This window comes from Pocillopora verrucosa, chromosome 1 (assembly GCF_036669915.1).
Source record: "Pocillopora verrucosa isolate sample1 chromosome 1, ASM3666991v2, whole genome shotgun sequence".
Classification (NCBI taxonomy): domain Eukaryota; kingdom Metazoa; phylum Cnidaria; class Anthozoa; order Scleractinia; family Pocilloporidae; genus Pocillopora; species Pocillopora verrucosa.
This window is the reverse complement of record NC_089312.1, coordinates 33978354-34039329: the sequence shown is the minus strand read 5'-3', so window position 1 is coordinate 34039329 and position 60976 is coordinate 33978354. Positions and strand designations below refer to the sequence as shown.

General features: G+C 37.3%; 7 protein-coding genes across 10 annotated transcripts in view; 4 read left to right on the top strand and 3 right to left on the bottom strand.

Annotated features, from left to right (window-relative positions):
* The first annotated feature begins 544 nt into the window (after positions 1 to 544).
* LOC131790282 (uncharacterized) lies at positions 545 to 16167 on the top strand. 2 transcript variants are annotated; one of them, XM_059107467.2, is made up of 16 exons: positions 552 to 1095; positions 4641 to 4886; positions 5106 to 5787; positions 6360 to 6763; positions 7171 to 7246; positions 7356 to 7552; positions 7959 to 8097; positions 8217 to 8472; positions 8670 to 9172; positions 9586 to 9788; positions 10660 to 11557; positions 12189 to 12280; positions 12779 to 12847; positions 13350 to 13448; positions 13630 to 13834; positions 14415 to 16167. In XM_059107467.2, the coding sequence occupies exons 1-16, from the start codon at positions 652 to 654 to the stop codon at positions 14873 to 14875; spliced, it is 4974 nt and encodes a 1657-aa protein (XP_058963450.2). In that variant the 5' UTR covers positions 552 to 651; the 3' UTR covers positions 14876 to 16167. The 2 variants fall into 2 exon arrangements, with proteins under 2 accessions (XP_058963451.2, XP_058963450.2); XM_059107468.2 differs by lacking the exons at positions 12779 to 12847; positions 13350 to 13448; positions 13630 to 13834; positions 14415 to 16167 and adding an exon at positions 12657 to 12761 and having other exon boundaries at positions 545 to 1095.
* Positions 16168 to 18014: 1847 nt separating this feature from the next.
* On the bottom strand, positions 18015 to 20596 carry LOC131790283 (ryncolin-1-like). Its single transcript, XM_059107469.2, has 3 exons — positions 20341 to 20596; positions 19279 to 19662; positions 18015 to 18539 (listed from the first exon to the last, which is right to left on the bottom strand). Exons 1-3 carry the CDS (start codon positions 20594 to 20596, stop codon positions 18274 to 18276), a joined length of 906 nt encoding a protein of 301 aa, XP_058963452.2. The 3' UTR covers positions 18015 to 18273.
* Positions 20597 to 22251: 1655 nt separating this feature from the next.
* LOC131790285 (uncharacterized) lies at positions 22252 to 38775 on the bottom strand. Of its 2 annotated transcripts, none has more exons than XM_059107472.2 (22): positions 38581 to 38775; positions 38124 to 38195; positions 37814 to 37937; positions 33293 to 33366; positions 32311 to 32432; positions 31785 to 31944; positions 31137 to 31303; positions 30377 to 30450; positions 30165 to 30287; positions 29565 to 29680; positions 29002 to 29141; positions 28448 to 28560; positions 28055 to 28167; positions 27497 to 27587; positions 27163 to 27290; positions 26791 to 26877; positions 26167 to 26275; positions 25640 to 25977; positions 24412 to 24876; positions 23450 to 23782; positions 22834 to 23125; positions 22252 to 22406 (listed from the first exon to the last, which is right to left on the bottom strand). In XM_059107472.2, exons 1-22 carry the CDS (start codon positions 38701 to 38703, stop codon positions 22252 to 22254), a joined length of 3519 nt encoding a protein of 1172 aa, XP_058963455.2. In that variant the 5' UTR covers positions 38704 to 38775. The 2 variants fall into 2 exon arrangements, with proteins under 2 accessions (XP_058963455.2, XP_066019790.1); XM_066163693.1 differs by having other exon boundaries at positions 38537 to 38589.
* Positions 38776 to 41222: 2447 nt separating this feature from the next.
* LOC131790263 (microfibril-associated glycoprotein 4) lies at positions 41223 to 43964 on the top strand. The gene is made up of 4 exons (XM_066163713.1): positions 41223 to 41340; positions 41413 to 42496; positions 42673 to 43050; positions 43598 to 43964. The coding sequence occupies exons 2-4, from the start codon at positions 42253 to 42255 to the stop codon at positions 43858 to 43860; spliced, it is 885 nt and encodes a 294-aa protein (XP_066019810.1). The 5' UTR covers positions 41223 to 41340; positions 41413 to 42252; the 3' UTR covers positions 43861 to 43964.
* Positions 43965 to 48702: 4738 nt separating this feature from the next.
* LOC131790268 (ryncolin-4-like) lies at positions 48703 to 50220 on the top strand. The gene is made up of 3 exons (XM_066168330.1): positions 48703 to 48967; positions 49140 to 49517; positions 49854 to 50220. Exons 1-3 carry the CDS (start codon positions 48772 to 48774, stop codon positions 50114 to 50116), a joined length of 837 nt encoding a protein of 278 aa, XP_066024427.1. The 5' UTR covers positions 48703 to 48771; the 3' UTR covers positions 50117 to 50220.
* Positions 50221 to 52494: 2274 nt separating this feature from the next.
* On the bottom strand, positions 52495 to 52839 carry LOC131790265 (complexin). Its single transcript, XM_066162843.1, has one exon. The coding sequence runs from the start codon at positions 52837 to 52839 to the stop codon at positions 52495 to 52497; it is 345 nt and encodes a 114-aa protein (XP_066018940.1).
* Positions 52840 to 52919: 80 nt separating this feature from the next.
* The window catches only part of LOC131790264 (TBC1 domain family member 15-like), an 8853-nt gene continuing 796 nt past the window's right edge, over positions 52920 to 60976 (top strand). Inside the window, exons 1-12 of one of the 2 annotated variants that reach the window (XM_066165875.1) lie at positions 52963 to 53059; positions 53478 to 53585; positions 53725 to 53986; positions 54463 to 54538; positions 54750 to 54993; positions 55962 to 56065; positions 57230 to 57297; positions 57993 to 58139; positions 58498 to 58588; positions 58976 to 59124; positions 59733 to 59871; positions 60759 to 60976. The exon at positions 60759 to 60976 is cut by the window's right edge and continues 796 nt beyond it. In XM_066165875.1, the coding sequence (XP_066021972.1) occupies positions 53770 to 53986; positions 54463 to 54538; positions 54750 to 54993; positions 55962 to 56065; positions 57230 to 57297; positions 57993 to 58139; positions 58498 to 58588; positions 58976 to 59124; positions 59733 to 59871; positions 60759 to 60885 (1362 nt within the window). In that variant the 5' untranslated portion in view covers positions 52963 to 53059; positions 53478 to 53585; positions 53725 to 53769 and the 3' untranslated portion in view covers positions 60886 to 60976. Of the gene's footprint in view, positions 53060 to 53477; positions 53586 to 53724; positions 53987 to 54462; positions 54539 to 54749; positions 54994 to 55961; positions 56066 to 57229; positions 57298 to 57992; positions 58140 to 58497; positions 58589 to 58975; positions 59125 to 59732; positions 59872 to 60758 lie in introns of both variants that reach the window. The other variant, XM_059107452.2, reaches the window with a different exon arrangement.

Below are 60976 nucleotides of genomic sequence, written 5' to 3'. Positions count from 1 at the left end.
GACCAAGCTATGCACTCTTTTGCCTTAAAATGCGGAAATAAATTATCTTCTGTCTACAGGTGGATTGACCGCCATCGTCTCGATGAAGGGCAAAGTACCTAAGTATAGTATTAATCTTTTAGCCAACAAGAATATTATCCTCTAAAGACAGCCATGCCAAAATCAAAGGCACTTAAAATAGAACCCGGAGAGAAAAATATGGAGCTTTATACAGAATCTATATGGAGCCTTAATTCCCTTAAATGGCGGTAGACTAGTTTCCGAGACTGAGTGGTTTTGATATGATTGCGAAAGGGTTCCTTTTAGTTAAGAATCGCCGACAATTTAGTTTTCGCTGTTTAAGCTTTTGTGGATTATTTCCTGTTTTATAGAGTTCTTTCTACAGAAATCCTGTGATTCGCTATAACTTTACGGGCCAAGAAGTAAACATTTGCTGTATCAAGCGTTTCGAAAAGGTTATGCTTTGGTTAGCTTCGTTGTTAAGAGAAAAATTAAGACTATTTTAATTTCTACGTCATCTATGATTAAGTTTAATGCATATGATTGACATAGACGTCTGTAAGGGCTCATGCATGGGTAACAAGGACTTAAAAATTTATGCTCACCCCTGGGCGGTATTAATTCATTGACGAGTAAAATACTGTTGAAGCGATGCTCTCTCTGATGTCTCAAGTCAACGACCACCTCGATGTCTCCAACATGGCTCCGTTCGAAGGAACTCGAAAGAGATTCACGGTGCAAAGGAAAGATTCTGCTGAGTCAGTCGTGAGCGCAAAGCTTGAAAATGGTCAATTTTTCAACGGCTTTATATGCATCTTGAAATGGATATCTGCAGTTCTAATTTTCTTGGCTGTATTATTCTGTATTGTGACTAGCAAGCTTTGTTTGCTGGTTCTTGGGCATCAGTTTAAAAGTGCACAAGAAACTAAAACGAACACTGCAGCAGAGTATTCTGCAGGGGCGAATAAACAGGCGTTGGTGATGATGCTCGTGCTCGCTTTAGTGATACCACAGGCGGCATCTTTACTTTACGCCATTTGGACAAGCCTGAGGAGAAAAAGCCGACCATGGCCAACAAAACAAGGATTTATTATCGTAAGTGTAATTATAAATTCCAAATTGTAGCTAGATAGATGGTATAAGAGATGTAGTTGAAGCAATGGTCACAGTTAGGCCACGCGAGTTGAAGCTCTACTGAAGTTACGGAAACATTTCAAAATGCTGGTTCCCTTTGACCTTGTATCAAACTCCTTGCCAAAGATGTAGTTATGCTACCTATATATTTGCAAAGAAGGCTTTTGACCTAGCGATTTGAACCGATTCAAAAAAGAATAATAATTGATAAACTGTGAAAATAATTTTATCATAAAATCATTATGTCGGTGTCGAAGCCTTCTAATATGATGCGCGCTATGTTGGCCATGTACTCAGCGCCATTGCCGCTTTGTCTTTGCCCGCGATCTCACGAACGTTTTAGATGTATGCAATAGCACGACATTGCTTTTTCTTCTGGGACAACAAGAACTTGTTTTATCACCGTTACATTCAAAAATCGATCTTTGAACTATTTGGCAAAGGGAAATATTGCTTGTCTTCCACTTCCGTGAATTAATAACTTTAAGAGAAAACTTAGAAGAATTCACTAAATTTATGGCAATTGTACTATAAGGATAGTGGCAATCATCTTCAGTCACTCATTTAAAACTCAGTTTTACCTGTTACGAAATATAATGGCAGAATAGACAAAAACGCTCCGACCTCTAATTAGACTGCAATTATCTTGCTGTTTGTTGTGCATAAAATATGCATTAATTTCACCCAGATTTCAAAGCGAATCATTCATGCATTATAAGATAATCTGGTTTTACTAAATGAGTGGATAATGCATTGACGAAGGGCTAGGGCTTAAAACGTCAGCTTTAGAAACTCTTTACACCAGTCCATCTCGATGTCTATGATATATCTATCATTTACACTATCAACTCAGCTCATAAAACATAAATTATTTTGTAATACCCCCAGCGACGCATTATGCATTAGCCTTACATAAGTGGTTTAATTTGCTTTTATGAATATTGGATTCAGAGGTTTTACTTCTACGATACTATTTCATTCCTCCTTTGAGATGACAGAAACAATAAATTTTAACGCGCCTGAGGCTATTTTTGTGGCTAACAGAGAAGAATTGAAAGCAAAAAGATTACTTAAGTCTTGACAAAAACGTCAATCAAAGTGTCTTAGATGGGACTGTTTTGGTATGCTGCTATGTTTAGCATTTTGATGTCTCTAAGTTGTTTTGACTAAGTTGTCATAATATACTAAGTGATGAGACTGCCTATCATGAAAAGCTCTATTGCCCTTTGTTTTAGGGTAAAAGAAACGCAAAAGTTCGAGTATATTTCAAGGAAGTATATTATCGGCTTAAAAAAGTTACCATTTAAGGCAAACACAAGTTGCAGAAGGTGTAAACTAATTTCTTACTGGAAGTCGCGCCAACAGACACTTCATAACAATAATTTTAGAGTCGCACGGGCTCGCTGCCTGAACACCGTTGTTGATAAGAGTTTGACATAGAGAAAAATCGCTTTATAACATATTACATAAGTTCGAGATGAGACTTGTTTTAGGTTTTGTCGTAATGATTTTTTACGAATTTGAAATGAATCAAAAACGTGATTCCGCCCAATGACTATGTATATAAAATAATGAACACTTCTTGTTCTATTCAAAAGGCAAAAGTAAAAAAAAATTGTCACAAACACATGTCGATCGATGAATGAAAACAAGCCTCTTGCAGTAAAACAGTCATATTCGTGTTCAGATATCACTCTTGATCCTCTGCCATGGCACAATGTGGAATGGCTTACGCAGGAAAGCCGTTTTACTCCAAAAATGTCGTAATACTGAACAGAACTGGGTATCTCGTGTCCAACACAGAATCATGGTATAATGTGGGTTATATACACTAAGCTGTATGGATCTAAAGGAATCAGTAAGTGCAATCGTACCCCGATTTCCTGTCGAGCACTTAAAAGCTTGATATACTCTTTACCAATCAGTTATTCATTAATATTGACATTCAACAAAGCAACCGACAGGAAACAAGCAAACAAGAAATAATCAACCCATTTTCTTTTTCGGCCTTTTGACTCTGTGAAGGACAATGAAATAATGGAGAAATATTTTGTAGACGGTTTACATGATTAGTACCTCACTGCCTATTTAACAAATAGAGAAGCCTTGACTGTGCTCTGTTCTGTTATAAAGCACGCTGAAAGCGGCTAGAGCACGAAAGAAATGTAGGGAGAAACACGAGACGTAGTCGAGTGTTTCGCTCCACTTCTTGAGTGCTCTAGCCGCTTCCTGAGTGCTTTATTACAGAACCGAGCACAGTCAAGGCTTCTCTATTTGTTTTATAATAAAGAATCCGTTAAATTCCCCGAGCATTACTTTCAATTTTCAAAACAAACTTTATTTCCAAAGCGAACAACAATGTCGTCAGCATGCTCTATACTCTCATAAAGCACGCTACAATAAGCCAATCAGAATCCCTGTTAGAATGGTTCAAATAATCTGATTGGCTGTACAAGACTAAAGCTGTCAAAAGTGTCAAACCATCAAAGTTCAAAAACCATCAAAGTTCACATTCTGCGATAGTTTATAAACTAAAATAATTTAACACTTTTGCCTGAAGTTTTTAAGTCTCTTATACAGAATCTTGAAGTAAAATGTTCAGTGAATTTCAGCCGAATTTTTGCTCATAAAAACACGCGAGTTTTTTCACATGACAAGGTAGAAAACAAACTGTTCAGGGCGAATATTTTTTGAATGAACGACAGTCGAATTCAGCGGAACACGAAGATCGCTCGGGATGACAGCGCGGCAAAACTCGGCTGCAATGACAGATGTGACTTTCCATTCAATGCATCGGAAAGGATATTAGAGAAAGCTCTTATTTTTTCACTCGAAGGGCGGCCGATGTAGTTTCTGAGGCTTGCTTTACTGTGATGACCGGAGATCACCATGACGGGCGAGCCGCGATGGACTTCAGCATGATGATATTCGCTCAGACACTGTCATGATTAGAATGAATTTTAACAGTTATGCCAGTTGGTTATATTTTTCATCATTTCTGTTTTGTTCTGTTTTGTTTTTGAACACTGAACTTTATATACTATATGAGTGTTAGTTGTGTTTTTTGTTTCCGTACGTAAGCTTGCAATCTAACTGAGCGTGAATTAATCTTTGAAACTCGGAATGTCTATTTTGTTTTTCCTTTGAGGATTTTCGAATCTGCTCACGTTTTAATAACGTAAATTACGGCGACTGGTATGTTTACAAAGCTTTATTTGATTCTTCTGTTGCTACTTGCCAGCTCGCTTGTTCCGAAATTTCACTTTCAATTATCGGAAGAAAGCTAAAAAGAAGTCCCGGAAAAGGTCAAACATAGTACAATTTGGCAGATGGCGTGAAAGCTTTAGCTCAGCTCTCTGCTCTATACTCTCATAGAGCACGCTCTTTCAACCAATGACAGCGCGCGTTATATTCCAACTTTATTGTAAATCTAGTTTGTTAAGTTATCTGCTTATGTGGCCTTAAGATATGTCTTTCTAAATGTAAAAGAATTCACTTTATTACAGATTTTGGTTTCCGGAGCCCTAGAAGCGATTTCTCTTAATTATATTGCCGTGGTGATGGTGACTGTTCTACCAGTTAACACCGACGTAATTGTGCTGCTTATGTGCAGTTTAAGTGTGGCACCGGCGATATGGCAAGCGTTCAAATCGCGATCACAATGGCAAACTTGTCAAGGGAAGTTGGATGTTATTAAGTTTTCTGCAGCTGCTATCTCAGCCATAACTGGCATTGTCATGCTCTCTATAAAGGTAACTAATCATAAAATATCTTTTAGTTTATACGAGATGAAAGCAAGAATGTGATAAAATGTCTTAAGTGAGGAAATTTATTTCCTAACATTACATCTACTTGTGAATTTTAATTGCGGACGATAAACTCTTCCGAATGATGTATTCGCTGGCTATCTCAGAAGGAAGCTGGAATTACATTTCGGACCGACTATCTTTATTATTGATTGTTTCGTTTAGGTACCCGACTTATCTGGACAGATTGGCATTCCTGTATCATTTTTTCTCCTTTCCATTGCTTGGTCACCGAAGCTTAGAAAACTCCAAATACGAAGCAAACAACACAGTCAATCGACGTTAAGAGAACACTATGTTTCAGGCGTTTCTTTAAGCAACAATGATGAAGAGCGAGGAACTAGCAGGGGTCCTCCTGTTAAGATAAAAACTGCCCGAGGAAAGGCGGCCATTGTATCTTCGTTTTGGAAACTTTTTCTCACACCTCTGATTGCAATGACGTTCGCCAAAAGTTACGATATTGTTGAGCTCGACAGCATTTACGACACTTTTAAAGCCATGACAACAATGAATCCATCAACAACCTACTTCATGCTTCATATTTTTGCGAGTTTCTTTGGTTATCATTTTGGTTGGCTGAGCTGTTCTCTTTGCATGCAACGTATTGGATACGCTCTTCCGTTAACGCTGGCAACACCGATTACTCTCCTCGTGATGCAAGTCCAAAGGATATGTGAAATAAGCACACTACCATTACCTAGTGCATCAACAGATCTAGGCTACATTCTTGGGGCAGGGTTCCTTCTGTGGTTCTCGCAGTTCATTGCAACCACTTATTACACATGGAAGAGTCAAGGACAGATCATGGCAAAGGCATCTGATCTTCTATGGATTCCGTCTTACAATGGTATGTTATTTTGCATCCATTCTCATCTTTCATTCTATATTAGAGCAGAGGGATTGAGAAAGCAAAATCAATTTTAATGCATAACTCTTTTTTTGTCTTTATCATTGTTGTTGTTGTTTTCTAATTGCTTATCAAAACTCTGCCCACGGGCATAGGGGAGTACATCTATAGCTTCGTTGCTATTTTTCATAATTATATTTCAGTATTTTCGAAATCAATATGTGGTAGCAAATGTGTCACTGTTAAATTGGTTGACACGCGACCTTAAAACCGTTTGTATTTAACTTAAGTCCTTCAAAAAATGTAAACTCAACAACAAAAAATTTAACTCAGATGTAAAAAATGTAACTTATGTATCCTCTCCTGCAAACATTTGATCCATAAAAAACAAATCAAACCATCGTTGTATTGGAATATGTCTAAAAACTAATTACTAATGAAGGCCGTTCTCCAGAAACATTTTTACTGAATTTCTCTTTCATTTAGTGACAAATATATAAAATTCAGCAGAAATGATACCAGTTGATTCCAGTTGAAATTCGAGTACCATTCAAGACTTTATTTTTTTCCAGGTGTCTGCCTTGAACAGTACTTATTATTAAACAGACGAAATCAGTCATGTGACGAGGAACACAACAAACACAACGAGCTATCAAACAATATCCATGTGTTCATATGTACGACAATGTACCACGAGGCTGACTACGAAATGGAGCAACTCCTTCGCTCTATACACGATGTCGACATAAACAGAACCAAATCAGGAAAACATTTTGAGTCACACGTGTTTTTCGATGGATGTATCAGGGCAAACGTGCTTAACAGCTATGTTTTGCAGCTGGTGTCATTGGTGGAAAAGACGTTGGTTGTGAGTCTGACGGATTGTATCAAAATGAAAACCCCATACGGCATGCAGCTAAGGTGGAAACTTCAGGGCGGAATGGATTTCACTATTCATCTTAAAGATAATGCTAAGGTTACATAACGGTTTTAAACTTTCCGTATTTGTTTCAAATGCACCAGTGGCAAATTTCTAAATAACTTGAAATTGCTCTATTAATATATAAGTTAATAAGCGAAGAAATCTTAATAACAAAAAAAAATCGGTTCTACCTTTAAAACAAAAGTTTTCCTCCACCTGTTCTTCAAACCTACCCGACCGTAATCCATAACAGATTCTATCCTGTCATTTTACTTTAAGTTAACACGTAAACCGTTCAGATGGTGTTCAATCATCAGATTGCAAAATTGCTAGGTCCATTTTTGCAATTTTCTAAAATGCGTGAGGCAGCCAGCCACTTAGATACATACTAGCTTCTTATCGCTGAGTGGGCTGCCACGAACACTATACTATTGATAGAATGTCCTTTCATTTTTACACAGGTGAAGAACAAGAAAAGATGGAGCCAAGTAATGTATATGTCCTACGTCCTCGACTTTCGACAAGAACTTCTCAGAGGTACCTTCGTAACATACAAATTAAATAACTTTCAGTTCAGAGTAACAAAGGCATGCATTTATTTAGCATAGAATGTTTGTGACAACATATTCCGCATTTTATATTGTAGTGGAAGATGACCAGTGCTTCATCCTTACAACAGACGCTGATGTTAAGTTTACCCATTGGTCTGTTGAAGCGTTAATTGACCAGATCACTGAGGACCCCAAAACGGGTGCAGTGTGTGCTCGTACCCATCCATTGGGAGATGGGCCTGTTGTTTGGTATCAAATATTTGACTATGCCATCGGACACTGGTTTCAAAAGGTTCGTTTCTATTAAAGGGCCTAGACCGATCTCAGCTCCGTTGGTTTTGCCATAAAATTGACTTAAAATTTTTTAAAAGACAAGAATGATAGAAATAGTCTCAGATGGGTTTTAAAGAGCAAAATTGGATGAGAGGACACAAAACCATTTATGAATTAAAATGAAGACTTCTCAGTAACCAGTTGATGAACTGCGACAACTTCTCATTGTTACCTGAACCAATGATTTGGCAATAAAACACCTCCCCAAACCTTTGGTTCGTATTATATTAGGTTGATTACATTCATAAGACGTTTGTTAGGATCATGAAAGGCAAGGTCCACAGACTTCTGATGATTAAAAATCGACATTTATTTCACAAGTTTCATGTATGTGTTATTTGAAAATGTTTATGATCTCGGTTTAGGTGGCCAATCATATGCTTGGTTCGGTACTGTGTAGTCCCGGATGTTTCAGTTTGTACAGGTGCCAGGCTGTACGAGATGTTCTTCCTACATATTCTACCGGCGTGGACCACGCCTTTGAATTTCTTACGAAAGACATGGGTGAGTTTGTTTGCATACCCAGTCGGTGAGAAAAAAAATGAAACATATCAACTTCGTATGCTCGATCAATTAAAATAATTCCCACCAGGCAAGAATTCATATGTTTCTCTATCCATAAGGTGAAGACCGCTGGATGTGTACACTCATGATCCAAAGAGGCTGGCGACTGACATATTGCGCCGCAGCAGAAGACAGCACTTACTGCCCAGAGAGCTTTGACGAGTTTTACAAACAACGTAGACGATGGACACCATCCACTTTAGCCAATCTTGTTCTGCTTGTCAGCGAGTGGAAACGGACACTGAAGAATAACGAGCATATTTCTTTTCTATTTATTCTTTACCAAACGTTCCTCGTCTGCTCCACAGTTATTGGGTAGGCTAAAGTATTTATTCAAATAATTGAACGCTCTAAACACTTTCGGATTCTTGATTACAGAAAGCGAAACAAATCCTAGTTATTTCACAGCCCTCAACGTCAGAGAATTTTTTTTCCTCATGCCCCTTTGTAGCGAGCGAAACGTAACGTATATTTACATCGAGACAGTAACGGTATGATTTTTTTCCCGGCAGACCCTCCACAGTCATTCTGGTCATAGTAGGTGGAATGGTGTTCTCAGGACTTGCTATTAACGAGATTACTACAGTGGCTCTCCTGAGCCTTTTGGTTCTTGCTTACATCTTAGTCTGTTTATTTGCGTCCCAAAACGTTCAACTCAAAGCGGCTAAGATACTGACCTTTGTTTTTGCTGTGATCATGTGCATTGTCATCATTGGCGTGGCTGTTCAAATTTCAAATGAGTTAAAAGAAAGGAGAGCTGAGCCCATTTTAGGACCAACATTAGAGCCAAACACAACATTGTCACCTACACCGAAACCTTTAGAACACTATCTGCCAGCTGGAGTCAGCACCCTGTACTTGGCTGGGTTGTCTAGCATCTTTTTAGCCTCTGCTCTATTGCATCCGAAGGAATTCACTTGTTTGTTACATGGAATTTGGTATATCCTCTGCTTACCTTCAGGTTATCTTTTGCTAACGATATACTCGCTTTGCAATTTAACCGACAGGTCCTGGGGTAAGTTAATGAAAAGAAATTAGTATTTTTCTCATTACTTTGTTCCCCTTTGATTGACTTGATTGATTGAAAATGAGAAAAACATCAAACGGCTAGACAATGGGCAAATCTTTTCCCTCTTTCAAATCAGTTTGAGATAAATGCCTCACTTAGAGGCTATTGTTAAATTGATCATTGTTGTGAATGAGATGAAGAAGAATCCACTTCTCCATAAAATGTCCATTTCTTTACGTGCTTGATGTCTTCGGGCTGAGTAAGAAAAAAGTAAATTTAAAAACTTCCTAGCTCAAGTTGTAAGTGAATTATTTTTCGAAATTGAAGCAGGAGGAGGTTGGTGTGTCATGCGTTTACTTAAGTTGTAACCTTTACTCTCAAATGAGAACAAACAAGCATAATCCGCACTGTATTTTTAGGAACACGAGAAGGAAAGTCCACATCTTCAGACGGAGACGACTGGTACAGGCCATTTTGGAATTGTTTGAAGAGAGTTTGCAAATGCTGCCAATATCAAGAAGAGTCAGAACAAATCCGACCGAAACATCACGGTACAAAAGATGGAAGCATCATAGAAGGGAGAACCAATATCACAGTGGAACTTTCAAATTCCTCAAGCAAGGTACTTTTTGTACTTACACTGACGTTTCGAGCGTTAGCCCTTCGTCAGAGCGAGTGGCGAAGGGCTAACGCTCGAGACGTCAGCTTTGAAACTCTTTACGGTGGCCTATTTATGTTATTAACTCAGTTCATAATATGTACCAAATACCTTGTTATACTCCCCCTCCGACGCAGCCCCAAAGTTTATTTAGAACTTGCCCCCTTTTTACATAGAGCGACAGACTACGTTTAGAAAAGTACGGTTTACTTCTGGAAACTCGAGAGATATATTTGGTAATTGTCTTTTTTAGGGTTTTTGGGCCTAACTGTGATTACTGTAAGCATTATAATCAATAGTTTCTTAACTGACTGCTCAAGAGAATCACCCAATGATTTATTCAGCCAAAAATAGTAAAAAAAAAAAGGTTGTCAACGGTTAGTGAGCTCCAAACAGTTGCTGCAGCGCCGAGGTTTCAATATTTGATTTTCCGGCTTAATTTTACTATAAAAATTCACAAATTATGCTTGCAATAACATTAAAGCAGTAGATTTGTGCGCGTACAAAAGTCCATGTAGGTTCCTCGACGCTCTCTAACTTGGCTTAAGTTTCATGTTATCTTCACAACGAAGTTACAGTGATACCTTAAAAAAAACTTTGAACTCCCTAAAGTTTTCGCAAAAATAGCTTCTCTTTCAATTTTTATCCCTTGCTCATAGATTCAGTTGGAGAAACTTTTGCGAGAGGAATTTCGTAGCTTAGCGAGTTTTCTTTACAGAAGTACGCCGCGAATAATATCGTAACATAGGGGGTTCCCTTCGTCTGTTTTACTTAGTGTTAGGTCATATTTCTTTTCGTTACACTGGATATGTTAAGGAGCTTTCATTAATTTCAGTTAACAAGACCATCAGATGCAAACGAGAACACAGGGGTGGTTCTTGATACAGAGGAAAGTGTGTCTGAGAAAGACAAAACAAACGTTCCTCGCCTTTCAGTTATGGATACATATAGAGCAAAAGATGGAGTGCCGAGCGCAAAAAGCGAGAAGAGATCAGCAAACGGTTCACAGTTGGAGAGCCACAAACAGAGTTCAGTTTTTGAAGATGATTGTGTTCAAAAAGTAAGTGAGATCTATAGAGATGTTATGTATTCTGCAGCTGAGATCCCAAGAAAAAAACGAGCCAGATCATCAAAAAGTTCGCCGTCCAATGTTGCTGCGATGAATGCTAATGAAAATTCCACGTTCCACAAACAGCCATCCGGCCAATCGTCTGAGCCTGCTACCACTTTAAATAAAGATATCAAAGATGAAGTCATACCATCAACTTCTAATCCGCAGACAGGAAATAAGGAAAATATCACAAACGAAAATCGAATCTCTGTCCAAGAAGCCTGGGCTGATGATTGTGAGGGAAAGATGGCACCTATTGACGAAGAAGATAATTTTGAAAGGATGTCTAAGGAGTACGATGTGTGCAATCGTTCCATTGAGGACTTTCCAACATGCTTAAATAAAACACAACCGTCTCAAGCCAGTCTCAAAACCATTTCCGTCTCAAGAAATCCATCCAAACTTGTCCTCCCTGCTATTCCACGAAGAACACCTTCAAAACCCACCGAGAATCCGCAGATCAAACAAACATGCATAGAGAAAAGCCAACACGAAATCCCTGTGATATTTTCCACACAAATTGAGTCGTCGCAATCAATTACTGTGGACAGCTCAGAATATCAATTGGAGATAAGTTCACGATCGCATACATCTCAAGCCGAGCTTCCAGTTCCAACAGAAGGTATTTATATACCGTAAGAATCAAGAATGCGACAGAAAACGTTTTATCCTTACAGTGCTGTGGACTGCAGTGTTTTCTTTTCCTTTAATAATGCCAAATTGCGCATGAGTTCTGTGCGATAATTCATATGAAAAGAATATGAAGCTATTTCACACATATTGAGATTTGCACTGTGAAGCACTATCGTTCGTGTCTCTAATTGGAAGAACGATGTATTTTCACAAACGTTCGCTTCCAGTCTTTGAAATGTGTCGGTCAGTAAGAAAAAATCTAAGTATGTATGAAGTAAAAACATCATACCATGGAAAGTGCTTCAACGATTAATATTTACTCGTTGAGATACATCGAAAAACTCACTCGTTCGCTGCGCTCACTCTTTCGTTTTTTTTTTGGTGCATCGCAACTCGTGAATGAAAATCGTTCGTGCGCACTTCCCATGGAACAATCTTCATTTACGAAATATTTGAGAAGCTATAAGGCTCAGTGTATGTGCGAGTTAAGGATCTTGGGTGTTGGAGGAAACTAGCAAAATAAGTAGGAGAGAAACCACCTTAATTTTCTCGTCATTTGGTTTTTAGTACGGTATATGATTTATAATGCCCTTCTCCAGCTCAATTTTTTTCTCTTTAAGGCGAAATCAGTCGCCCTGGGTCAGCTCTCGAGAAAGTTTCTCACTCTGATCCAAATTCTCCAGTAGAGGACTGGATACCTAACGATTTGAAGGTAAAAGTAATTTCTTTATTAATACGCTCTTGGTTCTATTATTATTATTATTATTATTATTATTATTATTATAATTATTATCATAATTATTGCTATTCCAGATCTTTTTGTTTTCCTACATATAGAAAGAATCATGTACATCGTCATCAAATTTCTGATCGTTCAGCTAAAGTTGTTCCGTGTAAAACTCAGTCGATTCTCATCGAAACAGAAAGCGAATCACGTCCCAGTCCCTCAAACTCTGTTCTTTTCATGAAAGAAAAAATTACTGAATGTTATTCAATAAGATGAGATATAAGCATGATAAGTCTGTTGAGATAACGAAGATAATGTAGAATAAAAGACGGTACGATCACTTTATTCAATAACATTCTAGTCACCCGTCAGCTGCCCTATTCCGATGAGGCCTTACTACTGTTGCCCAACTTCTACATCTCTAGTCCTATGCGTTTGAGTTCGACCGCAGATATTGTTGTATTGTTCTCCGAATCATTACAGGATTATGCTCCAAACTTCCGCAAAAATGGATATGAAAAAGCAAAGTTTATCGCTGGAATGACCGACCAGGTAAGTTCCTAGAGGCAAGTTCCTAGTGGCAAGTAGGATTTGAAAAACAAAAGAAGAAATAACCAAACAAACAAATGATATTGTGCATTTCTTGGTTTTCCTTGGTTCTTTTGGAGTAATACGTCAACAGTTAAGTGATTTTTCAAGTTTTTCATGATTTGACGTGGTTTCTAGGTTTTCATCTCTTTTGAGCCAGTGCAGCAGAAAATGACAGTATTTCGCAATTCAACAGTTTGAAGATCGAATCATTTGCTAAAATCAGACACTACAACTCACTGTTACAGTGCTCGATGGTTATGAAAAGTTCTTCATATTTTCCTAAGTAGTTAGACTTGCTTTGTATACATCGATACTTCCTTTGCTTCTGCAGCGCATTTTCAATTTTATTGGAATGTAATCATGGCAAGGGGCACCCACTTTCCTGCAACACGTTTTCCCAGCTCCTTGGCTACATGTGCAACAATAATTAAGTTGTTTTTATTTCTCAATCCATTCATTTTAGGACCTTGAAAGGATTGGTATACAAAATATAGGACATCGACAGAAACTAATGAGAGATATCAAGAATATTCCGCGCATTGATATCGAAGAGAACATTCCGGTAAGTTCCTCCTCCTCTAAAACGTAGCTAATGCCTTTCTACCCTCTGATTTATTAATCGAGCATGTTTTTGCCATGGAAAATTTGTGCAGGCCATGACCTATCCACCCATATTTTCGTACGTTCCTCCGTTCGTCCAATTTTTAATTGATTTTATTTTTCTAATTTTCGTCACTTAACAGGAAAACGTCGAGGTTTGGTTACAAGAACATGGTCTCGAAGAATACTGGCCTTTGTTCAGATCCAACGGATATGCAGAACCAAGCGACTTGGTGGATTTAAAGAAGATGAGCAAAGAGAAACTTAAGGAGACATTGCTCATCCGAAAACCGGGCCATTTAAATCGACTGAAATCTCTCATTAACAAATTGCAATATCCTAATCGAGGTGTGTTAACCACCATAGAGTAAAGCATGCTCCGTAATAAGTCGTTGAACTTATGATACGGTTTACAAGGTTCTCTTTTTTTTCTGTCGAGTATCTTATTCCAGGAGGATAAACACGCCCTAGCCTAAGATTTCTGATGTTCTCATGAATACATTAATTTCATCGCTTCTTACCTCTCCTCTGACTGGAGATGGAACTCGCTGCTGTTTTACTCGTGGTCCATCATGAATGTTCTAATCTCAGGGAGAAGAATGCTTTTAAAACCATTTGATTTTTTTATTAGTTATGACTGGGTCTTGACTTTTCCAGAAATAAGCTAACCAGCAAATAGGCTAAATTTTAAGATCGAATGTTGTCATTTGATGTTGTTTTGTATCCTGGCTGCCTGCTATGCAGAGCCGCAGATTATATTTTGGTAGAAAAGATATTGGTATAACTTTTTAAATGGTGGAGATTCAATCCTTTACTGTTTCGTAAGAATAATTTCCATTTAAATTGTCTATTATTGTTACCATCAACTTATAACAATTGCATAAGGTTTAGAATGATTTATGTATCAATGTTTTCTTACTCATTTCAGGACAAATGAAAATTCGGCGCACAAGGAATGAGCTGGATCGTCTTCCGTTAAAGTTCTTGGATGTGGATAATTCAGACGGAGGTGACGAGTACAACTTCTGGAATGGTTTACGACAAGAGTGCCTTATTCCTGAGATGAGTGCGTTTGATCAGACGTCCGAGCTTAAAGGAAAACTTGTAGAACTTAGAAATACAACTCTGCTGGTTTTTGGCGTTAGTAATGCCTTGTGGATGATTATCATTCTTGCATTGGTCCGGCACAAGGATCTCAAAATCTTAGGTGTGGACATCATCGGACTTGGTTTTTTAACCATTTATGGAGGAATATTCGCTATACAGTTTTTAGCTCTTTTGTGCCATCGCTTTAAAACACTAATTCATATTTTAGCGCGCGCACCTTGGAAGATGAATAGTACAAAAGTTGCTCCTGCTGAATCTCCACGAAGTCAGCAAACATCGTGAATATCGTTGAAACATGAGTGAATTGTGAAGCAGAATCAATGTTATCAACTTCAATTAGGGGCAACAAGCAGTTTTGTTTCAGCCACTTTCCCTCTTTGGTCGGGTAACAATTATAAATGAATAAAGCAGTTCTTTCCCGATAATGAACTAAAAAAAAACCGCGCATTATCTGTTTTAATTTTCACTTATCAGGTAATTTTATTTTGTAATCAAGAGTCAAAATAGAATTCTATGCAAGTTTTCACTCCTTCCTTGAGTGACATTAAGAACACCCCACGAGTGTAGCTTCTCACATGTATCCCCCCAAGGTTTTGGTTATTACTTATAACCAGTTTTGAAATGACCGTAGCTCGAAAATGTATGTTGTGATCATAATAAGATGGAGCACGATGTAGAGCGTCAGGATCAAAATAGATTCAACTAAGAACTAGCTTGGCTAGGCGACAAACGATTACTGATGAGAACATCACCTTTGAGGCGCATGGAAATTTTTTTTGCCCCCATTGTAACTTATCAGTCAAAAACCTTAATCAAATTCTAATTGACAATCCAATCTCTTCGATGAACAGAGGTTCACGGACAAAATGTTGATAACAACCTTTATTCCATTAAATAGAACCACACCTACTTGATACATGTCTATGTACATTGTATTTTGCACGGAAACATTGTAACGTGGTTCCGGTTTCTGTGACATTACAAGAATATTACTTCAAATTCAATGAACTATATACAGCACCTTGGCTTACTGTTATTGGTGTGTTTTGGCGCGCTGTCACTAATGTATTTAGATCCTCATCGATATTGTTTCCTTATATGTCCGCTTTGCTACTGATCGGCTGTTGTGCATTTTGATAATAGGCATTCGTACTTCAGGAATTCTCTATTGATGTTTCTAGGATGACGTCTTACGTATTGAGGTGGCCTCTTTAACCACACGTGCAAACCAATGAAAGTCATGATCAATAAACCTAAATCCCGAGCGGGCCTGAATTTTTTTTTTTTTTCAGGCCTTATTTCAACTACTAGTTCAGTAGTGTTCATAACTGCGAGGATCGCTTCTATATTCGTTTCTTTAACCGTAGTGCACATATATGATTTTCATATATTCACAATCATTACCAACGGGCATAGTTGCAAACAGGAGCATGTTAAGTGTTCCATCCGCGTGTTCTGAAAGCGCTAAATTACGAGTGCAAGTAAGCCATTTTTATTCAAAACAAACCTAAGATCTGCATGATAATACATCAAAATGGGATTTGATACTTATAAAAATTTAATCAAAGGGCTTTTGGATCTCATTCATGTTATGGCTTAAGTTTGCATTGATTTCTTGGACTTGCTGAATAAAGGTACAGTTGAATTCGGTTTATGTGAACTTTCAAGACTTTTGGAATAATTTTTTTTTTTATTTTTGGGCAGTTGTGTGATAAGAAACCTTGTGTATTCGTCGTGATGGGAATTGGAAAAAAGATTGTGTGGGCTGGAGGTGGGATGGATAGAGGTCATTAGGCAGACAGTGTCCTTTTTGTTGGTGTGGGTGTGTGTGTGTATGTGTTTGTGGGGCCGGTTCCTCATGTAAGCCAATGACAATATAAGGCACATATGTAAAAATCAGTGTGTGTACACCCCTGAACCTTGAAAATATATCAAGTCGAAGGAACAGTTTTGGTCTCGGTTCGCATTTTTCTCATCAAAATGAACACATATCGGTTAAAAAGATGAAACTCATGGCCCACGTGCAAAGCTGTCAATTGTTTCTCGAATATTGCGCGTGTTGTAGTGGCATCTCACTTACATCTACATCTACACCTACTTTTATTGAGTCAGTAAATTCTGTGTTTGTGATCAAGAAACGGGCAAGGAATATATGCAAACAATCGTGAAAGATGATCGCGGAAAAGCGATTGCGTGACGCTCGGTAAGTTGTAAGATGACATGTTATCACGTATCAAACCAAAAAACAGTATAAATTCTGTCTGCATTTTGTACCCGGTCTACAATCTACATTTTGTACCTAGTCTGCATTTTGTTCGCGGTCTGCAGTCTGCATTTTGTACTGACCGGATTAGTATTGCTGTTTTTGTTTGAGCGAGCCTTAAGTCCGGACCGAAATATTGGGTCTCGAAAAAAAATTTTAGTGAGACTATCTTAGCCGCTACGATTGATGTGTGGGCTATATATTGAAGAGCTCCCGAGGACAAGCACAATGATAGAGCAATGATCACTTTATACCAAATGAAGACGAACACAAATGCACAGCTGAACAATAAGGCTGCCTCTAATACCCCTCTGCGTGGTCACAATGTGTGTTGAAATGAACCTAAGTGTGAACATTTCGGCCTCTAAATTCAAGTTGCCTTTTCGGAAGTTCGGAAATGTGATTTGTTGATATTATTTTCATTAAATCATACAAACATTTCATTTCTTTCCGCGCGAGTTTCTGAGCTTCATCGAAATTATGTGACTTTTACTAAGTGGGGAGGGGTAGAATACGAGACTACTTCTGTTCACGGGCCACAATGCAACTTCCGTCCAGGGAATACAACTTCCGCCCAGGGAATACAACTTCCGTCCACGGTCGACAACTTTCGTCAACATCTGCTTCACCACAATAACTCATTCATTGCTTTCAGCACGAACGAGTTAAAACTGAGGGGACTAAGGAGAGGGGGGGGGGGTCCCACTTTTGTTTAGGAGCGTAAGTTACTTTTCGTAATGAGCAAATACAGACTGTTGAAGTGATTCAAGTTTCCCACGAAAGGATAGACGAAGGAAGCCCTAATTGTTGTTTCTCAAAGCATCTCCAAAGGATGAACCTTTTGATGATTGTATCAAGATGAAACACGATGTAAAGGGTCAGAATCAATTCAGGTTCGACTGTGAACTCAATTAGTCAGGTGACCAATGGATTTTCAAAACCCTTGATAGCATGCTATAGTTAATTTGCGTTGCGATCCTTTTCAATGATCTTCTGTTAGTAATCAAAAGGCTTGGATCAGAAATAAAGATTCCGCTGCCCCTTTTGCTGTTGTTAGTTGACTAAAAGTTGGATTATGAGCTCGAAATTTCTGTCGCGTGATACTGCGAGAGCGAATGGGCGAATCGTTTCGACATAAATCTGCCAATCGTTGAAAAATTAACTGGACAGGTTCAGGTTTTATTATTTTTCTCACAACCACACATACAATAGATAGCGACGAGCGTAAGAAAACATCCTTAAAAGTCAATGAGAAGAGCAAAGTAAAGCAAAACCAATGCAAACTTCATATTACTTTCGACTCTCAATTGAAATAGCTCTAATCTTATTTGATAACAATTTTATTGTAAAAAAACCGTTCAGATATCCATTTATGATCACGTTACAAACTTATCAAAAATCACAGCAGCAGTTTCCACTATAAACTACTCGGTCTTATTTTCATTTCAGCGCGTTTCAAGGAATACTTATAACCCTTCCAAGCTTGCCAGTTGACACCGTCAGCATAAGATGAGTGCTTGCCATGATAATAAAACCCATTTAGGTTGGATGAGTGGCAGCCTGTGTACCACCAGGCACCTTTGTAAGACACAGCACAGCTGATGCCTCCATTATTATCATTATCTTGATCTCTGGTGGAAAATGCTGCATCACGGTGGCTACTCAAAGAATCTCCAGCATCTCCTGTAGTAACAAATCAGGCTGAAAGTTAATTTTTAAACTGAAAAGAAAAGGAAGGAAATTGGAACTTATCGGGTTTTTGAAAATCCTGAGAAAAAATATGAGATTTCGAAAAGAGAAATACGGAAAATGCCTGCAACCAGCATACACCCAGAATTCACAGCTAGGAGAGTGCAGGAGATGAGCATTTTAAAGTACAACTTTTTACATTTTCAAAAGAGAAACATAACCGTTTGTCCCACGATGTGATCATTTGCATTTCTTATTTGAAAGTGCTATTTACCACGATGACTAACCAAAACCTATTTTAAGATATTTTGCATTTTGTTAAAAACTAATTTCATTACAGTCGAGTTTTCGTTAGACTTAACTTTTCTGTCCTTGAGTTTTGTACATTCTTGGCCTTCTTCAACGAAGATTTTAGAGGCCTTATTAGGTAAACAGCAGCTTCGCGAAGCTTAATCAGGACAATTTGAAACTCGCTTGAAAAAAATACATAGCTCAATGTCTTTTTCACATCTCCGAATTCAGAGTTCAATTTTCAAAATATGTTGAGGCTTTTATTCGGGGGTGTGCGAGTGTGTGTGGGTGGGGAGGTGTTGTTATTACCCATCTCTCGTGGTTAAATGTCAATGAAAATCAGTAAGCTACGCGTCTATAAGTAAAGTTATTTGAGTAATTCAAAGCATCAAAAATGAAATTCAAGGTATTCCTGATATTACAAAAGAGAAAGAAAACCGACCTGAATAAGTCCCGATGCTCAGCTGGTACTTCGTCTTCTCGCTTGTGACTGAAAACATGTCGTATTCGGCGTAAGCTGTTTTTCCTTCAGTGTCCTCCATGTCCACTCGAAGCCTATATCTCTCACTATTTGTGATTCGGTTAATCTTGTCCAGTCCAAGCCAAAACTCCCCATTCAGGTTACCAAAGCCATTCTTATAGTCAGCCCAGTCGCGGTAGAAATCAACCGAGCCATCCTGTCTCTTCTGGAACACAGTCCATCCACCACCGGCTGTTGTTTGGTCACAGTACACTTCAAAGGCACCTGCACCATCAGGGTCAACTGTATAGACACCGCTGACTTTTTGTACAGATTTAAAAATCTCCACACAGCTTCGGGGCTTTCCTATGATACAAGAAGATTTAGTTGACTAAACATGAGAATTTGTCTCAAATCTTTAATTTACTGAAAAGAAAAAACAGAAAAAAAAAAAAACATGAATCCGGATTATATTACTTTAACATGGGATTTAAAACCTACAAAAATATCAAAGTCAGGCGGAGATGGAGATGGAGGGGGGTCCCTTCCACGCTTGTTTAGGAGCGTAAGCCAGATTAAGAATAAGACGTGCTACTGCTGACAACGGGAATTGTTCCCGCTGCCAAGTCAAAAATTACAATCTAGTTGCCTCCAATCGCTTGCCAGATTCGAGGATCTCGTTGCGGTTAGCCGTAAGCCGTAAAACGAACAAACAATTAAGCCGTTAGCCGTAAAGATTGTCCAATTTTAACCGTAAGTCGTAAAAAGAGTTAACCGTAAAACATGTTCTGGAGACCACAATGGAGAGATACTAACTGTAAATTGACCAAACTTTTCACTTTAAGCCAAAAAAGCCATCACCCCATTGAGAGCCTCAAATTTAGTGCGAATCGGTGAATCATTAGGGCTTGAAGTAGATCGTAAAGAATAGTATTTGAAAATTATGCCAGTAGAGCAATAAGAAGCAAAAGAACGATATACAACAGGTTATGCCGGGTGAATTTCTCCATGAGCCAAAAAAATTATGAATTGTGTCACACTAACCATCTAAATTAGTCTTGTTGTCTTTCGTCAGAAGAGCCACCTGCTTCTGTAATTCTTCTAACTGCCTCTTTACGTCAACAAGAAGGTTTTCAACTTTCTTGTTTGGTCCAGCGTAGAAACTGTTGTAGTTGTTTATGTTGCATGATTTGCCCTGACTGGGACGAAGGGTTTGTTTTTGAGTACGTCCAGAATTAATCCCAACATCTTGACTGTTCACTGACACAAGAACTGCGCATAAGGCAAACAACCGAAGCATTTTGAGACGTGCTTTGCAGCCAACAATGACAGCTCTCTGTTTTGAACCTGTTTTGTAGGTAAGAGCAACTGAAAAGCGCTTTAACGTGTCATGTAATGAACCTTTCCTTTGCTGAAAGGGGATTACTTAACCGCTGGACATGTTCTCAATCTGAGATAACATCTCTCTTATCTATACTTTAAGGTGCGAACACATCGTTAACTCAGTCCCTGGAAAGTCCTAGAAGGTCGATAACATCACGATTTAAGACCGTTTTCCGCGCTAGATATACATAAATCCGATCATTAAGATAAATGCAGACACGTTCCGCGTTTCTTGTCACGTTTGGCCTGTTGTGAAAATCTCAGTCAAAGCCTCTCGTGTTGGTTAAATGCAATCGGTGTCCATCCGTATCCTCACTTGCAACCGTTTCCTTTCGGTTTACAATCCCATTTTGGTGTTTATCTATTTCATTAAGGTAGCACTTTGCGATTGTCTTTCCCATTAACATGGGCTAATTTGGCTCGTAGTAACAAACGACCACGACCACGACCACGAATGTTGTGCAATGCACTTTAATCCTTTTCCGGTTCAAAAATGATTCACTTGTGACTTCCCCTCTTAGGTTCAATAGATTATCCAAGAAAATAGCTGAAGAGGATAGTGAAGCTTATTAGTCGCACTCAGTGGGTGTAATCTTGGTATAAAACCAACTGATTATCTTTAGTAATTTGCAAGAGAGTGTACGAAATTATAAGATGTTCAGAGTTTCACTACCGCCAAGTCATAAGATCGTCTTTGAAATGATTACGTTTCTTAACCTACGCCAATTAAGCAATGAGCTGTCAAGATAAGATTTCCTGCCAAAAGCACGTCCAACAATGAGTCCTATCACAAAAACAGTTGTTTACACTGACTTCTTGATCCCTCTGCATGTACTTCTAACATCATAGCTATGAAGCCAATTTAATTACGGCTAGAAAAAAAAAAACGCCTGTAATCTCAGGTATCGAAGGTGATTTGTGAAGATAAGAAAAATAATGACGGAAAAATCCTCATGCATATCGTTAGGACATATTTTTAACGTTTCGTAGACTGAAGAATATCAGATTCTCGCCTTATCGTAAAATTTCCGCCTCACTGACATACACATTGAACAGAGAGGAACAAAAATAATCATGAACAAGTCTTTAAAAAGGCGTGTTGTATTCATTCTTCCAGGCGTACCTGCTGAAAGCTTTAAAAAGAGTCACAAAGTTTTGCCGAGATATTTTCAAGGACTCAAAGCTTTTTCCAGTATATTAAATCCATGCTTTTTGAGTTCATTTGTAAGAAATTTTTCATATTTTAGTTTTTTTGATAGAATTTGAATAACGTAGATATTACAATTATAATCCTCTTTTAAAATCTTTAAATTCTCAGTTGGTTAGAATCAAAAGAAGCAGTTCCGAGACATCAGGGCAAAAAATAGATGTCAAAGACATGATATCTACATGAGTTATGATGTCACGTAGCGAATAATCCACTCGATGTTTCCAGTTCATCAAAGCAATCTCTGACCAAATTATCGTTAAAAAGTACAGAAAGCAGAGGAGTCAAAGGAGTCAGGTTCAAGCCTCGTTTGCCTCAAAAAATCAAGGCCAAAATTAAGAGCTGCAGTGGCTTTCATTCGCATGTCATCTTGAGACAGTCACACATTGTTTCATCACCGCGTCGTTTAACAGTCTGTTATTGGACTTGATTGACATATCAAACTCGGTTCCACCAAAGCTAACGTGCATCAGGCATATCCCACACTCCATCACGGTACCAGCAAATATTGTTTTCGTGCCTAGAAAAGAAGAATGACGGAATGCGTAAAGTAATGTTTGTTTTTATCGAAATTTATGTTTGTTCCCTTTTTTTTTCTGTCAACTATTTTGCAATCTTTAGTTTTGCTCGCACAAACATAAACCTTCGGAGACAGTTATCACACCTCTTCAAACAAGACCAACTAATAATTGTTTACCATAACTTGATTAACGTTCTGGTTTCTTTAACACGATAGAGGGGTAGGAATCATCATGGGTTCTCATTACATTGGACCCAAAACGCGAGCTTCCCGAGAGCAACAATAAGCAACCATAAGCAACCATACCCATAACAACTTGGGGCTGTGTTAACTTCTTTAAGTCTTTTTAAATCATCGCTAAAACGTTGGATAAGTTTTGCTTAAAAATTAGCCACAAGTCAGCTGCGACACAGAAAAGACTTCTCACCTATTAAATCCACCTGGTGAAATCTCAGCACATCTCTCACTCTTTCTGCGAATTCTTGGCAAGTTTTCAAAGAGCTCGGAATTTTCTGTTTCTTTTCAAACGAAGCTTCAGCCCATTTTTCTCCGTACTCCTCTGTGGTTATCACAAGCGGCCGCAAAATATCACCTATGCTCAAAGTGTGATTAAAGAACAAATGTTTCAATGTTCTGTTAGGATCTTTGTAAGAGATCTTACCACCAAAGTTCATGTGCAGCGCTGGAGACTTGTATTTCAAAACAACTCGGTGCCTTACCTAATAATAAAATATAAAAGCATTAACATCATCACCTGACTTTCAGTTTACAGCATACTTGTAGATAACTCTTTAGAAACTGTTGGTTTTTGACTCTGTAATGGAAAACTCAGGAAAGACACCAGAAGTCGAGGGCTCCAATGGTTAAGAAAGCTCGAAACGCTCTTTCTGGTCTTAAGAGACTGCAAGACTAATTTTTACCTCAAAAAATAAATCGAATATTATTAAAGTTGTTTTCTTCATCTTTTAAATTAGTAAACAACGAAAAAGTAAGAAAAAAGACTAACATTTATTATCAATTAAACACGCAAATAAAAGTATTACCCATTCTAGAGGTCCGATGCTTTCATCATGAAGATTGCTATTTGACGAAGAATCAAACGATCCAATTAGATTCGAGGGCGGTTGTAACACACTGCTGACGTTATGGATCGGGACGTTTGCTTGATTCTGATTGGTAAAGTAAAGAACCAGTACAAGTTCTAAAGGTTTCCAAACTTTTTGAAGAGTCACACGCAGATTGCTATCAAAACACAATTCAAAAACTTCCGCAGAATGCGGGAAGTTAATCAAATCTCCCGGCAAAGATGCAGATGGCGTCCCTTTAAGCTCCAATCGGAGATGTTCCGAGATCTCCTCATCAAGTAACGGTGTATTCTGAAAATAGAGAAAATATATGAATAGATTAAGAAGTGACCCAAATGTTCCTGCCGCCGACTACCAGAGATTCTTCCCTTTCTGCAGCATAAAGCGACAAGAAGTATTCCTACTTCTTTTAGATCGCATGCCAACCCTACACAGGTCACCTTGACCCATTTAGAGGCATTGACAGGTCACTGCTACCTACTAAGAGGCCTTGCTGGAAAGCTACATTGTGAGAGTATCCTGTCTTTTAAAAACAAAACTCAAAAAGCCCCTACGATCACAGCCTCCTCACTATTTAGGATTTCACGCAAGAAACAGCCTACAAAACATATCCTTGATTCCTCGAAAAAGATGGACCTCCACGACTCCCTCGTTCGTTATCTGATTCTTTTATTAACTTTAGACCTCTTTCATAATGGAGGCCACCGTTGGCATGATTTTCATTCTCGTTTTAGAAATGCATACAAATTACCCTTCTCGGTCTCACCCTTGAGAAAAAGCATTCAACATGTTGTCAAGTCTAGAGCGGCTAATTAAAATTAATAAAAACAAAAAGCTACGATATACTGCTCGCTTAACACTCTGAAAACTTTTTAAAAAAACCATTGGCTAAAGAAAATATGTGTGAGCCAACAACATACCTTTTGGACAGCTTTATGACAATCCTCCTGCTCTCTTTGGGTTATAACCATGCAAGAGTCTGAATCGACTGCCTCTTGGGAATACCATGACCTAACTTCGTCACGTGAAGATGGCTTGTCTTCTTTATCGTTTAAAGACGAAATAAGATCATTCTCGAGGGAAGAAGCGTCGTCTTTTGCAACATCACAAACATCGCTGTTTTCAACATCAAGGAGTAGGTCCATATTTGATTTATCAGGAGCTTTTAAACTTGTTTCAGATGAGTAAATCGCTCTACCGTTTGCTGAAGACAATCCAGGATCAGCAGCTGATGTCCTTGGTTTGCCTTGAGTTTTAGTGATTTTATTGACAAGACCCCTTCCTGAAGATAAACGTGGTTTCTCTGTGACACCACTGAAGAGCTGCGCAGCCAGTTGCTGTTTACGAACATCTTCGTGACGAGTCACAGGAGAAGCAGAGCTAACCTAGATAAATTAAACCGGTCAAACCAGGTTTTTGATGGGTAAATCGATTGCAAAGTTAGAAAGCACTGTTTTATCTTGGCTCATAAACCGCACAGTAGAAAAACTGGTTTATCTCTGGTTTATCTCCGTCTCGTCAACCTGTCTCGTCCCAATCTCTTCTTGTTTAAAGCTTTCGCTCCGTAAGTAATTTCAAAGTAAATTCTTTTAAAACAAAATAAAAAGGTTCCGACCGCAACTCAATAAGTAGTTTAATTAATCAGAAAGGAGTGTTGCAAACAAACAAGAAATGGAAACTAACAGTTGCATTCAAAGAAAAAACACAAGTACATGGTTGTCAAAAAACAACATATGAACTTCCTTTTCTTTTCCTTATATTGGGGCCATATAAGGATAGGGGCAAGACTTGATTTTTTTTTTTTGGATTGTGCCATTAATCCATATTAGATAATTTAAATTGAGGTAGTATGATTTCCTGGTTTTGATTTCGATGTGAGAGGTTCTGTCGTAGTTTTATTTAATTTATTTGAAGCTTTATTTGAAGGTATTTAGAGTAATTCTGTTGCTGCAAGTCCAAAATTTAATGCCGAGGCAAATAATGGAAACATTACCAGTCGGAATACGGAAATTCCAACCACAAAGTGAAGAGGATTTCAACATGTTTCAAAACCCTTCGAACATGTCGTAGTCACATAGACAATCAGTCGATAAAATAGAACTTAAAAAGGGAACTATCATGGCAAAAAAGGCGCAAACAAAATCTCACCTCAGCTTGACTCCTGGGAGCTATTTGTCTGTCAGACCCCGAGCTCCGCGACGACGAGTCAGATTTACTACTAGACTCCACGGATCCAGATTGAGCACGATCTTTTGTGTAGCCCCCAGGCCCCCAAACAGCCTGTCCGGCAAAGAGTTTGGTACTTGTAGGAGGCACTTCCTTGACCTGCGAGAGAGCTGTATCTTTCATTTTAGTTTCCTTGTTTCTTGGCTTGGTTTTCTTCTGTGTTGCGGTGCTTACAACAGGTTCTGCTGGCGGCTTCCTTGGCTGTTCCATGGGATTCTCGTAAGGTGTGAATTTAAGAGTTGGCTCTGACTCAGAAACATCTACAGCACGCACAAAAAGAAAGATGACTCTAACGCTTATCTATGACCACTCTTCAGCACATATTATAATTAAGAATGAATTAGAGAGCGTGTACAATTTTTTTTCCAAGCTGATCCCAATCTAAACCGCTATAACAAAGCATAACTGAAAGTTAACTAATCTTTTTGAGTACACTATGCCGTGCAAACCTTTAATTCTTGCGTCTGTCCTTCGTTCGCTTACGGCTTTGTATGGAGAAGCTCCTTTGGAAAGAGCTTCCGATACTACATCATCCAAGAAAGACAGTGACTCGTCTACCTGAAATTTTCAATGAAACGAACAAAATTACGCGAAAAAGAAGACAAAAAAAGCTGACATGAATGTGTTTAACATTTAGTAATTCGGACATTTGGTAAACATTGCTGTATCTTAAATATTCTTCGATCATGAAAAAGTCTGAGCGCGGGCAAAGTAGTAAATAGCGTGACTAATGTTTCGACAGCGGAAGTCAACATCACGGCCCACTGAAAAGGTGTTTGACAGGAAAGTGTTCAAAGTCTTGTTCGTCAAAAATATTTGGTCATTTTTTTGTTTGGCTAATTGGTAGACTATGGTTGTTCGCGTCGATATTGATTGTTTGGTTTCTATCTGTCGGTAAAGCTGCTCGTCCTGTTTGGTTCTATACTGGCTATTCTGTGCCGGTGGTTCTTAACATTTAGCATGGCGAGCTTGCTCAATGTGGAAATCAATGTTCTTCTAATATTAAAGCAATAGATGGTAACCAAGAATGTTTCTCCTTAATTTATCATAATTGTAAATACTACACGACTCACCTCCAGATCCTCACAGCAGCCATCAATGGGAAGAACGCTTTGCATAAGGAATGTGTTTTGAGAAAGCTCTTGAATCTCCGAACAACGCTAAGAGAAAATATATATGCAAAACAAATTGCTCAGTGAAGAACAAAACAACAAAAGAAAACGCGTTCGATCTCTGAATTTCTGAGGGAATACTGACTCCAAAATCTAGGAAAAGTTGAGGATGCCGGATCTTCGTAAGATTCAGTTTCGAATGGTTAGTGTCACAAGAGTTCTGAACACCATGAATAAACTAAAGCTAAACAGTACTTGCGCAAGAGAGTCACACAGGACACATAGTGCTACACTGTACCTCACAAGAAAGCTTCCAGTGAATCATATACCAACCTGTCTGAGTTCAACATCCACACCACCCATGTGTTTTTCTAACATATCTCTTGTAGCAGCATGCATCTGTCCAATCTGCGACGTCAGTTTTCCAACAGCGGTCACAATCCAAGCTTTAGTGCTGGGATCTACATCAATCAAGCAATGTCTTAACATGTTGCAACTGCTATATGAACAACTAATTGATACGAGGGTCTGAGCCAACAGTAACGTCAAACCGATGTCAAACAAGGAAAGCGCTAAATATCCCTTAGCGCAAATCACAATACGAGTCTACGATCTCTGAAATTTGAGCGTACAGTAGTTTTAAGAGCAAAAATCAGTCTGGTTTTACCTTCAAACTTCCTCTCCATCAAAGAGAACAGCTGCTCAAGTACGAATGCCGGTTCATAGTCCGGAGCTGTGTAAGAATATTCACCCAGCACCTTCAGGGGAACAGCATACATTTTTAAACCCAACAACGATTCAATCAAATAAGATACCTTAAGTCATACAATACGATAATTACATTCATTTGGACACTTCACCATTTAGACTTTGACTGATTAGGAACTCACAGAAATTTGCAAATCTCAAGTAATGAAAGTTTTTCATTTTCGAAAGAAACCTGGGACTACACATAACGTTCTGCGTTACTTCGCTGTGCATTTGATCGGAAAACACTTTCGACCATCTCTTCACTTAAAAAAAATCTCACCTCAAAAATCGCTCAGCTTAAAAAAATTTTAAAAAAAAGATACCAATCTAACACCAATCGTGAATCGGTCGCTGACACTTTCTTGTACTCTGCCTTCTCTGTTGACAACGTTCGTCATTTGTGACTGAAAACAACCAATCGTAAGCTGCAAGACAGCAACATGCAACACAAGTGTAGTCTTGTAATCAAACTCACCCAGCAAATAATCCAAACTAGAATATCTGGTAAAACAGGTTTTTCAAGTAGGTCAATGTAGCTAAGCACTGCAAATCGACGCATTTCATTGTCTGCTTCTTCGTCTTCATTCCCTGCAAAGAGAAACGTGAGAGAAAAGCTGAGGTACTGTACATAAGCATTTTCCATAAAAAAGACCCTTCAGATTCAAAATTCAACGAGGCTTGAACGTGGCTTTTCGGTAAACGGTTGAACACTACTACACAAAGAGCCAACGTTATTCCATGTTATCGTGAACGTTGTTGCTTTTATTGTTTCTCCCGTAATCCCCGCAATAACAGTCATTACAAGTTAAAACAGGTTTTAGATGTGCATACAAGTGTTAAGATTATGTTTATTTAGAGCATGGCATACCTTCCGCTAGAAGACGCATCAAGTTGTGTGCCACGCCCTCTCTGACCAGAGATCCACCAAGTTCAAACACTTCATTGATGGTCAGGATAAACCACGTATTGTCCGGCGCATATGTGAGTAGTGTCAAGGATACAACACAGTCTGAAAGACGATGTTATTCAGCGAATGACACACGAATTCCGAATTCTCACAATAGGAGCCGAACCTACGGCCTTCCGATTAGTACCTCCGGTGCTTTACGGAAGTACAAATCATTTGTAATGATAATCAGACACCTTCAGGTATTTATTATATAACCTAAAGAACCACTCAGATCACAGGGCCGCTCAAACAAGAAAGTAACCAACAATTCTATAATGACCTCATTGCGGTTAACCCAATCCTATCTTTTTTACATCGTCAAACTACATTAACCGTAATAAATACGGATTTCTCTCTCAACAACGCGACACAAAGTTCATTTTTTAGTTCCTTCGTTACATTTCTCTTAACTTAAAAATTTGGCACGCTAAAGAAATTAAAGGTGACTGGTTCACTGTGGTTTAAAAGGATATCTTTCAGCAAGCTCTGTTATCCTGTCCACCAATTCTGTTCTGAAATATGAATCGGTTGTTGACTTTAAATAAGATAACAGTTTCTCGCAAACTGTTTCAACGTTTGACGCATTTGTGATATGGCATAAGAGATCCAAAGTCTAGAAAGAAAACAAATATAAATTTTTTAGAAGGTCATAAGTACATACGACAGAATTTCGCTTGTATCTTGCTTGACTCTACTAATTCATCCCAAACAAAAATCGACATCTGCAGGTATTTCGAATGAATGTATGTTGGGATGGGTACGAACCGACTCAAACTGGTTACGATTCGACTGACGTCGGGTACGAAACGACTGAATATCGAATTATTGATACGATGTAGTTATCAGTAATGAGTTCTGGTGGATTTTAGCATTGAAATAACAAACAGTACTTCATTCCATTCCTCGCTCTACCTTTTCCCTTGAACTCCCGATTCTACCCGCCAGTTGTTGTGTGTGTTTTTGTTTTTGTTTTTTTTTTCTTTTTGCAAATGAGTTTCAAGAATTTGAAGTAACAACTTCCTCATGAGCAGTATACCTTTCTTTTCAGCGTCTCATCAGGGTCGTCAAGGCAGTCAATAACAATGCGCTGGTAAGACGGCTCCATGACAAAACCACTTCCCATTTGGATTAGGGAAGTTAGAATGTTTATGCCTGTGAAACAGAGCAAATAAACCTATAGACAATGAGCATAATTCTCCTCTTTCCCTATTGAATCTGTCACGCACTAAAGGAGATCTGTCTTAGGGCTTAAGTTCAATATTGACAAACAAAATGCTACATTCACAAAAACCATAATTTTCCGCAGCCATCTTCGAATACACTCCCATCTTCTTTTTGTTTTTCACGTCAGCCGGATCCACGGCCGTGTAACCAACAAACATAAATGAATGAACATAAAGGCGATCTTCGCGGTAATAAACACTACTTAAGCAGTAGTGAAAAAAAAAGTCTGAGAAAAGAAATTGAGGCCTGTATGGAGTTTGACCCCAGGTTCATGTTAATCACTTCTGGGAGTTAAAGGTTTAAGATATGAATATGAAAGCAACCTTGGAAGTACTAAACACCACTTAAGCAGCGCTGAAAATAAGGCCTTCAGTTAAAATCAAAGAATATTTCATTAAATCGAATAACTTACCAAGGTATTTGATATCATTTGTTTTTGCTACAAGAAACAATCCAACACATTTAGCGGCCTTATCAATCAAACTCTTGTCGGGATAAATGCTTGTTATTGTCCTTGTACACTCATAGCCCACAGCTGAATGAACAAAAAAAGAAATTAGCATTTCAAAGTGCTCACTTCTCAGAGGTCAGTTATGAGATATTAACTTCTCTAGATTAGCTTACCATAACTTATGAGAGAGTTGGTATGTAGCTTTGACAGAGTGGATCCTAATATTGGGTACAATTTCTTGCTAGTTCTAGAGGGAAAAAAAAGAACTTATCAATTGGAGGAAAAATCTTACAACATAAAAGAAAAACTATAAAGCATGTGTAAAATTATAATTTTTTCCTAAATACAACATACTGTAAACACCAGCAAGTAAGCCACAAGAGCAGATAAGCCACACCTTGAGTTTGGCAACTCGAATTTTGAAAACATATCTTTTGAAAAAAAATCAAAATAAATAATAAGTAAAGTCTTGAGAAAGTTGCTTTGGTCAGTTGCTTCATAAAATATATCAAGTGCATTACACACATGTTAAGTCACTTACTTTGAAAACAGGGAATACTACAAATCCTTACCTATAGATTTTTCAGTCTGTAATAGTAGGAACCGCATATATCAACCCCCTTATTTTTTATCTTACTCTCAGTATGACATTCACCCAACATTTTTTTCATTTCCTGTCAGATTAAATTAAGTAATGAAGTGGAATGCTTCAATTAACCACCAACAATATCATACCAGATTCTTTCCTCCCATCATTTTTCTTGTCTTCTTTTTTCAAAAATCTTTTGTTCCCTCTTTTTACTTCCATGCTTCAACTCTTACTTCTCAAATTTATTGATAACCTCTCTCCTAAAACTGAGCCAATTTTTAACTTTAATTATCAATGGCCACACAGCTGCAGGCTATTTATACTGTAAATGCATAAAGACCTACTTTTGATCATCTGCTCCAAGCAATGCCATCAGTCGCAAATTCTTCATCTGAATCCAAGGTGCTGCTACTCCATGATAATCATACTCTTTTGCAATTTTTCCTTCTAGTACAGCCTTCTGTAGGCTGATAAACCCTGACACAAGGTCCTTGTATCCAGAAGGGTTGACCTGACAGGATGACAAGTAACTTGCTGATGCTGTTTTGTCAAAGTTTTTTGTTAAAGTGCTTTGAAAATACAGTATTTGTGAAGGTGACAAGATTTACCCCTAAGACAAGTCTCACACTTTAAACTGGTTTAAATTTGTGTATACAATGCAGTACAACTCAGAGGTAGATGGCCAACACACATGCAAAACCTTGACGTTTTTTGCATTTTGCACACAAAAAACCACATGTCAAATCGCATGTCTTGAGTGTGTTTTTGCTTTTGTTACTCTACACAGTCTGCTTGCTTTGTTTTGCATTGTTTTGAAGAAAAAAAAAATTCCGACCTGTGTATGTGTATGAGTGCTATGCATAAGTAAAACTTTTAAATGCCTTTGAGGTGTTACAACCAAAGTCAGCTCAAAACTGAGACAAGTTGCTACAAAATGTTCTCTATGTTAGTCTGTCTCAATCGTTACCACTGTAGCCCCTTCTCCAACATACCTTGACCAATTCATAGAAGACATGCAGTGAAGATGACACCACACCAGGATCTTTGTCACAAATAGCTTTCATGGCAAGCTCTTTCACATTAGGAATAGCTGAGAGATTTTTCCTGTGCAGATTCTGTAATGCCATCACTGCTTTCTTCCGTATAATATCTCTATCAGTAAATGAAAGACAATGTCTTCACTTGAAAATAATTTCATTGTCAGTAGCATCTGTTAAAAAAACAGAACATGTATGGCCTCTCACTAATATCTCTCTTTCCATAAGATTTGGATAAAAAAGGCCTATTTCACCAGTTGCAGCCTCTTAATGATAAATACATAAAGCTTCTGATGAGAAGTCATTTGCTAATATGGAAAATATTAGATTACAAAAAAATCAATGCACACTGTCTCTGCCAATCCACATTATGCAATTTCACCTCACACTAGATAAACAGTTACAATACAATTATAAATCAAAATTCTGTTAAGTTTGTGTTAACTACATGCTGCACACAAACTTGACATTCAATACAAACCTTTTATTCTGAACCAGTTCTAGGACTTGTGGAAGCAAGGCAGGCATCATGTCTTTGTTAATCAACTTACATAGAACTGTAAGTGCATAGCACACTTCTGCAACATTTGTACTGTGCAGATCCTAAAAATACAAATACAATATACTAACTTGAATTTAAAATGGTTGTAATTTCTCCATATACATAATGACTAGTTAAATATGCTACTAATATGGTAGATTATATCAAATTAGTAATTTAGTTGACTAATCATGAAAATTATGTTATGTCTTTCCTGAAAATATGCACCAAGTATTAACTCAACCACTTCACTATAAAGCTTGATTGTCCCTGTGAGATTAAAGTCTTGTAGAGGACAGTTGAAAGGCTCAGAGCAAGAACGACCCCTTGATTTTTCGGCCATTTTTGAAAGTCTTCAGAAGTAGTTGTCAACTACTTCTGAACACTTTCAAAAATGGCCGAAAAATCAAGGGGTCGTTCTTGCTCTGAGCCCTCCAGTTATTGGTAGAAATGACCCTTGATTCAACAACTTGATCAGAACTACAGTGTAGTAGTGAGTGACATTTTTACAACTTGAGCACTCTAACTTGTGCTGAATGATGTTTTCACAACCTGAAGGGAGACTAGCATTGGTATACAGGTACCAAAATGCACATGATTTCAAGTGCAGTTTTGAGTGAATAAGCATAAGTAACTTTTTTTTATACATATTGTTGTCAGATGATCCACTATACATAAAATTTCTACAGGAGAGTCACAAACTTTGAAATCAGTGATATCAATGTTGACAAATGCACCTGGCCAGTATATTCATATCAGTAACAGAATTATGAGGAAATGTCACATGCATACTTTTTACCTCAATGGCAATTGCAAAACAGTTAAATTAACATAGTGCAGACATTTACTTGTAAGTGCTCTGTAGTAGCACTCAAGGCTGTTGTTTCAAGTGACACAGATACATGTAAACCATGACACAAACCTTTTGGATTGTGTTGATCAGCAATACAATAAGTTCATGGTTTTCATGGAGAAACAGCGATACAGCTAGGTAACCTGTAATAACACGCAAAATGTATAGAGAACAGTATTAACACTATAGGATATGTATAGAGAACAGTATCAACACCATAGGAAATGTAGAGAGAACAGTATCAACACCATAGGAAATGTATAGAGAACAGTATCAACACCATAGGAAATGTAGAGAGAACAGTATTAACACCATAGGAAATATATAGAGAACAGTATTAACACCATAGGAAATGTATATAGAACAGTATTAACACCATAGGAAACGTATAGAGAACAGTATCAACACCATAGGAATTATGTATAGAGAACAGTATTAACACCATAAGAAATGTGACCCTCCACGGGAAAACGGACACTAACGCTTTTCCGTTTAAGCTGCAAAACCGTTTACTATCCGTTTATATCCGTTTAAACGGTTCATGAAAGCGTTTACACGGTTTGCTTATCCGTTTAAAAAAATTTGCATCCGTTTAACGCTTTAGCTAAAACGTTTAAGCGGTTTGCTCATCCGTTTAAAAAAATTTGCATCCGTTTAACGCTTTTGCCAAAACGTTTAAGCGGTTTGCTCATCCGTTTAAAAAAATTTGCATCCGTTTAAAAAAATTTGCATCCGTTCGACGCTCTAGCAAAAACATTTAAACGGTTTGCTTACCCGTTTAAAAAAAAAAAGCTATCCTTTTAAGTTCCACGGAAAGCTTTGGACTGTTTGCCTATCATTCTGTAATAGGCAGTTCGAAGTATCAATCTTACGTTCGCTCGATACTCACCGGTTCTTGAAATACAGAAAGACCGTATCTTATTTTGGTTTTATCTTTTGCGTGATCATAGTAAGCGAGTTTCCGTCACATCCTTAGACAAACAGGTTAAATCGGCTACTCTCTTTCTGTTTATATCATCTTGATTCATCATTCTTGGTTTTATTGACAATCATTTTAACGGCTCCGCTTGGTGCGTGACACCGATTCGACCTTTTATTTGCAATGGAACTTCATTGCGTTATTTGACCTTGAAAGGTCTCGGCTTCAGACAAGGTGGCGGAATTGCATATGCAAATTTGTTTCGCGAAACTTCCGAACAGGAAAAAATTGAAGTTCATTTTCAATACTAATACAATAATAATAATAATAATAATACAGCTAGGTAACCTGTAATAACACGCAAAATGTATAGAGAACAGTATTAACACTATAGGATATGTATAGAGAACAGTATCAACACCATAGGAAATGTAGAGAGAACAGTATCAACACCATAGGAAATGTAGAGAGAACAGTATTAACACCATAAGAAATGTATAGAGAACAGTATTAACACCATAGGAAATGTATAGAGAACAGTATCAACACCATAAGAAATGTATGGAGAACAGTATCAACACCATAAGAAATGTATGGAGAACAGTATCAACACCATAAGAAATGTATAGAGAACAGTATTAACACCATAGGAAATGTATAGAGAACAGTATCAACACCATAAGAAATGTATAGAGAACAGTATCAACACCATAAGAAATGTATAGAGAACAGTATCAACACCATAAGAAATGTATAGAGAACAGTATCAACACCATAGGAAATGTATAGAGAACAGTATCAACACCATAAGAAATGTATAGAGAACAGTATCAACACCATAAGAAATGTATAGAGAACAGTATCAACACCATGGGAAATGTATAGAGAACAGTATCAACACCATAGGAAATGTATAGAGAACAGTATCAACACCATAAGAAATGTATAGAGAACAGTATCAACACCATGGGAAATATATAGAGAACAGTATTAACACCATAGGAAATGTATAGAGAACAGTATCAACACCATAAGAAATGTATGGAGAACAGTATCAACACCATAAGAAATGTATGGAGAACAGTATCAACACCATAAGAAATGTATAGAGAACAGTATTAACACCATAAGAAATGTATAGAGAACAGTATTAACACCATAAGAAATGTATAGAGAACAGTATTAACACCATAAGAAATGTATGGAGAACAGTATCAACACCATAAGAAATGTATAGAGAACAGTATCAACACCATAAGAAATGTATATAGAACAGTATTAACACCATAGGAAATGTATAGAGAACAGTATCAACACCATAAGAAATGTATAGAGAACAGTATCAACACCATGGGAAATGTATAGAGAACAGAATCAACACCATAGGAAATGTATAGAGAACAGTATCAACACCATAAGAAATGTATGGAGAACAGTATTAACACCATAGGAAATGTATAGAGAACAGTATTAACACCATAGGAAATGTATAGAGAACAGTATCAACACCATAAGAAATGTATGGAGAACAGTATCAACACCATAAGAAATGTATGGAGAACAGTATCAACACCATAAGAAATGTATAGAGAACAGTATTAACACCATAAGAAATGTATAGAGAACAGTATCAACACCATAGGAAATGTATAGAGAACAGTATTAACACTATAGGATATGTATAGAGAACAGTATTAACACCATAGGAAATGTATAGAGAACAGTATCAACACCATAAGAAATGTATGGAGAACAGTATCAACACCATAAGAAATGTATAGAGAACAGTATTAACACCATAAGAAATGTATAGAGAACAGTATCAACACCATAGGAAATGTATAGAGAACAGTATCAACACCATAAGAAATGTATAGAGAACAGTATTAACACCATAGGAAATGTATAGAGAACAGTATCAACACCATAAGAAATGTATATAGAACAGTATTAACACCATAGGAAATGTATAGAGAACAGTATCAACACCATAAGAAATGTATAGAGAACAGTATCAACACCATGGGAAATATATAGAGAACAGTATCAACACCATAGGAAATGTATAGAGAACAGTATCAACACCATAAGAAATGTATGGAGAACAGTATTAACACCATAGGAAATGTATAGAGAACAGTATTAACACCATAGGAAATGTATAGAGAACAGTATCAACACCATAAGAAATGTATGGAGAACAGTATCAACACCATAAGAAATGTATGGAGAACAGTATCAACACCATAAGAAATGTATAGAGAACAGTATTAACACCATAAGAAATGTATAGAGAACAGTATCAACACCATAGGAAATGTATAGAGAACAGTATTAACACTATAGGATATGTATAGAGAACAGTATTAACACCATAGGAAATGTATAGAGAACAGTATCAACACCATAAGAAATGTATGGAGAACAGTATCAACACCATAAGAAATGTATAGAGAACAGTATTAACACCATAAGAAATGTATAGAGAACAGTATCAACACCATAGGAAATGTATAGAGAACAGTATTAACACTATAGGATATGTATAGAGAACAGTATTAACACCATAGGAAATGTATAGAGAACAGTATCAACACCATAAGAAATGTATAGAGAACAGTATCAACACCATAGGAAATGTATAGAGAACAGTATTAACACCATAGGAAATGTATAGAGAACAGTATCAACACCATAGGAAATGTAGAGAGAACAGTATCAACACCATAGGAAATGTATAGAGAACAGTATTAACACCATAAGAAATGTATAGAGAACAGTATTAACACCATAGGAAATGTATAGAGAACAGTATCAACACTATAGGATATGTATAGAGAACAGTATCAACACCATAGGAAATGTATAGAGAACAGTATCAACACCATAGGAAATGTATAGAGAACAGTATCAACACTATAGGATATGTATAGAGAACAGTATCAACACCATAGGAAATATATAGAGAACAGTATCAACACCATAAGAAATGTAAAGAGAACAGTATTAACACCATAGGAAACGTATAGAGAACAGTATTAACACCATAGGAAATGTAGAGAGAACAGTATTAACACCATAGGAAATGTATAGAGAACAGTATTAACACCATAGGAATTATGTATAGAGAACAGTATTAACACCATGGGAAATGTATATACAACAGTATCATCACCATAGGAAATGTATAGAGAACAGTATGAACGCCATAGGAAACGTATAGAGAACAGTATGAACGCCATAGGAAACATATAGAGAACAGTCTTAACACCATGGGAAATGTATAGAGAACAGTATTAACACCATAGGAAATGTATAGAGAACAGTATTAACACCATGGGAAATGTATAGAGAACAGTATCAACACCATATGAAATGCATAGCAAACAGTAATAGAACTATAGGAAATGTATAGAGAACAATAATAGAACTATACGAAATGTATAAAGAACAGATAGGGATTAAAAGAAAAAAAAGAGAGTGGGATGGGGTATTGTTGTATATGTAGAGTAGAGGCAAAGTTTTACCATTGAAGACTCTGAGGTTTAAATAACCTGTTAAATAAGCTTCCCTTTGACCAAAAGACTACAGGATTGCAGCTAATTATTTTTACATTTGACTCACTTGCTAAAATTCACTCTCTCTTTTAGGTACACAAACTTGTTGCTTACCAACCCTCTTGTACAAAAGGTTTGACTGCTGCGCAAACTTGATGGCTTCAATGTAACCAATGGATGCATCATGACCCAGCATTTCACAGTAGATAAGACGCACAAGATACTCTCGCATTTGCTTCTGGAGAACAACACCACATAGTAGAGATTCATTTAATTCATAATGTTGAAGCACCCCATTAATGGATTTTTTGTGATTTCTCTCTTGGACTTACACCTATAAGCTTACATTATGTAAATACAAAGTATGGTTTCATGTAGTCCAGTAAATTTCATCAACACGTAAATAAAAACGGAACTAACTTACCGCTGAAGTGTCTGGTTGAATTAATTTCTCTTTTAATACAGCAAGTTCTTTCCTGGCGATTCTATCCTCTTCCTAAACAAGGAGAGCCTCAATAAATTCACTTGTTTCATTTTTCACTTAAATGATCTTCAAAGGAAAACAAAAGCTGCAACGGTTAGTGGCCGAATACACTTTCATCCTCTTTAAAAATTACTTGAAGTATCTGATTCTTTTCCACTGAAATACAAATTCCAGAGGAGCAGTGACAAAAATTACTCTGAAAATGTAAAACTGAGCACTGTCACGCCAATTTGACTTTCACGTACACTTAGCATCACAGAAATAGTGCATCTGCAACAAAGAAGTCTGCAACATTTTTTCTACTTGAGCGGTAGTGAGGATTGAAAATTAAACGTAGATAACTTATTTCTTACTTTCAATCAACGTGCAAAGGACCAAAATGATGTAATGCACTCGCCTGTTTCGACTTTGCTTCTCCGATAGCTCTCACCAAGCTTTCAAAGGCTCTCGAACTGCTGGAATTTGGTCCATAGTACCCGGAGATAAAACTTGGAAGACTTCCTGAACCTTTAGAGGCCATTTCTCACCTTCTGACTGCAGGCAGTTGCCTGATCTGCTCTATATTTAAAATTCCCTAACCAGCCGCCATTTTGTATTGTATAGCTGCCGCTGACCAAGAAATGAGGCAGACCTTCTCGGAACTACCCGTGTGTTACTCCCCAAAAAATGTCACGTCCGGGATAGATTTCACGATCCTAACGCAAACTGTTGCTACTTCATTAACCAAGGCATTTTAAAGCGAATATCCCTCAAAAAAGGGAAAGAGATAATCTTAGCATGGTAATGGTGGTAATGAATGCCTTTGCTGGGGCAAGATAATTCTTGGACTCGTCAACGTCACGCTATCTCGATGCGAAACAAACATTGTTATCATCGTGATTACTATCATCTCTTTTCCTTTCCAATTCAAGTCTTACTCACAAACTACCGGGACACTCGAAAATCTAACTTAAAAGTTCTTTATTGCAAACGTACTTTGTATGAAGAGCGTTTTCTTAAAGGGTGAAATTCTCACTTGATTTCAACTTTACAAGATGCAATCGTGTTCGCTGGATCATCGCAGACAATGAATACCCTTAGGAAATTTCGTGGAGATATTCATAGCGGATATCTAACGTATTTGATATCACTGTTCCAAGATTAGATATGTAATGTTCCCTTTTCGGTCTTCTGATTCTAATGTTTACTTTCACGCATTGTAGCTGTAGAAGTAAAACTTCCATTACCCCCCGGTCTGTTAACCATGGTCGTTTTTAATATGAGAAAAAAGTCGGAATCCATCTTAAAGACCTTTAATGACTCGGGCGAAAGAACAAAATGCAGTGCGAAAAAACAAGCAGAAACATTTCCTCACGCTTAATTAAAATGCACCCTCGTAAGTAGCAGGACAAATAATGTGAGGTAAACATGACATGAAAACATGATAAGGCTACGAGTTCGGTGACTATGTTGTTTTTTTTTGTTGTTGTTTTTTCTTAAATTAAAATGAAAACAACTTTTTCTGTTTATTGTTTCTTAAGTATGGTTTAACTGTTGTCGAGCTCTTTAGTCGGATCGTCTCGAATCTCATATACACACCCAGCCTTAGCTAAAAGAACAGACTGCCCAATTAACTATTCACGAGAATACTTCATGACATGAAAATGAAATATTTACATTCAGTAAATGTAAAAACATTGACTGTGTACACTTATGTCTGCGTTTCTTTCAAAAAGAGAAATGGAAGTTAACGAAGAGTTTGAGGACGACCGAAATATTTCAATGATAATTGGGTAACAGTGTAATTGATCTGATACATGTACAGTTTGATCAACGAAATCATTAGTTTGGTACGCTCTTTATTCGCGCACTAGCCACTCATCATCGACCATCGAAAGAGAAAAGGAAAATTATGTTATTTGGCAAGGAAACCAAATCTTTAGGACAGTGAACGAAAGTAGTTTATTACCTAGGTAGTATACGTTGCACGTAAATTTTGGCCTGACTTTTGCCAGAGAACCAAATGGTGATTTTCTCGTGAAAGAACGGGTGACTCAATCATTTTCTAAGAACTGTGGGTTTTCAAGCAGATGAATTTAAACAAAAGTGTATGGTTAATTTAATTGATTACAGCAGTTCGATAAAACTGAAAGGAGGAACAATAACAGTTGTAGTTAAATAGGGACCACAGTAACGAGCTATTTGATCCCCTCTTTACAACAATTTTATGATTTGCTCGTTTCGTAAATTCCACATTTTCGTTTCTCAAATTACAGCTTTCCATTTTTCAAATTATAGATTCTAAGTTCATGTCGCAAATTGCAGATATTCAGTTCTTTTCGATTAGATCGTTTTGCAATTTACAGTAAGCCCTCGCTACGAATCATTTACTCTCGAAACGTCAGTTTTAGAAACTCTTTACAGTGACTAATTTACATTATCAACTCAGTTGATAAACCAAATAATTTGTCTCTTTAAACAAAATACAGTTTTGCCGGGAAGGATATGCACAAGTTTAACCTTCGTAAATCGAATTTATCAAGTTGAACAAAACTTGCTAGAAATCTAATCTTAAATTTAGCTTCAGTGATGCGTTTTGCTTTGTTTTGTTTTGCTTTTGTTTGTTTGGTTTTCTTATGACATAGTTGACTACATAAGAATAAGTGGGTGGATCAGTCGATAATTCGCGAGATATCATGAAGTCATAACAAATTACAAGAGTTGGTGTGGTAAAACTGATACGAGTCAGGTGAAGTAAAACGTCGACTGTGTACACGTCTGTGTTGCTTTCGAAAAAGTAGCTCACTAAGAGAACGCACAATTATTAGGGAAAGAGTCAACTTGAACGAACTCGGAAATGCCGTCGAAGTGGCTTTATATCCTTTCTTAGTTCACGGCATCTACGGCTCGAGCTGTAATTCTTCAATTTGATAGACCAGTAATTCAATGCATCAATTTATTTATGCAATGTCAGGAAGTGTACACGGTACATGCCAACCAGGTCTTACTGTTTGGGCCGACTAGCGGCCAAGCACGAATTGCGGACTTATATTGGGTCACATGATCAGTAGCACATGTTTTAGTGCGAGAGTAATTTCGTGTCAGGACCTTGGGTGCAGTGTTCATTTTGATTGTTGAAGTTTTGTGCTTTTCCTACCCGTTTATCGCATAGAAATATGTAAGTACATGTGCCTCGTTTTGCAGTTTCGCTTTCGCCCAGTGAGTTGTTAATTTAGGTTCTCGTTTTCAGTTTTTACCGTAGGTGTACGAAGATCAAGTCAAAACAACACGCAATGTCAAATGGTGAAAATGTTTAAATTTAAAAGAAGGTTTACTCAATCATGGAATGACTTGTATTGGTGCGGCTACGCGTAAAAGAGTTCTCTGCATATCGTCCCCAACACTTACAGTAACGGGGGAAATAAAACCGTTTTCTTCGTGTGTAACGCCGGCAGGTGATAACGAAAGTATTGCATGCATATTGAATAAACCGTGAATTGAGGTCTGACATAAGATAACCTTGTATAAATTAAAATATTTTATTTATTATATAACCACCAATTTTTTATGATCTTCTTTGAACTGGCAAAATTAACTTCATAATCACGATTTTATGGAAACCTTCCAAAAGCGATACTTCCAACACAGCCTTAAAGCAGCATGAAAACTTTGTGTGATGATGCGCCAGCTGTCAATTTCTATAATAGATACAAAATTAGACAATGAATTGTTTATAATTAATAACCTATTCGCAAATGACACAGAATGAAAAAAAAAATAAATGTTTTGATTTGAAAGTTGCAATCGTTCAGTTGGTCTTCAGAAGGAGTTTAGACCTAGATAACTAGTTTGCAAACTTGGCCAAACGTTAGGTCTATGTGTACGAGAAATTAGAAATTTTATCATCGGATTTCAGACCGGATAAATTACGCACGTGCTCAACAGGAAAATTTTTCTTGAACCAAAATGAGTGACTCATTATCCAGTTTTGTTTTTTCAATGAAATTTATTAAGATTCACATTTAAGGCAGATTTGTCACTTGTGATCACACTCGATTCGAAAAGGACGATAAGCAATTCCATTGATGCGATGAATTTTGTTTCCTTGAGTTTTCTTTCCAGTTTGCTGTTCTTAGCCTTCTTTGTGACGAATCAAGTTTCGGCAAAGCCTGGGAACAGTAAAACTAAACCTATCAAGACAAAGAAATGTAACAACATTTATTTCTACGAGGCACCAAACAAGAAGATGGAAACTATGTTAAAGGATATAAAGAAACAGCTCGCCCACATGCAAACTGACATCAACATTCTCAAAGGAAAACAGAAACCGAAAGGTAAAGTCCAGAAATATGTCGAAAAATTCCTTTTATTAGCCAATCCTAATCAATGATCGGGGTTTTTGGTCTTCTCCCGACTGCGAGAAACTGTTCGGTGTGGTCGGCGCCGCTGATCGCCGACTAGAAATGAAATGGCACAAGTTCTTTCACATTTAATTTGTTTATTCTTACAGCTAAGAGGAACTGTGCTGAGCTTTACAAATCTGGTCTAAAAGTCAGCGGAGTTTACGCCATCGACCCTGATGGTTCAGGTGCCTTCAATGTCTTCTGTGACCAAACCACAGCCGGTGGAGGATGGACAGTGTTCCAAAAGAGATTGGATGGCTCTGTTAATTTCTATCGCGGCTGGGCTGACTACAAGAATGGCTTTGGTAACCTGAATGGCGAGTTTTGGCTGGGGCTCGATAAGGTAAACCGCCTGACAAAAACAAAGAACAAACTTCGAGTCGATCTGGAAGATACTACAGGTAAAAACGCTTATGCCGAATACGACCTGTTTGCAGTGACTAGTGAAAAAGCTAAGTACCAGTTGAGTCTTGGAACCTACTCAGGTGAGTTATAATCTACGTCAGCTGTCATCCGTTATTTTTGAGGATCTCCCAGGGAAAGTAGGCGCGAATATTTAATATGAGGTCTTGCATCCGTATATCTCTGACATTTTGGATAGATACCAACTGGTTTTCAATAAATTAAACACTCGATCATTTTTTCCTAACAAAGAGGGCAATCATATATTGAGTTGTAATCGACGTCACACGTCGTTAAGATCTTTCCAGGAGGGTAGGCATAAATTTCCAATTGGGATCTCGCAGCAGTATTTTCCGACTGGTTTTAAATAAATGCTTGATCACGTTCTCCAAATTAAAAAGAAGGGAGTCGTATAACCCTGACCAGCCCCCCCCCCCCCCCCCCCGCCCAAACCGCTAGCTCAAACAACAACTTTGTTTTCGTATCGTACCTTAATTATTAGGAAATGATATGTTTCTCTCGGTTTATCATATAGAGACTGTGCTAGCTTTCAACGTAGCCTCAGAATTCTGCCTCCACCAAGAGATAGTAATCGCTTTGCCTTCACTTTTTTCCCTTTTTCTGTTTCAGGTACTGCAGGTGATTCTCTCTCTGGGCATCGTGGTTCTCTCTTCACAACCAAAGATCAGGACAATGACATCGCGAGCAGTAACTGTGCTGTGAAATACAAAGGAGCTTGGTGGTACACAAGTTGTCATAGATCAAACTTGAATGGTGTTTATCATCATGGGAAGCACTCTTCATTTGCTGATGGAGTCAATTGGTATGCTTGGAAAGGATATCACTACTCCGCCAAGAGAGCTGAGATGAAAATCAGACCAGTAAAGTTTTAGTACTCACTGTCACTTGTCTTGAGTACTAAACTGAACCAAGACAAAATAAGAGTTAAAAGAGAAATGTCAAGCTTCTTTAGAGCTATTAAAGAGTTCAAAAGGTCTTTTTTTTCTTTTTTGTGGAATTATTTGCACCTCATTCCTACCACAACATATCTGTCCCAGAACTCCACCAAATAATCATCTGGCGCAAGAGAGGATCTAACGTGTGAAAAACTCGTAACGTGTTCTCAATTCAATTAAAAGAAATTGCAGAAAGAAATCAGTTAATAGATCAAGTGAATAATGTAAAAATGGATCAACCTCCCTTACATGTCACAAGTACAATACGGGATTCCTTCGGTTTTGCTTTACTTAGCTCTGTGATGGTCGTGAAAGCTCACATCAGTCTGTAAACCAATTAGAGGCAAATTTAGTGAAACCAATCTTGACTTAGTCACTTGAGTTTTCCCGCGCTGAAGGTAATTTGTTAGTGACCTTTTTTCTCCATTCTGATTTGCCACGGGTGTCTTTGTTGCATCGCTATTTGGTTTCCCTGCGGTAAGATCCTATTGCTATGTAACAAACCTCTCAGTTTTCACGCAGACAGCGGCTCTGCTTGTCACATTTGTCAGTTCCCTTGATATGATAATTTCAATTATATGATAATTGCAATTATATGATAATTTCAATTATTACGGATGTACCGTGGAGTGAGCCCTAGAAACTCTTAATCGGTGGATCTCCTATTTCTCAAATTTACTAAAAACGCAGTTTCAAGAGGCATCCAAAACAAGACATATAGTTTGACCAACCTGTTGTTTGTTTTGGGCAAAGAGGACAAGAAAACGCTAAACGTTTATGAAATTCCACCCGTTTAGTTTGTTTTCGGATTTAAAAGAAAAATTTCTTCTTTTAGTTTTATTTCTTGTGGTGAATCATCAATGTTTATGATTAGAAACTGGACTACTTGAACGGAAACTGAGCGATTGATTCCTTTGCTAAGCATTACACTAAAGTTTGAGAGAAGGCAGCCAAACTTTGTGCATCTACGGTAACTGAGTGGAATATCTACATGTGGAAATTCATTTTTGTTTTTGCAAAGAGAGAGGGCTATTGCAGGATGCAGATTACGACCTTGAAAGGGACCACGCGATGAACGTTTTGAGTCGATGTCGTTTAAATTTGCATGATTCTCCCACAAATTATATACCGAATTGTTTCACAAGCTCGAGACTTTCTACCTATCATATTTGTTTCAAGTATTACTTTAAGATCATGGGATAAGTTTGGCTCCTCATATCTCTTAAACAAGCCTGGTGACCTATCTTTTTCATTGTATTTTTCGAAACAGACATGGGTAGGGAACATTTAAGGGAAGTTTAAAAAAAATTGTTCAATGACTTTTTTCTGAGGAATCACCTTAAACTAACATGTCTTTCCCCTCGGCCTCTGAAAGTCACAACGTGTTACTCCCCAAAACCTTTCACGTCATTTACAGCATGGATTCCACGATCTTAAAGCAAACTTTTACTAATTCAATGACCAAGGCATTTTAAATCAAATATTCCCTCAAAAAAAGGAAAGAGATAATCTTAGCACAGTAATGAATGCCTTTGCTGGCAAAGATGGACTGTAGATGCAAAGTAAATATTGTTATGATCATGATTTCCATCATCTCTTTTACTTTTATATTCAAGTATTACTGAAAATTTACCAGGACATTTTAAAATCTAACCTAAAAATTCACTATTACAAACGTTGTATGAAGAGCACTTTCTTAAAGAGTGAAATTCTCACTTGATTTTAACTTTACAAGATGCAATCGCGTTCGCTGCATCATCGCAGACATTGAATAACCTCAGGAAATTTAGTTGAGATATTCATAGCTGTTATGTAACGTATTCGATATCATTGTTCCAAGATTAGATTTTTAAGGTTGTCTTTTCGGTCTTCTGATTTCATTACGTATAATGTTTACCTTCACGCATTGTGGCTGTAGAAGTAAAACTTTCATTACCGTCCGGTCTGTTAACCAGTCGATGTTGATATGAGAAAAAAGTTGGAAACCATCTTTGAGACCCTTAATGACTCTTATGAAACAAGCAAAAGAGAGCGAAAGAACAAAGTGTAAAGTGAAATAACAAAAAGAAACATTTCCTCAGGCTTACTTAATTAAAATGCACCTCGTAAGTAGCCTGACAATAATGTGAGGTAAACACGAAACATGAAAACATGATAAGGCTACGAGTTCCGTAACTGTGTTAGGTTTTTTGTTTTTTTGTTTGTTTGTATTTTTATTTAAATTAAAATGAAATTTTTTTTTGATTTAACTGCTATCGAGCTTTAAATCGAGTCACCTCGAATCTCTTAATATACGCACCTAACATTAACTTATAGAACAGACTGGCCAATGCAACTTTTTGCGAGCATAGTTCACGACATGAAAATAAAATATTTACATTCAGTAATGTAAAAGTATTGACTGTGTACACTTTTATCTGCGTTTCTTTCAAAAGGAGAAATGGAAATTACTTCAATGGTAGTCGGGTAACAGCGTAAAATAACAATAAATTGATCTGATTCATGTATAGTTTGATCAACAAACTAATTAGTTGGGTACGCTCTTTAAAGTACTACCCACCCATCATCGACCTTCGAAAGAGGAAAGGAAAATTATTTTATTTGGCGAAGAAGCCAAATCTTTCGGATAGTGTATAAAAATAAAGGGGTAAGTTTCTAAAGAAACTGTGGTGCTGCGTCGGTGGGAGAGTATAGCAGAGAGATATTCTTGATAAAAAACACGGTGGCTCAGTTACCCCTTATCCCACGAAGAATGGCAACCCCTTGAGATTGGTCAAGAATAATACGTTTTGGCACAGCTTTCCAAAATCTTCCCAACTGTATAATGTTCTTTCCAAAGGAAAATTTGGAAAAGCAAACTGCACGACTTCATAATCTCGGAAATATACTCTTCAACAGCCTGGGGGTAGTAAAAATGAACTGAATGGCAGTGAAATTGAAAAATTAGCATTTATGGTCGCCTAAGTCTATTTAACAAATGGATTCATTGTTGACGTGCATCTGTTGAATAAGAAGATTACAGACTCCCTAACCTTAAGAAGGAGGCCGTTTGCGATATCAAAATCTTTTTCGAAATACCCTAACGGGGAAAAGAATGAATTCTGGGGCCAAAAAAGATTCCTGCTAAGTTTCCGTAAGAATTTGCGTTTGAATTAGAAGCTTATGCAAAAGTGGTTCGTATCTACTTGCCCTGGGGTTATCAAACGCGAAACATCATCGTGATTGCATGATTACTTATCCAGGGGTCTCAAAGGGGTGATTGCTTTTACGGCTAACGGTTAAAATTTTTGGTCATTTTACGGTTAACAGTTCATATCATTCCATTGCTGTCGCCATAATTTCTTTTTATGGTTACATTTTTTTACGAATACGAATTCGCCATTTTCTACGCCTGGCGGCTAATTTTTTTGGCGGTTCTACGGCTAACGGTTAACTCTGTTGAAACCCTGCTAACAGCCTCTTCTTTTCGTCGGAGCGAATTACGAAGGCGGGCTAACGCTCGAAACGTCATGATCAGCTTTAGAAACTCTTTATGGTGGCTAATTTACACTATCAACTCAGTGGATAAAACAGAATTGTTTCGTTAAACAAAATACAGTTTTGCCGGAAAGGTTATGCACAAGTTTAATCTTGATAAATCGAATTTATCAGGTTGAGCAAAACTTGCTAGAAATCTAATCTTAAATTTAGCTTCAGTGAGGCGTTTTGTTTTTGTGACGTTTTGTTGTTTGTTTCCTTTTTTTGACATTGCCGACTAGCTATATAAGAATAGGTGGGTGGATTCGATAAATCGCGAGATATCATGAAGTCATAACAAATTTAAAGAGTTGATGTAGTGGAACCGATCCAGTCAGCTGAAGGAAAACGTCGACTGTAAACATGTCGTGCTGCTTTCGAAAAAGAAGCTTAATAAGAGAGCGCTCAGTTAGTCGGGAAATAGTCAACTTAAACGAACTCGGAAACCCAATCGAAGTGGTTTATACCCTTTCTTAGTTCACCGACATCTACGATTGGAGCTGTAATTCTTCAGTTTGATAGACGAGTAATTCGATTTATCAGTCTATTTACGGAATGTTAGGAAGTGCAGCGTTGCTTGATACATGCTAACAGGTCTAAAAGTAACGGGGGAAATAAGACCGTTTTCTCAGTTCGTGTGTAACGCCGGCGAGTGATAACGGAAATATTGCTTATTGAATGAACTGCGCATTGAGGTCTGACATGAAATAACCTTGTATGAACTGAAATATTTTGTATTTGTTTCAAGAACGACCTATTTTGTATGATCTTCTTTGAACTGGTAAAATTAACTCCACGATCACGATTTTGTGCAAACCTTCCAAAAGCGATACTTCCAACACAGCCTTAAAGCAGCATGAAAACTTTGTGTGATGATGCGCCAGCCGTCAATTCCTATTTGTGAATACAAATTTAGACACATTTGATTCTTTACAATTAATAAATTATTCGCAAATGACACACAGGATAAAGAAAAGATAAATGTTTTGATTTGAAAACTACAATGGTTTAGTTCGTCTACCGAAGGAGTTTAGACCTTGATAACTCGCACACAAACTTGGCCAAACGTCAGGTCCATGTGTGCGAGAAATTAACAGTTTTTCATCGGATTTCAGTTTCCGATGTTTGTTTGTCTAGATCTGTCCACCCGACCTCAAAAATTGCTCACAAGCGCACGTGTTCAACAGGAAAATGTTTCATGTTCCAAAATGAGTGACTCATTATTCATTTTTGTTTTTTCTATGAAATGTATTGACATTCACACTTAGAGCAGACTTGTCAGCAGTGATCACACTCGATTCGAAAAGGACGATAAGCTATTCCATTGGTGCGATGACTTTCGTTTCCTTGAATTTTCTTGCCGGTTTGCTGTTCTTAACGTTCTTTGTGACAAATCAAGTTTCGGCAAAACCTATCGAGATAAAGAAATGTCACAAGAAGATGGAAGCTATGTTAAAGGATATAGAGAAACGGCTAGCCCACATGCAAACTGACATCAACATTCTCAAAGGAAATCAGAACCCCAAAGGTAAACTCGAGAAATGAGTCGACAAATTAATTTAAAGCCAATCCTTGCCAATGATCACGGTTTTCGGTCTTCTCCCGACAGCGAGAAACTGTTCGCTGTGGCAGCGCCCCTGATCGGAGACTGGAAATGAAATTACTAAAATTTTTCACATTTAATTTACTTATTCTCACAGTTAAGAGGAACTGCGCTGAGCTTTACAAATCCGGTCAAAAAGTCAGCGGAGTTTACGCCATCGATCCTGATGGTTCAGGCGCCTTCGATGTCTTCTGTGACCAAACCACAGCTGGTGGAGGATGGACAGTGTTCCAAAAGAGACTGGATGGCTCCGTTAATTTCTACCGCGGCTGGGCTGACTACAAGAATGGCTTCGGTAACCCGAACGGAGAGTTTTGGCTGGGGCTCGATAAGGTAAACCGCCTGACAAAAACAAAGAACAAACTTCGAGTCGATCTGGAAGATACTACAGGTAAAAACGCTTATGCCGAATACGACCTGTTTGCAGTGGCAAGTGAAAGAGCTAAGTACCAGTTGAGTCTTGGAACCTACTCAGGTGAGCTAAAATCTACGTCAGCCCATTCGTTATTTTTTAAGATCTCCACGGGAAAGTAGGCACGGGTCTTGCACTGGTCAAATTCCGAAATTTGGATTGTTACCAACTGGTTTTCAATGATTTAAACACTTGATCATTTTCTTAACAAAGAGCGGAATCATATATTCAGTTGTAATCGACGTCACATCTTTGTTTTCGTATCGTACTTTACTTAAAAGGTATGTTTGTCTCAGTTTGTCATATAGAGACTGTGTTAGCCTTCAGTGTAGCCTCAGAGTTCTGTCTCCACCAATTGTAATCTCTTGGCCTTCACTTTTTTCCCTTCTTTTTTTCCAGGTACTGCAGGTGATTCCCTCTCTTGGCATCGGGGTTTTCCCTTCTCAACCAAAGATCAGGACAATGACATCGCGAGCAGTAACTGTGCTGTGAAATACAAAGGAGCCTGGTGGTACAGAGGATGTCACGCATCAAACTTAAATGGTGTTTATCATCATGGGAAGCACTCTTCATATGCTGATGGAGTCAATTGGTATGCTTGGAAAGGATATCACTACTCCGCCAAGAGAGCTGAGATGAAAATCAGACCAGTAAAGTTTTAGAACTTTCCGTCACTTGTTTTGAGTACTAAACTGAACCAAGACAAAATAAGAGTTAAAAGAGAAATGTCAAGCTTCTTTAGAGTGATTAAAGAGTTCAAAAAGTCCTTTTTTCTTGTTTGTGGAATTATTTGCACCTCATTCCTACCACAACATCTCTGTCCCAGAACTCCACTAAATAATCATCTGGAGCAAGAGAAGATCTAACGTGTGAAAAACTCGTAACGGGTTCTCAATTGAATTAAAAGAAATTGCAGAAAGAAATCAATTAACAGATCAAGTGAACAATGTGAAAAATGGATTGAATAAATTTTCCCTTGCCTGTCACAAGTACAATTCGGGATTCCTTCGGTTTTGCTTTACTAAGCTTAGCTCCGTGGTGGTCGTGAAAAGTCGCATCAGTCCCTAAACCAATCAGAGGCAAATTTCACACTCGAAAGGTCACTCGAGCTTTCCGGCGCTGGAGGAAATTTGTTAGTGATCTCTTTTCTTCATTCCGATTTACCAGGTGCCTTTGTTTCATCACTATTTGGTTTCCCTGCGGTAAGATCCTATTGCTTTGTAACAAACCTCTTAGTTTTTACGCACACAGCGGCTCTGCTGGTCAAATTTGTTAGTCCCCCTTGATAATTTCAATTATTTTACGAGCTTAATTTCACCTAACATGAAAGTCATTAAGAAGAATTCTTAAATTTTGAGCCTATTGGCTTCAGTTCAAGTCGAATACATGCAAGCCTCTCAGAAAGTCAATATTTATACCTGAAAAATAAACTTTGATCTCCTTAATTTATTAATAATTAATTGTTTTCAGCCCATCTCGATCACCTACAATCGGACGTACCGTGGAGTGAACTTTAGAAACTCTTGCTCCGTTGATCTCCCATTTCTTAAATTTATTCAAAACGTAGTTTCAAGAGGCATCCAAAACAAGACATATGGTTTGACCAACCTGTTGTTTGTCTTAGCCTCTCTTCAAAGAGAACAAGTAAACGTTAAACGTTAATGAATTTCAACCTGCTTAGTTTGTTTTCGGATTTGAAAGAAAAATGTCTCGTCTTAGTTTTATTACTTGTGATGTTTCATGATCTCGTCCATAGAAAAATACCAAATAAATTTTGAGAGTTCAAGATAAACCGTTCTCATTGTAGATGGTTAAAGTTCAAATCAGTTGACACTTAAAGATTTCTATACGCTGTATTTTTTCGCAAGGAGGGTTAACAGTAAAAAATCTAGTCGACAAATTGTGTCGTTATTTCTAATGGAAGGGTTTAATTGAGCACCCTAGGCGAAACCATACGCGCTGCACATCATCCTACGAGAAATGAAACATTTGGCTTCTGGGAATATTTACTAGACGATTGTATAGAGGCAGCCAACGAGAAATACCGAGGAGATTTGACGACTAATTCTACTTTATTACTTTTTGATGATTGAGGGTAAACATCTTGCATGTTGGGCGATTGGCAATTTTAGAATGCAATTCACCATAGCCTTTTGTCCTTGCAAAAAAAATGAATTTTCACCTGTACATATTCCACTCAGTTACCACAAGTGTAGAAAGTTTGGCTTCCTTCTCCCAGAACGACTTTAACCCTTTAACTCCCATGAGTGACCAAGACAGAATTTCTCCTTACAATATCAATACAATATCAACCAGACAAGTGATGAGAATAAAGAAAAATATCATTTTGGGGATAATTAGTTGATCCAATACTAAGTTCGCTGAACTAACATTATAGGAATGGTATGGTTGATAGTAAGGAGAATTACAAATTTGAGAAGGGAGTTAAAGGCTTAATGTAATGCTTAGGAATGAGTCACTCAGTTTCCATTCAAGTAGTCCAGTTTCTTATCATCAACATTGACCAAATTACAAATACTGCATCTGAAGTGGTATCAAATCAAATTTCCACGAGTATTGAATCGACTTGGTCTATGTTTTGAATTGACTCAGAAAGGAAACAACCGTAAATTGAAACTGATATTGGCCCAAAACTGGGCAACTTTTATAGTCTACACATAAGTCATGAACAGTGCTGTATGTACATTTTTGCCTACTCAGAGTACTATAATTTCAGAGTACTATAATTTCTTATTACATATAATTTCTTGTTCTTAAGCTACATACAAAAATAACTGAGATAATATCAAGTTTTCAATATTTAGGCTTGACAAGGCTGAGGACCGTGGATACTATATTTCACACAAAAATAGAATACAGTTCCCGAATGAATTTATAATAGTTGAACGATACTTGTTTCATTTCACCTTCTTATTTTGGAGTAAAAAAAAGAACAGAATTCAATTTTCGGGCGTAGATAAATGCATTTACCACAACTGCGTCACAAATTCAAAAATACATCTTGCTCAACTGTTCAACTTTACATCACGAGGCATTGTTTCTCCTTCGTTGTTTCGGTGTCGATATCATCAAGGCTTGTTTTTCTGCTGCTGCTGGAACTGCCGCTGCTATTGCTCTTTGCTTGGCCTTCTTTCAGTCCATATTTAGCGCGTATTTCATCGCGTTTCTTCTCTCTCTCAGCGTTCCGTTTGGCATGTTGGTCTTGTCGTTTAGCTCTCGCCGCTGCGTTCTTCTCCTGGATCTTGCGAAGTTCCTTCTCTGATATTCCTTCTTCTCCCTCTTGATCATCTTTATCATCCCATCCTAAGTTCTTTCCCACGGAGGATAACTTGTTTGAGACTACAGATTTAGCTATGTAATTCATCTCTTTCGAAACCAAGATTTCATCGAAATAAGTCAGTCATTCGTTGAACACCGAAGAGAACAGCCCTCTACGATTCGCCATGTTGTGCCTTTGTAACCCTTCCTTTGATGCTTTGCGTCCTGGCCTTCTGCCAAAAGTCGAATAAACTCATAGGAATGTGATGTAGATCTCTTCCCAAGCAACTCGTACAGGTTTTTGTGTACAAATAATCTTAGAAATGGTGAGTATTAAATGTCTCAATGAAGTTGCTCGAGAGTGTATAATGGTGCTAAATAGCAATTAGTGTAATCCAGTCTTACATGCTAATATTTGGTTATTTGTCTAGATAAGCTTAGACAATCGATAGCCCTTCAGAGCTTTTCTTCCAAAGAGAGCTTGTTTTCTCGGCAATAAGTTGCGATTCATACGATAATTTGAGCAAAATTTATCAATCGGAGATCAACAGAACCCTGATGGCCGTTCAATGTAGTTGTAAACTAGCAGCGAGAAACCTCGTGATGCTTGCTAACTTCCGGCCGTCAAAGGTAATTTTGAAAGCAATCGTGTGAATGAGATCGTGTTGCCAAGTTTTGTTTACTAGCTTAAAGGAACATTTCTCTGAAGTACTTGCCAATTTTTTTATTACTTTAACAAATTAGTCTGGCACATACGTACGATCGGAGAAATAAACACAACTTTATTTACTGAGGCCGGATGCAAATTATCTGTGTTCAAGTATGGAACGTGATGACGCTGAAGGATATCAGGTTCGAAACTAGTTTGCTGAGATTGCGCTTTCTGTGATCACACTGAAATAAATTGTTTGTTCTTGTTGTCATTTGGTTGTCACTTAATTGAACTACGCACTATTTCGATTTCTCAAACTCTTATTACTTATTATTGCAGTCACTTTTTGGCAAGATGTGGAAAACTGTTTAGCTCGTTGTGGTGATGTGCGAGAACTCTAGCGGTTCTCCAGAAAGTGAGAGTTCTCAGGATGATTGGCAGAAATCTTTTGATGATCTAGAAACTTCCCAGTTTAATGGTGAAAGCCCTGTTCAAATCAGCGAGCGCACACGAGCGCTGCATTGCAATGCTTGGGAAGCTTTCTTAGATAGAGATGGCAGAGTGGTGAATGAGTCTGCTCTCAGAAAAGCAGTATTTAAAGGTAACAGTATGTATGTACCGTATTTCTCTGTAACTACTTGAGTTAACATGCATGTTTTGCTTTTGTTTTCTTTCCTCAAAGGGTAGAACATTAATTATTTTTCATTTAAAGCAAAGTGATCATTATAGCACCTACAGGATAGGCTTGTGATAGATAAAATATGTTGATTTCCACTAGTATACCAATGCTGGATACACTCAGACATTTTTATTCAGAGAGGACTTGTAGATAACTAGGTTTATTAGATATAAGACTTACTTTGAAAACTCAGAATGGTCAAGAGCATACAGTCGATATACAATAACAAGTGGAGTTGACATTTAAAGTTACAATCAATTCTTTTTTTATGAGAAACTAATAAAATTCAATAATATTCTACAAACAATTCCATAGGTTGGATTTTGATAATCATATTATTCTATTGGGGTTCTGAAGTAATCTAAAAATAATTTGGTGTTTGTTTGGATTCATTGAAGGTGGTATTGACTGCAAGATAAGAAAGGAAGTCTGGAGTTTTTTGTTTGAGCTGTATCCATTTTCATCAACAAGGAGGTTAGAAATGTTTTAAGCCTTAAATTTCCAATATCTGATTGCTAACTCTACTTTCTAGCTGCTATACATTTCCTTGTAAATTAGTTAAAAGAATTTGGTGTTTGATCAAGATAACAAGCTTCTACTTGATAAGTTTGAGTATTGTTATTACTTTTTTTCTGAATAATGTATGAATATTATGGGAAGAAGTTACATGTTAATCACTTCGTAGGGAAAGAGAAGCCTTAGCTGCTGAAAATATAGCACAATATGGAGCACTGAAAATGAGATGGAAAGAGCTTTTAAAGAATTACAAACCTCCAGTGGATCCTGATGTTCCTGAGTCAATACCTCTCTATCTGAGAGAATGTAAGAACAATCAAATTAATAACACTGTAAGAGATGATGTCACGGATGGCTTATCAAAAGAGGTAGTGGATGAGGAGCAAATGGTGTTTCTTAATCTTACAGCAAAGGTTCGTCTGAGATAGTTTTGTTGTTTAAAATGAAATGTAGATCAAAAATGTTATTGCAGGGGAGCAAATGGTGTTTCATAATCTAAGAGCAAAGGTTTGTCTGAGATAATTTTGTAGCTTAAAATGAAAATAATTTAGATCAAAATGATGTTGCAGGGGAGTAAATGGTGTTTTTTAATCGAAGAGCAAAGGTTTGTCTTAAATAATTTTGTAGTTTAAAATGAATTGCAGATTGTGGAAATGGTGCTGACCTAGTTTCATTCATGTTTTGCTTTTTCCAAGTAAAGCAAACAAAGGAAGATACAACTTAAACCAGGCTGAAAACCTTTTCTTACTGAAATCATTTGAAACTGTGACGTACATAAATATATTTTGTGGTTTCATTAAGTCTTGGTTTTTAATTTTATTCCTTTTTGATTGGGTATAGTTAAATGTAACAAATGATTCAATTACGAGTACATTGAATTATTATGCATATCAACCATAGAGGGGCTTGGTAATAAGTTATGAGGAAATAAGATTCAAACTACACGTAAAACATTACTGATCTTCAACTTTCCATTTACAGTGACATCATGCTAAATATATTACAGCTCTTAAAGTGGCTTGCTATTTTTCAGTCATGCTGAGAGGAAGTTTGGCTTTCAGTTGTTTTCATTTTCACTCAAAACACTGTTTTTTGCTTTCTGTGCCTTTGAATTCAAGGTTAATTGAAAGTGATGATTATTGTTATGATAACCACCTTTCACTGGGATGAACATCCAGCTTTTTTGTATTCTTGAGTCTGACTAGGAGATGCAAAATGAGTTGCCTAATAGTGTGACTTTTATAAGTTTGTTTTTCCATAAGTTTTTGCAAAGTGTTCACTATATAGCCTGAATTACATGAATGATTTAGAAGTTTATAGATAACAAACTGATCTGTTTAGACGACAAATTTATCCAAACCATGTCATGTTTTTTCATTAGTTTAAGGCAGATCGCCAACCTATAGAAATCCAGAAATTGTATTCATCGATCAGAGTAATTGATAAAGATGTGCCAAGGACAGACAGAGGACAAGCTTTCTTTGAGTAAGGTTTCTTTTCATGATACATGTACCTGATAATATGATTCTGTGAGCAAAAGGAACTTTAATTTAAAAAAAAAAAACCAATTTAAAATTCCTTAAAATATCTGCTTTTTTCAAACCTAAAAGTTATTTGTTTTACAAATGTAACACAAAGGAAACTTATAGCACTGAAGAACAAGGGCACGTGAGTCATGCATTTTTTTCAACCATACATGTAAAACATTGTATATACGCATCTGACTACCCTGTGTCTGAGCATATGAAATTTGTCTGCGCAGTTAACACAAATGCAAGCAGTACTTTAACTACATGTAGCTCTTTGGAATAAAGAGAATGAAAGCAAATGATGAGGTACAGTGTACTCTGCCAAAACTGAAATGGAACCTGAATTACGCCATACCATATAAGTGGTCACCCTGTATTAAGCAGTTGGTTTCAAAGTCTAGAAATTTTTTTCTCTCAACTTTAGTAATAACCACTCTATTAAGCAGTCACCTTTATTAAACAGCCCTAGTCACCTTTAACTGACTGCCAACAGCCTGTTTGTGTTACACTCCTTCACTTGTGTTGAGCAGTCACTTCAAGTGGAACCAGTCAAGTCAAATTAAGAATAATCTTTGAAGTGAAATGTTATCCATGTTTATCTCCCAAAATCAATGTATGACAAGCATGTTTGAGCAAGCTCAAGTGGTCACTAATGGCATGAAATGGCATTAACCCACCATTCCCTGTGCATGACCACTCAATACAAGTATAACTTTGTGATAATGTTGTTCTGCTGTTTGCTAGTCTCCAACCTCTGTGCAGTATTATCATATTTAAATAGTTTTTGTGCCAAATATGATCAGTCAGAATTTTCCCTTGAGTTTCCCTATGTCATTCTGTTCTAGTATCCTGATCATCAGGTATATACTCTCTACCCTTACCTCATTTGATTTTTATTTACTCACCTTTGTTATCATTATAAATTATTTTTATTTAAATCATTTCTTCATACATTTCAATGTCACTGGTTATGTAATTAAATTTTGAGAATTTATCGGTGTGTTCACAACAAACAGTGTATGTTATTGTTATTTTTATTTTGTAATTGTGATGATTTTCCTTCAGTTTTCAGGTAAAGTACAGTGCATCTCAGGTTACTTTTGCTTGATTTTGCTTTCAGGGGAAAAGGGAATCAAAATCTTCTTGTGCTACGAGATATTTTAATAACATACAGTGCATATCATCAAGGTATTGCCAGTCAAATTTATTGTTACAGTATCTATTTGTAAAATTTTATTCAGTAGTATTATAGCTTTTTTTTTCTTTTTTTGACTTGGCAGGGACAAAAAAACAGTATGCCTTGTTTCCTTGAGTAGTTATTTGAAATTTCAGCTAAAAAGGAGGAGCACTTATTGGAAGGAAGGCACTTATTCAGGGGGGGGGGAGCTTGTAAAGAAACTATTCATCTGAACTGCTTTCCTTGTTGTTGAAGTGCAAAAAAACTTGAAATAAAGTGGCAATAGAAACAGCTATTTTACCTTGTATTCCCACTTATTTAAGATAGTGAGGGAGGATAAGGGAGTATATTCAAGGGGGGGCCTTTATTTGATATTATGGCCTCAGGGGTGAGTGCCTGTTTGGGGGAGGGTGCTTATTAAAATGTGGGCATTTATTTGAGGAAATACAACAACTTCTCTAGTTTTTAAGTCAAAAGTTTAAGATTTTTATCCAAGAATACCATGACTTCTAGTTAAAGGACTTGGTCATACCTAAGAAGGTAGAGATGATTCTGAAGATACCTGTATCCCATTGAGTTTCAATTCAACCTCTTCTCCAATGCCTCCCCAACTAAAATACAAGGTTCTGGAACAGCATGATCATTCACAAACGCTCTTCTTTTCTTATTTTGGGTCAAAATTCTTTTCTCTTTTTTTCTTCCCCAGATGTAGGATATGTTCAAGGAATGAATGATGTTTTAAGTAGATTTTTAATTGTGCTGGGATCAGAAGCACAGGCTTATTGGTGTTTCACTAATTATATGGAAACTGTCAAGAGAGACTTTCTAGATGATGGAATGCTAGACAAAATAAGTAAGTTTGTAATCCTAAGTCATTGTTGTTTATGTCCATGCATGTTGGATTTAATGTTTTTCTTTGTTTTTTGGTTTTCTTGTTGTTTTTATTTATTTATATCTTTTGGCTAAATATAGCATGGAAAATGTTAAAGAAAGAAAATCTAGAACTACAATGTATGACAGCTACGCAGACGCGCATCAAAAATGTACAACAAAATGATTTTTGCAAGAAAATGTTTTTTATTTCGCTTTTCCTAGCTTTACTTTACGTTTTTTTTTTGCTTATGTTTTTTAGTTTTAATTTTGTTTATTATTTTGTGCTTTTTTTTCGTTTCCTTATTTTTTTTCTTTATTTGTTTGTTTATTATCACCAGCACATGTCAGATTACTACTAAAGAAAATGGACGAGCAGCTTTTTAATCATTTTAAAGCAAACGGAATGGAAGATCTGCTATTTGTTCACAGGTACATGTAAAGTGTGTATTCATGTATCTTTTAGCTATCTATTAGAGAATATGATTATGTCACCAGACTAGTCATCCCTTTTGATGTAGACAACCAGGAAAGTATTAAAAAAAATGGTTCGTTCGTCTCGAGCTTGAGACAAAATAAAGTAAGAATAATGACAATAAATAATAACGATACCAAAAAAAATAAAAGACGGACTGTGACTTGCCTTGAACCTCTGAGTTTTGGAATTTACGCCACGATGCTCTAGCACTAAACTGTAGAACTTGTTAGTAACTGAAGCCATATACATGTGCCAGACTCAAGTGAGACCAGCGTTGTGCATAGTCAAAAATTTCATTTGTGCAAATAAAAATGGATGCTGTTTTTTTTTTATTTCTCCAGGTGGCTTGTTTTGACTTTTAAAAGAGAGTTCTCATTCGAAGACGCGTTGACAATGTTTGAAATAATCAGCAGTCAACACCTTGAATTGACATCAATGGAGGCTGAAAGAGAGCGAGAGAGACAGAGAGCTAAACAATTAGAGATAGATGGTTAGTTCATGTCAGCTATTGTCATTAGTAACATTACAAAGTGATTGGAAAGGTCTTCAAAAATTCAAGTCTAGATGCGCGAAGGAGGGAAAGATATTACTTGGTGAAAAATTGGGGAATTTTATGAACAATTCTTAGTACCGAGTCATTATTTGTCGTAGTTTTGGATCTGACTTGTGAAGCAGTTATTGATGCTTTCTGGACGATTAAGGGGAACCAGCGGCATACATGTAGCTTAACAAATACCTCTTTCAGCGTTACCCGACTCTCGGTTTTTACTTTATAACTACACTTAAACTTTTAGAACAACGAATTGTGGCGCTTTAGGCCATCTTAATATCATTTTTGTTTTCCGTCAACCTTATCCTGTGAGTATACTCTTATCATTTAGTAGCGCTGCAGGACGTGCGTTTCTTTCAGCGGCTCGCGTTGCTCAAGGTCCCATACTTCCTTACGGGCGAGGAAACACTCGCGCTGAAGCGCTGTTGACGAGGGCCTGCCATAGGCTATATAGACGTCTTAAAATCAGTTTCTGAGAATTTATTCGTCTATTAGTTATTCGTCTCTGAGTCTGCTGCTCTCATTAACTTTTTATGTTCTTACTACAGGAGGTGAATTTCATGCGCAGGTTGTGGAAATGACAAACTATTCGTTTGAGGTATTTGTATGTCTAGCTGTTTTGGAGGAATACAGAAAAAGTTTATTGAGGTGTTCGGAGGTTTCATCCGTGTACAACACCATTCACAGGTGAGAGAGATGATTGTTTTTTTTTTTTTTTGCACGTGTGCTGCATTTAATGCGAACCCACAGTGTATATTCCTAACTTGAGCTATACGGGGTATGATTGAATGACTTGCAAATTCAGAGGGTGTATTCTTCACCCACCACACCCTAACATCGATATGCATGTACTCCGTACTATTTTCCATACATTTTCTAAGGTGTTGACAGAGATAATTGATTTATGATTAAGAGCCTATTTAGTTGGTGATCATATTTGTTATTCTCGTGACTTCCATTTGTGGTTCAGGGTCGATATTGTAAGGAGAAATTAGATGCTTGTGTCTCTTAGGCGTTTTTAGGATTCATAGTGCAACGGTTGAACGGGGTTTGACTTAGACGTTGCCTTATCTTCATGGAACTCCGTGGCAACTAAGCTACTCTGGTGTCTCAAACTAACTCTGTTATGAAAAAGAAAAAAGAAAAAGAAAAAAGAACAGTTTCCCTTAGAGAGGTACAGCGCAGGGGCATGCTCTATCTGTTGAGCTGCGGTAAACACAGACGCTCTTTTCCTTTCTCTTTCCTCCAGAAGCAGATATTTCTTTCGTTATGAACAATCATTCTTAGAAAACTCAGCAATCTCGGAAAGGAAACCTCTTTCAATATTAACTAATCTTAGTTGTTAAAGGTTGTTATTGGCCTTGATTAGTAGTTGTAACTGCTGTAAAATTAGAGTTTTGTAAGATTGACACTTATGTTAGCATTCTATAGTGAACTGATGATGGATGTTCAGTTTCTTGATCCTGATGATTGCTTTACATGTTTACTGGTTAGATACATCTAAGATGTCACTGTTGTCGTATAATTTGAACATTTTATTATTTCCTTTGTTAATTTCTCATTTTTCTTGGCAGTTTATCAATGAAAATGGACTTGAACATTATCCTCATGAGAGCAGAGGAATTATTCTACAAATACTGTCGGAAATCTGTGGTTGACTGCTTTCAAGTGGTCGATTTGGACACAACAGATGTATCTTGATACCAACAAGCAAGCCAGAGTAACTAGCGAATATTGCTAGGAGGAACGCTGTTAAACTTTATGTCTAGAATTGATGACTTTTTTTAATAGG

Bases quoted from the DNA above. Each gene is read 5' to 3' on its own strand.
- LOC131790268 (XM_066168330.1), top strand. From the start codon at position 48,772: ATGACTTTCGTTTCCTTGAATTTTCTTGCCGGTTTGCTGTTCTTAACG. The intron at 48,968-49,139 runs GTAAACTCGAGA...TTATTCTCACAG, and splicing joins AGGAAATCAGAACCCCAAAG to TTAAGAGGAACTGCGCTGAG. The intron at 49,518-49,853 runs GTGAGCTAAAAT...CTTTTTTTCCAG, and splicing joins GAGTCTTGGAACCTACTCAG to GTACTGCAGGTGATTCCCTC.
- LOC131790285 (XM_059107472.2), bottom strand. From the start codon at position 38,703: ATGGCCTCTAAAGGTTCAGGAAGTCTTCCAAGTTTTATCTCCGGGTAC. The intron at 28,168-28,447 runs GTATGCCATGCT...TTCTCTTTGCAG, and splicing joins GATGCGTCTTCTAGCGGAAG to GGAATGAAGACGAAGAAGCA. The intron at 26,878-27,162 runs GTTGGTATATGA...ATTTTCTCTTAG, and splicing joins TGGATGTTGAACTCAGACAG to CGTTGTTCGGAGATTCAAGA.
- LOC131790265 (XM_066162843.1), bottom strand. From the start codon at position 52,839: ATGAATTACATAGCTAAATCTGTAGTCTCAAACAAGTTATCCTCCGTG.
- LOC131790282 (XM_059107467.2), top strand. From the start codon at position 652: ATGCTCTCTCTGATGTCTCAAGTCAACGACCACCTCGATGTCTCCAAC. The intron at 5,788-6,359 runs GTATGTTATTTT...ATTTTTTTCCAG, and splicing joins ATGGATTCCGTCTTACAATG to GTGTCTGCCTTGAACAGTAC. The intron at 6,764-7,170 runs GTTACATAACGG...ATTTTTACACAG, and splicing joins ATCTTAAAGATAATGCTAAG to GTGAAGAACAAGAAAAGATG.
- LOC131790263 (XM_066163713.1), top strand. From the start codon at position 42,253: ATGAATTTTGTTTCCTTGAGTTTTCTTTCCAGTTTGCTGTTCTTAGCC. The intron at 42,497-42,672 runs GTAAAGTCCAGA...TTATTCTTACAG, and splicing joins AGGAAAACAGAAACCGAAAG to CTAAGAGGAACTGTGCTGAG. The intron at 43,051-43,597 runs GTGAGTTATAAT...TTTCTGTTTCAG, and splicing joins GAGTCTTGGAACCTACTCAG to GTACTGCAGGTGATTCTCTC.
- LOC131790283 (XM_059107469.2), bottom strand. From the start codon at position 20,596: ATGCTTCGGTTGTTTGCCTTATGCGCAGTTCTTGTGTCAGTGAACAGT. The intron at 19,663-20,340 runs GTTAGTGTGACA...CTTGTATCATAG, and splicing joins CAACAAGACTAATTTAGATG to GAAAGCCCCGAAGCTGTGTG. The intron at 18,540-19,278 runs GTCGGTTTTCTT...TTGTTACTACAG, and splicing joins GAGCATCGGGACTTATTCAG to GAGATGCTGGAGATTCTTTG.